General features: G+C 38.0%; 1 long non-coding RNA gene across 1 annotated transcript; it reads right to left on the bottom strand.

The window, feature by feature from the left end:
- Positions 1–37,737: 37,737 nt before the first annotated feature.
- Positions 37,738–61,908, bottom strand: LOC131923151 (uncharacterized). Its single transcript, XR_009382537.1, has 4 exons — positions 61,835–61,908; positions 41,053–41,144; positions 39,865–40,007; positions 37,738–38,034 (listed from the first exon to the last, which is right to left on the bottom strand). It is a non-coding gene; the product is annotated as an uncharacterized LOC131923151 (long non-coding RNA).
- Positions 61,909–72,089: the final 10,181 nt, after the last annotated feature.

Genomic DNA, 72,089 nt, shown 5'->3' with positions numbered 1-72,089 from the left:
TTGATAATAGAGGAAATTGACTTTCATGTTTTAAGAAACAAAAGACATATAATACCAATGTCAGTCTTTCATTTCATAATCTCAATCTAATTCACAATTGTAGTAAGAACTTCATATTATGAAATCAATTTTATTTGGTTCTTTTATTTTTTGAGAGAATTTCTGATAGATCCCAGACTGGCTTTGAAGTCACCATATAACCAATATTAGCCTTGAAATCCTGATCTTTCTCCCTAGATATCCCAGGTACTGGGGACTGCAAAGTTATTCCACCCATGCACATTTATGTGGCACTGGAAATTAAAACCAGAGTTTTGTGATGGTAGACAAGCACTCTACTGTCTGAGTTATATCAATTTTATAGTTTAAAATAGGGCATTGTTTGTTAAACACACAAAGTTACGCTCTCAAAAAAAGACAAAGGAAAGCAAAGTAATTTTTAAAACAAGAAAACTCTTTCTAATTTATGAATTATTATATTTAGAAAAAATAAGCCCTCTCCTGTGGTATATGACTTCCCTTGATACTGATTTTGAATGTGCTTATAGTACCACACAGGAATTCCTTGGCTCAGAAAGCATCTTAGAAGGGGGACAGAAAGCCTGTAAGAGCCAGAGTTAGAGAGGAGCACTGTGAAATGCTGACCTTTGGACAATACATGTTTGTTACACACATAAACTCGGGGCAGAACAGCTGTGGTTTCCTGTTCAAAGGCAAGGCAGTTATAAATTCTAGCATAGATCAGGGAGGAACCTCCAATGCCCCACCTCTGTTGCTGGATATTTGATCACTCTGTGAACCCCAAGATTGCTGGAAAAACCTATTTCTAGTTGTGAAGTGGTGTCGCTCAGCCCTAGCACCACCTTTAATCCAAGAGTTTTCTGCTTGAATATTATAAATTGGATTAAATAAAGTCAACCACAGGTCAAGAGGCAGAGAAAGCAACCAGTTGACAGGAAGTGAACATACCAAAAAGCCATAGAGAGTAAGAGGGAGTCAGGAGGATGGATGGAGAGATGCACAAGAAGTAGAGGGAAGGGACATTGAGTATGAGTTTTTGTTTGAGATGATGTAGGAGAAGAGGTCTTTTTAGGAACGACAGCAGAGGAAGAAGATCAGCTGGGTATTTCTCTGCCTCTCTGAGCTAGCAGGCTTTCACCCCAGCATCTGGCTTCTGAGTCTTTATTGGTAAAACTGAACAACTGAGATTTTGTTAAAAACAACACATCCCTAGCTGAGCAGCTGTTGGCACTTGATGGCTTTAGATGGAGGGAGAGTCGCTTTCTTGGAGATGAGAGTGGTCGTCGGTAGATTGACCATTTCTGGGTGGACGACTTCCCACTCATTCATATACAGGCAACACTAATTGAACTCAGTGGATTATGAAAAGGAAAAGGGCCTGATTGGGAAGGAGAAATTTTGTGGGAGAGGCCTGGGGGAGTTAGACAAAGGGAGTAAGGGGGAATATACGACCAAGATACATGTATGGAGGCTTCAAAGGCTAAAATCTAAAAAAAATACACAAATGAAAACAAGAAAATCTGGATCCTATGGATAACATCAAGATTACTCAAGAACAAATTGTAAATCAAAGCTAGAATCTGGGAGCCTATGAAAAACTACCTGGATTTATCACTTCTTGGAAATCTCTTCACATTGCTTCTTCCTGTTGGCATCTATCATTCTACCTTTAATTATGTAGAGTTTCACAAAAACAACAAAAAAATGATAATATTTGAATCCCATAGTACTCGGCTCAGATAGCCAAATTTAATACTGTAGTTTGGGTGGTTTAACACTAGCAATTAATTGATCTCAGTTCTGGGGACTGGAAAATCCATGATCAAGATATTGTTAGTCTTTGTTTCTCACTAAATGAGCTCTTCATGACTTATAGACATCTGCCTCATGTAGCATGAATCTTAAAAGGTCTTATTAATAAAAACAAACCTGAAGCCAGGTATTGGGGTGAGTGCTGAAAGTTCAGAGAAGCAGAACAAGCCACAGCCACCTCATCTTGCCAATTCCTCAGCTGATCCTGTTTCCTCAGACTGGAAAGCCTCTGTATCCTTATCCGAATGGATCTCAGCTGAACTGCTGCTCAAAAGTCTAAAAGCTTAACAGGCTCTAGTTCCTGGTTTCCATACCTTTTATACCTTTCTGCTTTCTGCAATCACTTCCTGGGATTAAAGCTGTGAGTCACCATGCCTGGCTGTTTCTAGTGTGGCTTTGAACTCACAGAGATCCGGATGGATCTCTGCCTCCCAAGTGATAGGATTAAAGGCATGTGTGCCACCATTTTCTGGTTTCTATGTCTATCTAGTGGCTGTTCTGTCCTCTGACCCTAGATAAGTTTATTAGGATGCACAGTATATTGAGGGACATAATATATCACCACAGCCTCATATCATGCCCTCACAGATGGAGCAAATGAAAGAGCAAGTAAGGTTGGGGGTGTGTATTCTTGCAAGACCATTAGTCACAAAATGTTGGATACACCTTGATGTCATGTAAGTCTAATAGCTTTCCCAAAGCTCCTTTTTCACATTCAGTCACAGTTGAGATAAGGTTCCCACATATGAATTCTTAGTAGACATAATTCAGTCAGTAGTAGTTTCTTGTTTAACAAGTAACATACCCACTCATCAATAAAATTGCCCAGTGAATGTTTACAATGATACATACAGCATCAGCTATATGCCTGTCTTTTGTACACATATACTTTTTGATACTTATGACAACTGCTCAAGGCAGTCACTATAATAAACCTTACTTTTCAGAGTGGGAAATTAAGAGAGAAGTTTAGCAGTTTCACTTAGTATCTGGAGTTAGCAAGTGTGAGGGACAGTCTTCAAATTGAACCAAAACGTCTTTCAAATCAGATAAGAATTAAACTGCCAACTCTGGACATGTGCCTGGATTTATTGTCTGCCCTTAATCACCAGTATTAAGACTTCTCAGTTGCTTGTTACTCATCCTACATGGACTCTGTCTGGAAAATTCAGTATCTTATGCAATCACTTTCTTTGCTTTCTTTTTTTTTTTTTTTTTTTTTTTTTTTGGTTTTTCAAGACAGGGTTTCTCTGTGTAGCTTTGGAGCCTGTCCTGGAACTCACTCTGTAGCCCAGGCTGGCCTTGAACTCACAGAGATCCTCTGCCTCCTGGGTGCTGGGATTAAAGCTGTGCACCACCACTGCCAGGCATGCTTTCTTGTTTGCTGATCTCTGTATTTTCTTCTCTGCCATTTATCTTTTTTTTCCTTTTTTTCATTCTCTTCTCATTCCTTCTTTATAACTTTCCCTGCTCACCTAACATGCCCCTATTTTCAAAGAATCCCATCAGTCCTAAATCTTCCTCTTCTTTGCTAGAACTTTAACATTTTCTCACCTGCCTTAAAACCTCCTCATTATTACTCCAAGTCAGATAGCAGCTATGAATAATGAGCTTGCACTTAGGTGACTAACTTTGTGGGACATATGTCCAAAGACTTCTGACCCTTGACATGATACTCACACATGGACTTCAGGTTTGTTGTATGTAAAAATGAGAGACCTGTTATCTACTCTAAACTACATTATTCCCTTAATGGGAATATCAAATAATATAATGCATGAAGATGGATTTTTATATATTAAATGTTCTATAAAAACAATAATCAGAATGCCTAAAATAAAATTTATTTTTATGATTTGTCTTCCAGTATTTTCCTTTGTCTATCCCAAACTGATGCTTACTACCACTCTTCCCATTCTTTTCATTTATTCATGTTCCCATTTGCTCAATTATTTAGCCAGTAAGCATATGTTTCTCCTGCATTTGCTGTATCTGACTCTGTTAATATTACAAAGTGTAAGATGATCAGGGAATATAAAATACCCTGGCTTGACCCTCCAAAAATACTGATATTGGAATGGAATTTGGCAGATGAATGCACAGAAGATTCCAAGAGGCAATAACAGAATATCAATGTTAAAAACATTCAAGGCAAAGCCGGGCGGTGGTGGCACACGCCTTTAATCCCAGCACTCGGGAGGCAGAGCCAGGCAGATCTCTGTGAGTTCAAGGCCAGCCTGGGCTACCAAGTGAGTTCCAGGAGAGGCGCAAAGCTACACAGAGAAACCCTGTCTCGAAAAACCAAAAAAAAACAAAAACAAAAAAAAAATTCAAGGCTATGGTTTAAGGGCCCATGTAACTCTAATTTCGTATACAATTTTCCTCCGTAAACAAAAGTTTTCTGATGTGAAGAAGGTTAAGACAATCCTTTCCCACAGAGACTAACTTGCTATAGACGCTAACGAAATTTTCAAGGATACATTTGTTTGTGATGATTTTCTAATTGTGGCTAAGAAGCTTGGGCTCAAAGGCAACAACAATTTATGTCTTTGAACCTTGTTGGTAGCATAGTAAGATTAAGATACCAAACTCTTGCTGGTAAAATACTGAATTTTTTTCATCTGAACCAGGGTGCTGGTGTCTTTTACAACCATTATGTGTTCAAGAATGCATCCGACAGATGCACATGCTCTGTCACAAGGCTGTTTAGACTCATTTCACGGTACTTCAAGGGAGACAGTGGCAGCTATTTTGCCTGAGGCATTTCAGTATTCTTCATTCTTTTTATTCTAAAGGTTTATATTTATTTTTAATTAGGTGTTTGTGTGTATGTGTCGGAGGTACGTGTAGAAAAGTGCAGAGGCTCAGAAAGGGCTTTGGATCTCCTGAAGCTGGAATTTCAGGAGGTTGTGAACCACTAGATGTGGGTGCTGAACCAAACTCAGGTCACCTGAAAGAGCAATACATACTCTTAACTGCTGAGACGTCTCTTCAGCTACCTTCAATCTCTTTCTAACCTATGAATATCAGGACTGTTCCTTTTTTCCTGGGAGTCGAAGTACCTGTAGAAATGATTGTTAGCCAGGCCGAGTCAGTGTTTGCTTGTTTTGTTTAAAAGTAAATCATGTTTTAGAAAGGAATGATCCTTGCTGGGCGGCGATGGCACACGCCTTTAATCCCAGAACTGGGAGGCAGAGCCAGGTGTATCTCTGTGAGTTCGAGGCCAGCCTGGTCTACAGAGGGAGATGAGAGAGAGAGAGAGAGAGAGAGAGAGAGAGAGAGAGAGAGAGAGAGAGAGAGAGAGAGAGAGAGATTTAAATATGAGACTTAAAAATAGACTAATTGGTTAAGTAAATGATACACAGCCACTTACTACTTGAACTGAGCTCCTTCACTGAGATATATCTAGTGATCACTTTGTGTACTGTTTAGGTAATAAATGATTGACATGTTTTAACAGGACATTCAGAATTTTCTGTTTATATCTGTACCCCATTTTTTAATTGGATTATTTGGAGGTGGTTTTTTTTTTTTTTGACATCTTGTTTCTTGAGTTCTTAAATACTTTGGAAATCAGCCCTCTGTCAAAATAACTCTAAGATTCCATCTTACACCTGTCAGAATGACTAAAATCAAAACCACAAGTGACATCTCATGCTAGAGAGGATGTGGAGAGAAGGGAACACTCCTCCACTGATGGTGGAAGTGCAAACTTGTACAGTCACTTTGGAAATCGATATGGTGGTTTCTCAGAAAATTGGGAATCAATCTACTTCAAGACCCAGTGACACTACTCTTAGGCATACACCCAAAGGAGGCTCAATCATTCTGCAAGAACACTTGCTCAACTATGTTCATAGCAGCTTTATTTGTAATAGCCAGAATCTGGAAACATCCTAGGTGTCCCTCAACTGAAGAATGGATAAAGAAAATGTGGTAATTTACATAATGGAGTATTACTCAGCTCTTAAAAACAGTGACATCTTGAAGTTCACAAGCAAATAGATGGAATTAGAAAAAAATAATCTTGAGTGAGGTAACTCAAACCCAGAAAGACAAACCTGGCATGTACTCACTTCTAAGTGGATATTAGCTGTAAAGTAAAGGATGATGATGCTACAATCCACAGACCCAGAGAGGCTAAGTAAAATGGAGGGCTCAAATGGGAACACTTGGAGCTCCCTGGGAGGGGAAATAGAAGAGATTTTGTGGGTGGACTGGGGGCAGGCGGGGATGAGAACAAGAGGCATCAGGTGGGGGGTGTGGAGGAGGAGAGTACTGAAAGAGACAACTGGAAGGGGAGGGTGGCATTTCAGGGTAGGGTAGAAACCTGGCGCAAGGGAAACTCCCAGGAATATACAAGGATGACTCCAGCTAAGACTGCTGGAAATAACAAATATGTAGCCTGAACTGGCCATCTTCTGCCCCCAGGCAAGACTCCTAGTGGAGGGATTGGACACCAGCCCAGCCACATAACCTTGGACCTATGATTAGTTCTGCCTATGGGATGTGCTGGGGTAAGGATGACACAGAGATTGTGAGCATGGCCAGCCAATGACTGGACCAGCCTGAGATCCATGCCACAAGAGGGAACCCATCCCTGACACTGCCTGGAGTACCAGGACCCAGAGGCTGGATGGCTTAGAGACCTAGGATAGAATTAAAAAGGACTGGAGGAAAAAATGCCAATGTAGTGATGACTAACAATATCCTGCTATACTCAAAAGATTGTTGCCTAGCCCAATTGTCATCAGAGAGGCTTCATCCAGTAACTGATGGAAACAGATGCAGAGACCCACAGCCAAACATTCGGTAAAGCTCAGGGAATCCTACAGAAGTTGGGGAGAAAGGATTATTGGAGCCAGAGGGGTCAAGGACACCACAAGAAAATTCACAGAATCAGCTAATCCTGGCTCATAGGAGTTCACAGAGACTGAACCGTCAACCAGGCAGCCTGCATGGGACTAACCCAGGTCCTCTGCATATATGTTACAGTTGTGTAGCTTGGTTATCTTGTGGGACTCCTAACAGTGGGAACAGGGTCTGTCTGTGACTCTTTCACTGGCTTTTGGGACCCTACTCCTCATACTGGGTTGCCTTGCCCAGCCTTAATACAAGGGCAGGTGCTTAATCTTACTGTAACTTGATATGCTATGATTTGTTTTTATACATTCATGGGAAACATGCCCTTTTCTGAAGAGAAATGAGGAGGAGTGGATGGGGGTCAGGAAGAGGTGTGAGTAGGGACTAGGAGGAGAGGATGGAGGGGTAACTGCAGTAGGGATATAAAATAAATAATAAATAAATCAATAAAAACAGAGACAGTAGAAACCACTTGTCAATAGAAGTTTTATTTTCTATTATATGTACTTAAGAATTAATTCTCATAAATTATTTTTTCTGTTGTTGTACATGTCTTTTAAATATGACGGGAGCAAATGATTTGTTTTAATAAAACTCTTTAGTAAATGGGTAGAAATAAAAAGAGTCTTACTGTACAAGGCTTAAAGAAATAAGTTCAAACAATTCAGAGCCTTAGTGAGAACTAAAAAGAACCTGTTAGAATGATGAGTGACCTCTGGTCATAACTTATATTGATATCCCTAACTTGATTGGGTAGCTTGTTTCTTTCTCAGATAAACAACATGCCCATTACTATAACACACACACACACACACACACACACACACACACACACACACACATGCCATTCCTCCCCACATGCATGGCCAATGTCCAAGATCCATGAGTTTTTTTTTTTTTCTGCTCTTGGATTCTTTTTCACATCTTCTCTTTGTCCGTTCTTTAGTCTTCTCCCAGGATCCTTTGCTCTGACTACCATTTAAATATGCATAGACCTCTTGAGATCTGATCTGAACGCTTCCACTTTTTCTTCATATACTTTCCATTGTTAATCTTACCTGACCTCTCTGCTTCATGTATCCTGGATGATCATTCCCACTCACGAAAAAGCAGTGGAGTCCTGCTCCAGCCCTTCCAGCTACAAAGTCCTCTTGGCTCCTGACTCTTCTTGTGCCCTGAGCTGAATTCATCCTGCTCCAGGTATAGTATTCACTGAATTTCTGATCCTTAAGGAGATGTAGCACTGTTCAGTGAACCTCACAGAAATCCATTCTCTATATCTGGCTGCATCTGGACCCACCCCAATATTCTCCACATTAAATCAGTCACCCAGTCATGTCTGCATGACTTTCCAAACACTTCTGGACTTGATCTACTTGCTTGCTCTCTCTACCATCTATTTTAATTAAACAATGTAGCTTTTTCTAAGGTCCTTTTTTTTTTTGCTCAGGCAGATCTTGAACTCCTTGTCTTAATGATCTCCTATTCAGCCTTCTAAGTATTCAGGATCATGGGTATATTCTACTATATTCAGAAAAAGTGAAATTACTTTTAAATATTACTACATATCTTTGTGTATGTGTCTAGAGGGTGCCGGATAGTTTTATGCCACAAATCAGAGTCATCTGAGGGAAGAGAACCTCAACTGAGAAATAGCCTTCATAAGATCAGGCTGTAGGCAAGCCTGAAGGGCACTTTCTTAATTAGTGACTGATGTGGAAGGTCCCAGCCTATTGTGGTGATGCTTCCACCCCTGAACTGGTGGTCCTCAGTGTTATGATAAAGCAAGCTGAGCAGGTCCTCAGGAGCAAGTCAGTGAGCAGCATCCTTCAAGTCTTTCCATGACCTCTGCATCACCTCCTGCCTCCAGGTTCCTCCCCTGTTTGAGTTCTTGTCCTAACTACTTTTGATAATGAACAAACATATGGAAGTGTGAGGAAAATATACCCCCTTCCTCCAAGTTGCTTTTGGTCACAGTGTTTCATCACAACAGTAAGTAAGACAGGATGTGTATGCATGTGTGGTTGAGGACATGTGGGTATGATGGAGCTAGTGTGCAGTTAGAGAGCAGCCTTTTGATATCGGTTCTTGCCTCCCCTCCCCTCCCTTATTTGAGATGCCTTATTTGTCTCTGCCTCTGTGTAAATTAAGCTAGCTGGCCTTCGAGCTGCTGAAGATTCTCGCATCTCTACTTCCCATCTCTTAGTAGGGATACACTGGGATTATATAGATGCTTGAGATACTGCATCTGGCTTGGTCCGAGGCTCCTAGTGATCAGAACTTAGTTTGTCACACTTGCTCACCAAGTGCTTTCACCCACTGAGTCATCTCCCCAGTCCCCACACACCTTTTAAATAACAGTAACTGAACTGACTCCTTGTGGTACTCAATATAAAAGATCATCCTTCTGAAAATTGCTTGTTGAGTTATCCTCAGAAACTGCCAACCTGTTACCTTGTACAAGCTAAATATATTTTGCAGACGTGTTAAGGTGAATGATTCATCTGGAATTGAGGAGAAGTCTCTGGATTCTTCGGGTGAACCCAGTCCTTCCCTGCATCTTCGAACACTGAGAACAGTTCTGTAACTGTCAAAGAGTAAGGGAAAGCCACAGGCATTCCCACTCAGCCTTCAGTGGAGTGGCCAGGGAAGCAGGAGGGGGTATAACTGCTTACAGGACTGACCCCATTATTTGTTTCTAACCACAACTTCACATAGTTTTGATGTCACCTCAGACTCGGGGACTTCTTGGTGCTTTTCTTTTCCCCAATTTAGAATCCTTTTCTTCCTGCCCTTTTATCACCATTCCAAATGTTTCAAGCATCCAAATACATTTCTTCCGCTGTCTCCTTCCACTTTCCTCCATACATATAGACTTCTGCCTTTTCTTGCTATATACTCTTGAAGTCTCTTAAGAGGTGGAGTGAAGGGTATAGCATGTTTAGTCTGCTATCTCTAAGCACAACCCTAACATCTTCAAAATTTTATTCATTTTCTAGGTCCTTTAAGAGCACCAGCTTGAGGGTTTGGGGATTTAGCTCAGTGGTAGAGCGCTTGCCTAGCCCTGGGTTCAGTCCTCAGCTACAGGAAAAAAAAAAAAAAAAAAGAACACCGGGTTGCTCCCCACCACTTCTTTCTTTCCTGTATGTCCTCCTAATTTAAGGCTCAGTGAAATCAGAGGGGAAAAAAAAGAATGTAATTTTAAAGTCTAATGTTTTAAATCACATATTTAAGGCTTGTATAAAACACAATACCAAAAATAATATCTTTGGGGAAACAAAAAGAATCTGAAACATCTGCTCCTCCAGAGAAGTTGAAAAATCAACGCAGCATTTAACAGAACACAATTTTAATTTAAATGAAGGAAATCCTCCTGTTTTTCGGTTTATAAAGAGGTCCAAGGATTTCAGTTTTAAGCTGAACATTCAAGGTCAAAGGTCAAAATTCTAAATCTAATTGCAGTTGAGCATCATCATTTCCTTAGCATCATATTGTATACTGTGTGTGTGTGTGTGTGTGTGTGTGTGTGTGTGTGTAGAGTGTGTGTGTGTGTGTGTGTGTGTGTGTAGAGTGTGTGTGTGTCTGTGCATGTCTGTGTGTCTGTGTCTGTGTGTATGATTGTCCCTCATTCTTTGAAAAGGAGTCAGATTTAAAATATATGTGTTTAAAGCACTTGAGTTCTTGTCTAAAACGCAAACTATGATTTCTTTTTCAACATCTACAGTATTATTTAACATTTTTCCTTTCTTCATTTTTAATGTCTTTCTGAGGAAATATGGGGGGGTGGATTAGGATGTGAAAACAAAGCAGGAGAAAGGAGGGAAGAAAGGAGGGAAGAGTGGATCTTTTTTTTAAGTATAAACCAAATCTCCTTAAATCCTTTCCAAGTGTTGGTCATGTCTATAACTTTTTTAGGATAAACTCAAATTTTATTTGAGTCTTTCTTTTGGCTCTCTCTAGTCCTGAGTGTTTTGAGGTAACTGCTCATCTATTTCAATAATTCTTCTGAATAGTACTCTTAACTCTAAAGTAGAAATGTGTTTAATATAAGCATTTAATCATAATTGTAATTTTAAAGAATTCATAAACAACCCTAAGTAACTGCTAAGGTCACTCTGCTCTGTGAGCCAGTAGTCCTTGGAATAAATGACAATATAGTTATTGTCACAAGAAACATTTTTCCAATATGAAATCCTCACGAAAAAACATCTTTCTCCAAGGAACAGTCAATAACTTAATGATATTATAATATAGATATACATATACATATATGGCTACATCTACCTACATATTTATGTATGAAGTAGTGGGAAATTTCTGGTTATGTTTTAAAAAAGATAGATTTAAAATATTATCAATGTCATTCTATCAATGGGAGCCAAAGTTTCTGAATAATTATTTTTAGATTTAGAACATTAAAAATCTTAAGTGGAAAATATTCTTGGAGCTCAGTTTGAGAATAAAGAGGAAATAAACAAGCATTGCAACAATTTTTAAGTTACTTGTGAGCATTTACAGATGGCATTTACTGGAATCTCAGGGTTCAATAAAGCCCAGCTTTGTGTATGATATTACATAAAACATTAATCTGACATTTTTGCAAAATTAAAAGAGTCAGATATGATTAGTTTGACAAAGTGAAAATGAAAATATTTTGACCCATCCGTAGCATGTCCAAAGCACATTGATTAGAAGGACACATCAAGACACACTGTAATTCAAGGGCACAACCACCACCCTGCCGTTCATTTTAGCCTGGGTTTAGTAAATTTGTAGTGGAAGGAATTGCAAATTGAACTTTGTGCTATCAAGATGGCAGGTTACCTTATGCAGTAATACAAATTTCAAAGGCATCTTATAAGTTGGCTCAAATAGAAGTGTATTAATCAGGATTCTTCACAGAAACATAACAGTGGGTGTGGGATATATATATATATATATGTGTGTGTGTGTGTGTGTGTGTCTGTGTCTGTGTGTCTGTGTGCGTGTGTGTATGTATACACTATTTTATATGCATATATGTATTTGGCATGTATATATCATACATGCCTATACACAGACAATATGCATTTATCATATATGTGTATGCCATATATATATATATATATATATATATATATATATATATATATATATAGTTTCTATTGATGTGATGAAACATCATGACCAAAAGCACCACTTGGGAGAAGAATGGGTTATTACTATCCCTCATTGAGGGAAGTCAGAAAAGGAACTCAAACAGGGTAGGAACTTAGAGTCGTGAGCTGCTGCAGAGGCCACAGAGGGGTGCTGCTTACTGGCTTGCTCTCCATGGTATGCTCAATCTGCTTTCTTAGAGCGTCCAAGACCACCAGCCCAGGAGTAACACTACTTACAATGGGCTGGGCCCTCCCATATCAGTCACAAATCAAGAAAATGTCTTACAGGCTTGCCTTGATCTTAAAAAAGCATTTTCTCAACCGAAATCCCCTCTTCTCAGAACACATATTTCCAACAATCTTAGGAACTGAGGTACTGCTCAGTAGCAGAATTACAGTTATAAAGTAGCAACAAAAATAAATTTATCATTGGGTGTTCTTAAGACCAATGGAAAGCACATATTTCATGACCCACGTGTTAAGAACCACTACTCTAGCTTGGGTCAAGCTGACATAAAACTAGCCAGCACATACATAAACAAACACTTATGTGTATGGATGTACACAGAGATGAGGAGTCATGAATTAGGAGAAATGGCTCAGATAGCTATGCAGACTGACAATTCCCACAGCAAGTTATCTATAACCTGTAATCAATGCCAATGAAATAAATGTTTGGACCAAGCCTGACACTCTCAGACCAGGCAAGCTGGTAGTACAGCTCAGCCTGAAATCAAAGGCTAGAGAATCTGAAGATGTGTTCATGTACACTGTAAAGTCCAAAGGCTAAAGATCTTCAAGTTCTATTGTCAAGGTCAGGTGACAAGGGAAGAGATTTTTCACCTCTCCTGCCTGCCTGGTGCCTGCCCACACTGACGATGAGTGTTCCCTGCCCAACCCACTGACTCACATGCAAGTCCCCTTTTGCAGATATACCCTGCAATATCAATATTTAATTCTCTAGGTATTCCTTAATCCTCTCAAGATGACATCTAAATATAATCACATAGTCTTATGCTGACATTGCCAAATATGAGTGTAAATCACAGAACGTGAAGACTTCACACAGGGATTCTCAGAAATCATTATATATTAGATCAGTTATGAAACTTTCTTATGAAGAACTTAGATTATGGGCTCAGAGGAGATCTGGCCTGGTGCGGAGAAATCTGTAATGCAGGAGAAACTTTTAGAAGTTACATAGACTTTAGTGTTACATGACAACATGGGTAGGTGTCCTGAGCCAATAGACCATGTCTCTCTGGAAGAGAGTGGACAGGTAAGGTTAGAAGGGATTAGAAAATACAAAGGTATAGTAAAGGACTGGGGACACATTTAAGAGATTTATGACAATTTACAAATGTCTGCAGAGGTGAAAATAGATAAAGAGAAGATCACACAGAAACATGAGAGATGTTCCTTCTTCTTTGGTTTTGAGAGACATAGAGAGTTTCTCTGTGTAGCCCCGGCTGTACTGGAACTCACTCTGTAAACCAGGTTGGCCTCGAACTTACAGAGATCCATCTGCCTCTGCCACCCGAGTGCTGGGATTAAAGGCAGGCACCAAGCCTGCCTGGCTAAATGTTCTTTATTTTGAGACTAGTTTTTGTTCTATAGAAACACAGACCCAGAATTAGAGTAAAGTGGTTAGAGTTAACAATGATTCCGTCAATACAAGGAGGAATGTTTTCTCAGTTTAGTTTTCTGAAACCAGGGGACCTACTGCAGGGCAGTCCACATTGGATGATATACTGTGAGTGTTGAGGCAGAATCTAGATAAAGGAGGGGGAACCAGAGGTTGGAACCAAACAGCCTCTAAGGTCTATGAAACTCATCCTTTGCAAAACTATCTCGTTGTGTTGAAAAGCTGGAGCACAACCTGAACACATTTGGGGAACTTTGCTTACTTCATGGGTTACTCTTCAAGAAATCATTCTTTTTTCTCCAGAAAGATTGGCAAGGGAGATTAAATTCCATTTGGTTAATATATTTATTTTTCTTTAAAAAAAAATCTGTCGGCCGGGCGGTGGTGGCACACGCCTTTAATCCCAGCACTCGGGAGGCAGAGCCAGGCGGATCTCTGTGAGTTCGAGGTCAGCCTGGTCTCCAGAGCGAGTTCTAGGAAAGGCGCAAAGCTACACAGAGAAACCCTGTCTCGGAAAAAAATAAATAAATAAATAAATAAATAAAAAATAAAAAAAATCTGTCACCATGTACAGTTTGAAATCTTTGCTCCAGATAATGCCTTTATAGGAAAAGGCAATAGGTACAACCTAATACTGTATGTATTGTATGTAACAAGGATTGAATTAGTTATCAAATTTGGATTTTGTAAATGGCATGAAAGCTTGTTTTCACTATTATCTTCCATTTATATCCTTAAATAACTGAATTGTTTTAATTTTTAAGAAAGAGCAGCATTCTATAGCCCAGCCTAGCCCACATCAAGCAACCCAGGCTGGCTGTGAACTTGGGGCAATCCTACTGCTGGGATTAGAATTTGAAGGCAGAGCACCTAGCTAGAATCTTTAACACAGCTAAGTTTTGCTTTGAGGTATGACTTAGATGTTGAGTGGCACCCCATTTCTCTTCCCCAAACCTCTTTCCCTATACAGCATAGGAGATTCTCATGAAGCTAGGAGAGATGGGATTGTTAGCTTACTTAAGAGGCTTCCATAAGAATATAGTCAACCTGGAATATGATCCTGAGATTTAAACCATGGTAACTCACATGACAGGTGGCGCCCCCACATATAAGGGAACAGCTCTCTGCTGGTACCCTGAACTGTTCATAGATAAAATCCTGTATCCCATCCCTTTAATTCAGCTTCAATTTCTACCTTTTCCTACTCCATATTGGATGTGTGCTTCCTTGTTTTCATCTTCCCCTGTTGATTTAGGCTCCACACTCACTCTTTGTTTTTCCCTTTAATAATATTTATTTTATGCTCTGATATAATAATTATATCATTCCTTCCTCCCCTTTCTTCCTTGCAATCTATCCCATGCCCCCTCCCCCCCTTGTTTACCGTCTCTATTCTTGGTTTTAGTTCTAGATTGTCTTTCGGCTCTGGAGTCTGCTTTTGAACCCAGGCACTCTTAAGCCTGGCTGCTCTGAGATAATCATCTCCATAGTTAGCACCTAGTTTGAGTTGCCATCTTCTTGACCAGTCTTGGTAGAGTGCTAATACCTAGCAGTGGATCGCTTTTAGGCTTATCATAAATTCTCAAGAGGAAAGACAGAAAATAGTCTACTTTGAAATTATTATTGGTGAGTCTTAAAGGCAGTGTTTCTGATTCTAAAGTAATAGCAGGTTTCACATGCACAATTGGAAATTCTTGGAGTAGGCTAGTAGTTCTGGCTACCTTTTACTTCAGTCGGGGTACCAAGTTTCCATCATCCACCAGGCTGATTCTTCAATTTGTACTTTAGAGAATGTTACTGTGCTTTGAGTGATTATCAAAAGATTGATGAGACAACAGCCAATGTGATGGGCTCTGTGGGTAGAGGAGCTTGCTATGCAAGCCTGATGATGTGAATAGGATGCCTGGAACCAGGTAAAGGTGAAAGGAAAGAACTGACTTCACAGAAGTTGTCGCCTGAACTCTACACGTGCCACCTGGAATATATACACACCCATATGTATAACTGACACAAATACATACACAGCAAGAGTGGTAAGTGATGAGACTGACACAAATAACTCTGATATTAATGTGTTTTTGTTTTATCTAAGCTAAACATATTTAACAGAATAATTTTAGGAGACTGGGTTTAAGGGTTTAGGAGAATATCTATGTGAGTATCAGGATAATGCTTGTGCACAATATTATTGAATTGCCATTTTTAGAATATTTAAAAATTGTTCAGTGAAAAAGTCTTCAGTGAAAATTGAGTTGAAATAGAAAAATATTAATAATTTAAACAGACAAGTTATAGGGAAATTTATATTTAATGGCACTTTAAAGTGAAGATAAGAAATGAATACATTTCAGTGCTGTGCCTATAAAGGATGGGTTTCTGTTTGAACAGGTTTACAGAGCTCTGTAGCCTTCTGTCTTCTACATTTCTAATTCAAAGAGGCACAGGGAATCAGGGAATGTGTTTGTTTACACTTGGCAAAAAAACTGACTTCCTTGTTTCTAAGAAAAAGAGCTTTTCAAAGCTTTCTTGGACTTCAGATAGCTCTTGCAAAACAATATTTTGATGAGCTAAGTGTGAATGAGTCAGAGACATATGGATTGGATTCCCATTGAGATTACATGGGCTTCAGCATACGCTTCAGAGAATGCTGCTAAGATATACTTAGAATCGATAAAGCCAAATGTAGACTATTTTTCAAGACTTGTTTTGGGATACCTTATGTCCTGGACCAAACACTAGAGGTTTATTCTTTCTTTTCAAATCTTTTGTTGGAGCTAAATGATATTTCTTCTGTAAGGAAAAGGAGTTGAAACTTGGCTGTTATTGCTAATTGGTTTGGGGGGTGTGCACAGTGTGAGTACATGTGTGCATGAATGTTCAAATGTGTGTAAAGGTACATGTGAATATGTGCATGTGGAGGTCAGAAGTTAGCACTGAATTTCTTCTTAAATTACTTCTTACTGTATAAGTCAAGGCAGGAGCTCTCATTTGAACCCAGGGCTTTCTGATTCACTCAATCTCACTAGCCAACTTGCTCAAGGGTATAGACAGAAATTTCTCCAGTCCTGCCTTGCCCAGCAGTGCAGACAAGCCTATTCGACTGGGGTCCCACAGCCACTTACAAAATAATCAACCAGAGGCTTAATATGAATTACAAACTGTATGGCCTATGGCTCAAACTTTTTGCTAGCTAGCTCTTTCATCATAAATTAACCCATTTCTATAAATCTGTATGTTGCCACATAGCCGTGGCGTTACCAGTCTGCTGACATCTTGTTGCTCCTTCAGCAGTGGGCTCGTGTCTCCCCTGACTCCATCCTTCTTCATCTCATCTTCAGTTTGAATGTGCAGCCTAAGCTTATCCTGCCCTGCCGTAGGCCAATGCAGCTTTATTCATTATCCAATGGGAGTCACACATATTCACAGCATACAGAAAGACATCCCACAGCCCAAGGCATCTGATCTCTTACTCCTATACACTGGGATTACAGGAAGCTGTCATGCTTGCCTTAAATTTATGTGTGTTCTGTGGATCTGAACTCTCATTCTCATGCATGTATGGCAGGCATCTTACCCCAGGAGCTTTGACTCCTCCTCCAGAGTCAAATTTTATCAAGCAGGATTGAAAATGGTATCATTTTCCATATATACCTATCAAAGAAGCATCCTCACCTCACAGCCATGGACAGGAAATTTTCAGGGCAGTCATGTCTGTTGCCCTTGTTTTGCATTCTACTTCTCTGCCTGCTGAATAGAAGAATGCAAGGACTGGAAAGTAATGAAACTTTGTGTTTGCTAAATTTGCATACCTTGCTGAATCTAGCTTAGTAGCCCATAAAGAGAGTTTCAATGTGGTTCTGTGAGGGTTCTGTTTAAAAGCAAATGATCTCAAAAGCTTGTGATTTTCTGTCCCGGAAAATAGTATTTAAAATAATACTGGAAACTATCTTGACTGGAGATGCTAGACTATGAATGACTTTAAGCTAGGAAATATTGCCCATAATAGGATTATTTCATGGTTATTTCTGTTATGTACTTCAGAAACTCAGAGTCTCTAGAGTTCGTGAAATCACAATATAGGCAGTCTCTTTCTCTTTCCCTGTCCCTCCTCTCTCTCTCCTCTCTCTCTCTCTCTCTCTCTCTCTCTCTCTCTCTCTCTCTCTCTCTCTCTCTCTCTCTCCTCTCTCTCTCCTCTCTCTCTCCTCTCTCTCTCTCCTCTCTCAATCTCTACCTCTCTCTCCTCTCTCTCTCTCTCTCTCTCTCTCTCTCTCTCTCTCTCTCTCTCTCTCTCTCTCTCTCATATCTCAATCTCTATCTCTATCTCCTTCTCTCTTCCTCTCTCTCCTCTCACTCTGTCATTCACTGGCAGACTTGCATTTGGTGTTGTCATGAACTGAATTTGCTTCTAGAAGTCATATGCCCGTGTCCCAACTCCAGTAGCACAGAAGTTAATCAATTTTGAAGAAAGGAGAAATCTTCATTAATGAGATTATTGGGTAGGCTATAATGAAGAAGATTGATCTTCCTTCATGAAAAGGAGAGGAAGACAAATCTAGAGGTGAAGACGATGTGAGAACACAGGGAGGGCAGGTTTGCCTGGTGAATAGAATCATGACTTCAGTGGAAACCATCCCTGCTAACTGACACCCCAAACTCAGATTTCTGGCCTCCAGAATCAAGAGATTATACATTGATATGGTTCAACCATTCAGGGTGTGGTGCTTGCTTATGGACAGCATAGCACATAAGTCAATGATGAAGATCTTTACCTTCTACCCTTTGAAAATGATCCACTAAGTCCAGACTATCTCCCTAGAACCTAAGTTGTTAAGCACAAAGGAACACTTCAGACTTACATGCTAGGGTCTCTCTAAGCATCATACCCGTGAGGACCAGTATGGGTGCCAAAGCAAAGGTCCAGCACATTTGGTCCTCACCTCATCTGCATTTTGCACTCATAGAGCAGAACCAGAATCTTATTCTTTCTATGATTAGATTCTGTCTTTGGAAGATTCCCTTGGATTCAGTTTCTCTTACTCGGTTTTTATCCTTTTCCTCTGAAGTTAGGCCTGTTTGATAACTCTGGCTAGATTTTTGTATTCTGTATTCTGTTCTCAAGATGCCCAAACAATAATTCATGTGAGGTCACATTTGCTTCTGGTTCTACTATTTTAGGACAGTGCTGGTATTCTTGTCATGGGATGATTTAGCTGTTGTACTTTTATAGCCTGTCTCTTCCTCATCCTTCATGAGCTTGGCTTCAGATGCTTATTCAAGTCTGCTGTCCCTCTATACTGATCTAGAACTCCTTGTTCACAGATGGATCTGACCCCATATGTCCATCATGACTTTGCCACAGGCTCTGTTGTGACACTGACTGTGTACCCTCCCGAAATCACCATATGGCATGATTCTTTCACCTGAAACAAGGATAATGATAGCAAGTGTTGTGTAGGATTGCTGGGGCACTTGAACAAGAGAATATGAACAGGCTTGGTATTTTATAATGATTCAGTGAGAGAGTTAATGTGAGTTGTCGACTTAAGATTTGGAATTACCTAGGAGATGAGCCTCCAGATAGATCTCTGATGGGTTATTTTACCTCTGCGCAGACCTGGGAATGATTGTGTTGATTAGGTTGTGAGCAAGATCCATCCTAAAAGTGAGCCCCATTATCACCTGCATTTGACTTCTGGACTGCATAAAAAGGAGAAAAGTACCCAAGCATCAGCATCCATCCCTTTCTGCTTCTTGACTGTAGAATCTGACTGGATTCAAACCAAAGACTTTTGAGCCAAGAGAATTGGGTCAAAGGCAATGACTTGTAGTCTATGTAAATACAACAACTTCATCAGAAGTCACAGGAAAGAATTACTCTCTTTGAAGAAGGCCTCAGCATGATTGTAAGCAAAATGATGGCGAAGCCTTCAGATCCTGAAAATAAAGATGGAAGCAATTCTTCACCATTAGAAGTAAACTCATTTCATGTTCCAGAAATTCAAACCCAGTGTTTTAGTTAAGAGATGTGAAATAAGAAATTATCCACAGGCTTGTTTCATACTTAACAAATTGTCCAGGGGCATAAGGATGTATTGAGGACTGTATCTTTGCCACTGGGGTGATATCATGACCATATAGTGTTCTGGAGAGGTGCACTGTCACCTTGACATTTCATCTATGCATTCTTTGAAACTGGGAACCATGACAGTAAATTATATCAGTGGAGTGTCCAGGAAAACCGTACATCATGTTTGGCTGATCACAATGTTCTATTGAGAGTGGAGAAGCAACAGGCTACAGAATTTGAGCACGAGTTGTTGCTTCATGGGATGTACTGTGATTTATCTCTGCCTTTGTGCAAATTATTTCATTGGTATCTGTCATTTGTTTCACCAAGTGCTGATAAGCAAAATTATTTGGAAACTCCTTTCAGATACAGAGCATTATGTAACCCGAGGCCATGATCTGGAGATGATCTTCATAAAGATCAAATGCTTAGAAACACAGCTGATTTTAAATGTCATCTTCTCCTATTCTCAACTTCTAATTGACTTTAAACTGTCGGCTATGAGGAGAACACTTGATAAAAATTTCTCTAGGAAAAGTGTTGCCACAAGCATACATTATAACAATATTTGGAGTGTCAGGAGTAGGTGTGGTATGATTAAGTAAGATTACAGTGATCACTACTTTCAAATTTTTATGTAAATACCTATGTGTGGATAAATATGCACTGAAATGGAAGGATGCTATGACAGCTATTATGTCTCTTAAGAAGATAAAATGGGGGGGGGGATTATCTAGTACATATGGATCCAAAGGCAGACTGGCTCTAATTTTTTTTTATGCAAACTTGTCCAAACCTTGACCTGACCTTTTGAGGAAAGGCTGTCTTTAAAAACCTCCATCTCTAAATGATTTACACTCTTTTCTACTATTCTTCTCAAACTTTTCATAGTGCATATTATTTCTGAAGGTCATTTGTATGATCAATCATTTATTGCCTCAGTCTCCACACCAGAATATCCATTGTATGATTCAGGGAATTAATTAGCTGTATTCATTCCTACATTTTCAAGTACTGCCTGTCACAAAAGAGACACTCAACCACAGTCATTGCTAAGTTATCAATAAATGATTTGACAGAATACCCAAGTTGCTGAATGTTTTTAAAGGGAAACATGAATTTCCTTACTTCCATTAGCAATATTATCACATAGATTAAAGCAAGACCTTTAAATGCATAACCTTCTCAAATAGACCTCTTCTTGATTTCCATTCATATTTTTGGTGATACAATCTAACAAAAATTTACATTGCACTTTGGCCAATTACAGCCCCTTTTGAAGTGGGAATAGTATGCCATCAGAGGTTACTATTATACTAGCAAAGGAAAAGTTAAGTAGGAAATAGGTGTTCCTCTTCAACTACTGAAACATTTATGAAGGTGCTTCAAGTATACACATTAGTTTCTTCAAAACATGGCAAGCCCAAGCATATAATAAACTCTGGAGCTGGAAATAGTTTTCAGTAGCTAACAGTTGTTTTCAAATATGCTATCCTTCAATTATACTTTTTAATGTACTACCTCCCAAGAAGACACTATTTCATAGACTAAGAACTTCTTAGATAACATCATTATCCTTTACTCAGAAAACTGTCAGCAACACAATTTACTTCTTATTCCCTAAAAAGTTATTCACGTCAGCAGTACATAGTTTGAAAATAACATTTCAGTTGCTACAAAAATATTTTTAAGTGGAAAATGAATGGGTTAGATTGTGTCTCCCCCCGCCCCAAAGACATACTAGTCTACTCTCTTAGCATGGCCCCTGTCTGGAATTACTGACATATGTAATATCAAGTTCAAATGAAGGAATCAGGGTGAGCTTTAGTCTGAATATCAGTCACATCTTTGTAAAATGGGGAAATGTGGCTACAGAGATGTACAAGAAGAATACAACAGGGAGCCTAGAATTTTTGTTGCTATGGGGCTACAAACTACCAGAAGCTGGACTGGAAATTGGACATATCCTTCCTAGCACTCAGACAATGCATGGCACTGTTGACAACTTGCCATCAGATTTCTAATCTCTGGAAGAGTCAAACAAGGAAACTCGGTTGTGTAAGTTGTGCAACTTGTGGAACTCTTTCGTAACAAATCAATACTCTAAGCTAGAATGTTAGTTGTCTTTTGATTATGACAACAAATAATAATTAATTTATAAATTAAGAAAGTTTGGCTCATGTTTCTAAAAATTCAAGTCCTGCATCAAGTTGCCCTTTACTTTGGCTTCTGGCTGAGGAGACATCATAGCAGAAGGATGGGGGAGTGTAAGTCAATCGCATCTTGAGTGAGGATGCAGAGTGAAAGCGGGGTGATAGAGTCCCACCATGTGTTGACAGTACATCTTCAGTGACTTAATGGATACTTAAAAGACCCCATATTATAACATTCCATTACCTCCCAATGCTGCAACCTGATGACCAACTTTGAATGCATGAACTCTCAAACCATAGCCACTAAGGTAGAGTATACACAACTGATGCAACTGAATCCTGTTTGAATTTTCCAGCCATAGTAACAATTGGCCTTTTTGTCTTGAAAGGATAAATTACTAAAACTTTATAAAATGTTTTCAAGATAAGATATATTATAACTCTTTTTTTGAGACATGTAATGAGTTTATCTATAAAATAGTTATAGAGTTCAGATTATGTTATAGTAGCCATTAAATGGAGCTGATGGGATAGCTCAAAGCATTTGCCACTCAGCCCAAAGACCAGGGTTTGATCCCCAGAATCTACATGGTGGAAGAAGAGATCCTACTTCAGCTCTGACTTCTACATGCATGCCATAGCACACAGACACATACATATGAATACACACTCAATATAATTTTATGTCATTAAATTACTCTAACATTTGTCAAAAACATATTTTCAACACTTCAAGTTCTATGAAGATAATTTTTTTATTAAATTTATTTATTTACTTTACATCCTGACTGCAGTTTCCCCTCCTTCCTCCTGTTCCATTGTTCCATCTCCCAACCTCCCCTCCACCCCACTCCAATCCACTGCTCCTGTGTCTGTTCAGAAAGGGGCCGGTTTCCCATGGATATGAACAAAACACGGCATATCAAGTTACAATAGGACTGAGCACCTCCTGAATTAAGGCTGGATAAGGCAATCCAGTTTAAGGAATAAGTTCCCCAAAGTCAGCCAAAGCATTAGAGACAGCCCCTGCTTCCACTGTTAGGAGTTCCGGAAGTAGACCAAGACATTTGTAAAAGAAACATTACTAAAGCTAAAATCATTTCAAAAATACAGGGGGTTATTTCTTTTTCTTTTCTTTCTTTCTTTCTTTCTTTCTTTTTTTTAATCTGTTAAGACTTGCTTTGTTACCAAGTATGTGGTCGATTTTGGAGAAGATTCCATGAGGTGCTGAGAAGAAGGTATATTCTTAAGAGTTTGGGTGAAACATTTTGTAGGTATCTGTGTCAGGTCCATTTGATTCATAACAGGGCTTAGATCTTGGTTTAATTTTGGTATGTGGTATCTATCAAGAGACTTGCTCATTTCTTTTAGATTTTCCAATTTTGTGGAGTACAGATTATTGAAGTATGACCTAATGATTATCTGAATGTCCTCAGTGTCTGTTATGTCCCTGTTTTTGATTCTGATTTTGTTAATTTGAATGTTCTCTTTCTGCCTTTTAGTTAGTTCGCATAAAGGTTTGTCAATCTTGTTGATTTTTTCAAAGAACGAACTCTTTATTTCATTGATTCTTTGTATTATTCTCCTTTTTTTCTATTTTATTGATTTCAGCCCTCAGTCTGACTATTTCCTGCTATCTACTCCTCTTGGGTATGTGTGCTTCTTTTGTTTTAGAGCTTTTAGGTGTTCTGTTAAGTCATTAGTATGAAATTTCTTCAAATTCTTTTTGAAGGCACTTAGTGCTATGAACTTTCCTCCTAGTCCTGCTTCCATTGTATCCCATAAGTTTGAGTATGTTGTGCATTCATTTTCATTGAATTGTACGAAGTCTTTAATTTCCTTGACTCAATGGTAATTCAGTTGAGAGCTGTTCAGTTTCCATGAGTTTGCAGGCTTTCTATAGTCTGTGTTATTGTTGAACTCCAACTTTAGTCCATGATGATCTAGTAAAATACAGGGGGTTATTTCTTTTTCTTTTCTTTCTTTCTTTCTTTTTTTAAATCTGTTAAGACTTGCTTTGTTACCAAGTATGTGGTCGATTTTGGAGAAGATTCCATGAGGTGCTGAGAAGAAGGTATATTCTTAAGAGTTTGGGTGAAACATTTTGTAGGTATCTGTGTCAGGTCCATTTGATTCATAACATTTGCTTGTTCTGTTGTTTCACTGTTTAGTTTCTGTCTGGATGACCTGTCCATTGGCAAAAGTGGGGTATTTAAATCTTCCCCAATTAGTGTGTGGGGTTTGAAATGATTTTAGCTTTAGTAATGTTTCTTTTACAAATGTGGGTGCCCTTGTATTTTGGGCATAGATGGTCATCTTGGTGGATTTTTCCTTTAATAAATATGAAATGTCCTTCTCCATCTCTTTTGATTAATTTTGGTTTGATATTAGGATAGCTATACCAGCTGACTTCTTAGGTCCATTTGATTGGAAAAATTTTTTCTAGCTTTTTTACTCTATCTTTGATGTTGAGGTGTATTTCTTGCATGCAGCAAAAGGATAGATCCTATTTTTTTATCCATTCTATTAGCCTGTGGTTTTTTTCTTTTTATTGGTGAATTGAGACCACTGATATTGAGAGATATTAATGACCAGTGATTGTTAATTCTTGTTATTTGTTGGTGTTTGTGGTGGTGGTGGTGGTGGTGGTGGTGATCGTGTGTGTGTGTGTGTGTGTGTGTGTGTGTGTGTCTGTCTGTCTGTCTGTCTGTTTCTTTTCTTTGGGTTTTGCTGGTGTGAGATTAGCTATTGTCCATGTTTTTGTGGGTGTAGCTAATTAAACTTGGATTGGAGTTTTCCTTCTAGTACTTCCTGTAAGGCTGGATTTGTAGATAGATATTGTTTAAATTTGACTTTTTCATGAAATATCTTGTTTTCTCCATCTATGATGATGAAAATTTTGCTGAATATAGTAGTCTGGGCTGGCATGGCCTCTTAGTGTCTGTAAGACATTTATCCAGGCTTTTTGGCTTTTGGAGTCTCCATTGAGAAATTGGATGTAATTCTGATAGGTCTGCCCTTATATGTTACTTGGTCTTTATCCTTTGAAGCTTTCAATATTCTTTTTTTATTCTGCATGCTTAGGGTTTTGATTATTATGTGGGAAGGGGACTTTTTTATGGTCCATCTATTTGGTGCTCTGTAAGCTTATTGTACCTTTATAGACATGTCCTTCTTTAGGATGGGAAAACTGTCTTCTATGATTTCATTGAATATGTTTTCTGGACCTTTGCTCTGGGATTCTTCTCCTTCTTCTATTTATAATATTCCTTATGTTTTATATTAGGAATTTATGATAATTTTAAAACTTTAAACACAAATGAAATTAATAAAAGAGTATCCAAGAAAGGAAGGATATTTCTGGAATTAATTTTTCAGTGACTATATTCAACTCAATCAATCATAATATATAAATTAAACATTTCCATTAAAGTCATAAAAATATTCATGTCACCATAATATGAAAAACATTTTACATTCAAAGTCAGTGCTAGAACAAAAGAAAGGACTGCTGATCCTTGACAAGACAAGGTAGGAAGGCCCTTCAGAAAGTCCTGCTTCACAGATAAGTCTGTCAGACATGTCAGGCCTGTAGGCTGAAGATGGATGCCCCAACATTGCAGAGAAATCTTGGGTGACTGTCCAGATAGCCAGCTGTTTCTATTATTCCTCACATTTTTTTGGAAGTCACTTCTTTGCACTTCCTGTTTACTCAGTTAATATTATTTCCTTCTTGAGTCTCTGAGGGAGCTGAAGATTAGATATAGTTGTAGTTTTCCTTGTTAAGAAATTCAGAAAAGAAACTCACTAAAGAGGTGTAAAGTGTATAAGTTTGAAAAACGTCAAAAGATAGTTTTCAGTTGGTAATGTAAATTAGGATAGAAGGTGAATTCGATACAACCCTTTGGATTCACAAAGATAGGATTGAAAATGGAGTATTTTCTCTTAATTGGTCAAATGCAAATGAACTAGACATTGTTGATGTATTTATTGCCTGTATATATTGTATGTAGTTATTGTACTTATTGTGTATAGATTTTCTTATAGTAGTTATAATATTTTTTAATTTTAGACAAAAAAGGGGGAAATGTGGTGATATTTTGTTTGTGCTCTAACAAAAAATGCTTACCTGAAAAATCAAAAGGAGGAGCTAGCCACTAGTTAACTATAGAGGTCTAGAGGTCTGTATAGACAGACAGGAAGTGATAGAGCTGGGCAGAGAGAGGAAGTGATAAGGCAGGGTGGAAAGAGCAGCTCGCTCTCTTTTGGTAGAGGATTTTGTAGGGGTAAGAACTAGTGGCTTGCTGCTCTGCCTCTCTGATCTTTCAGCTTTTACCCCAATATCTGGCTTTAGTTTTTTTTTATTAATAAGACGGTTTAGCAATTTGTGTTACAGTCATTTAAATTTCATATGAAAATAAAAAATGTACACAGTCAAGACTGCATATTCAAAAATAATATGGAAGGTATTTTGGTCTCAAATACTATGACATGTACTATTACAAACATTCACAATATTTATACAGAAACTTTGGATGGACTCTCTTTACCTAATTCCCTTTCTACAGATACTAAATAGTATACAGCAGGAAAGCCAGCTACTGGTAGAGGTAAACATTAATGATGTCAACAATCTGCCTTAAAATACTACTTTATATTTTTCCAAATATTTCAAGTATATATATATATCTATATATATATATCTATATATTCCTTTGAAATGGTATTATAGCATATACACTCTTTTGAGATATGCTCTAACATTTAATATGTAAAATATGCATACATATTGCTCTCATTCTTCCATGGGATTTACTTATATGAATATAACATTACTTATTATCCATACTCTTATTTTGATCAATGAGGTTAGTTCTTTTCTGTCTTGCAAACATTGTTTGAAAAACAACTGTGTGTAGATATATCCTAAATATGGATTTTTAGAAGTCAAACAAATGGATCATGGAATAAAAGAGAAATCCCAGAACACTCCCAGCACACTCACACACAATAAAGATAAGCAAACCATTTACGTACATGAATAGTCATTGAAGCAGTTTTATAACAGAACAACTTGTTTACACATAAACCATCTGACAATAATGAATTGCTTCACTAAATGAAGATACTTTAAAGTATCATGCAACAAACACTGGTATGAGATGTTTGCCAAGTTCTCAGAGTAAAATCAGGCTGCATGGAGTCGTGTGTCAGCTGGGAATATGAGGGAATAATGAATATGTATTGTATGGGTATTTTTGTTAGCAGAAGTTGCTGCAGTGAATTATCTGGTTCTGTAGTCCTCCTGAGTTCTGGCAGATTCAGGTCCCTTGACCATCCTCTTCTGTTTTGTTTTCTTCCAGTTAGTGTTTATTTTTCCTCTAAGTTCTAGGCTAATCCATGACTTCTGGATGAAGTCCTTTTCTAGTTCTTGAGACCAGCTTCCTTCTCACTGTGTTTCATCCAGCTCTATACTGCCCTGATAACCAACTGTGTTTAGCTCTCATCCTGTGTCAGCCCTGCTGTTCTCAACACTCCCATGTACACTCTGCTGTGAGCAGAAGCCCAGAAACAGATACAAGCAGGAAACTATCTGACCAAACCAGACGTTTGTCTTTTTGTCTTGAAGATTGACCCATGTGAGTTTTATTAACCCATATAGCCATGCCATGAGGTAATATTCTCCCTTATTCAGGGGGTCTTCACTTATTCATAGAGAAGGGGATGATTCAACATTATTACTCAAGACATAATTTTATTTCCTGACCTTTTGCCTTGGGAATCACAAAGTTCAAGACTAGATGCAGTGTTAGATTGTCACTGAGAAACAGACTAATGATGATGCAAGATGACATCTGCATTACAATTCCAATGTTAACAGGGTCATAAAAAGGATAAGTGCCACTAAGACTCTCTGCTATTATAATTTGAAGAGAAATGCTAATTACAAGGTAGATGAACATGATTGTGGCAATATGCAGGTTCTAGAAAATTATGACCTTGGACTCAACTTTTAAACAATTAAAATGGAAAAGCATGTCTTACTCTCTACTTTCTGTTCATTGACTCATGAGTCTAAATGTTTTAAGCAGAAAACTGAACAGATAGCCTCTATTCTCTGCAATCATGACTTTTCCTCCTCACTTTCACCATCTCATCTTTCCTATATTTAGTACAAGACCATAGTCTTTAGAAATGTGAGATGGGATAGGAAATTGGTCAGTGTGGATAATTGGGCAATGTTTTACACGCTGTTTCTTTACCAGAAAATGCTTTGAGAGCTGAGAATCTACAAAGAAACCAATGGCAAATAGAATGGAGGAAAATATTTGATGCAGGGTACTTAAGAGGAGGCTTTATATCTGTTTACTATGAATCAGATTTTCAAAGATGAGGAAACAACATAGAAGTAGGAGGAAGATGCTGCGCAGAATAGCAAAGACCCAGTTCCTATAAATATACTGGAGATCCAAAACTGGGTTATATTTTATCTAAATCTCAGAAACACTCAAACATGTAAAAAAGAGACTGCCAAAAAAAATAGGAAAGCAAGGTCAAAAATAACCGAATTGACTCATCTCTGCAAAGCAGAGACAGCCTTGATCAGAACTAGGTAGACTGGCACCTTTCCTCCCTGTCATAGTTAAGGTTCTATTGCTGTGAAGAGACACTATGACCACAGCAACTCTCATAAAGGAAAACATTTAATTGAGGATTACAGTTCAGAGATTTAGTCTAGTGTCTATTGTCATGGTGGGATGCAGGCAGACACGGTGCTAGAGAAGGAGCTGAGAATTCTACATCTGGATCCACAGCCAGCAGGAAATGACAGTGACACACTTCTTCCTACAAAGCTACACCTACTCCAACAAGGCCATACCTCAAATAGTGCCAGATCTAATGGACCAAGCATTCTAACACATTAGTCTATGGGGGCCATTTCAATTCAAACCTCCACATTCCACTCTGACCACCATAGGTTTGTAGCCATAACATAATGCAGAAATGCATTCAGTCCAACTTCAAAAGTCCCCATAGCCTATCACAGTCTCAAAAATGTTTAAAAGCGCAAAGTTCTAAGTCTCTTCTGAGACTCATTCAATCTCTTAACTGTAATCCCCTGTAAAATCAAAATCAAAAAGGAGATCACATACTTCCAGCATATAGTGGCACAGGATATACATTACCATTCCAACATGGAGTGAAGGGAACATAGTGAGGAAATGCTGGACCAAAGAAAGACCGAAAACCAGCTGGGCAAACTCCAGACTCCAAACTCTGCACCTCCATGTCCAGTGTCAAAATGTTCTTCAGCTCTCCAACTCCTTTCAGCTTTGTTGACTGCAATACACTTCTTTCTCTTGAGCTGTTTCCACTCCTTGTTAGCACCTTTCTTTGGTATGTATCCCACAACTCTGGTGTCTTTAACATCTTGGGATCTCCAAAGCAATCAAGCTTCACCTTCACAGCTTCAGGCTATGGCCTCTATAGAACTCCATTTAGGGACACCTGTGGCACATGACTGGCCTCAAAAGCTTTCCTTAGTCCCAGAAGGAGATTTCATAACCCCTCTCTTGTACCCTTGACTGTAAAGCCAGAACTATGTGGCTTAAGGTGCCAAGTTCTGCTGCTTGCTGAGTCTAGAACATGGCCTCCTCATTCAGTTATGTCTTCACCAGCTTTCTGTTTTCAATGTTTTCCTTCATTACCCAAGATTGGCTGTCCCGGAACTTGCTCTATAGACTAGACTGGCCTTGCACTTAGAAATCCATCTGCCTCTACTTCCTGAGTTCCAGGATTAAAAACATGTACCACTAAGCCTGACTAGAAGCTTTTCTTTAATTCCTTTTCACTAGTTGAAAGCTTAGCTGGCTAGGTCTTGCCCTGAGGTCACCACTCACTCTATTACATTTTCCCTCAGAATTTTCTCTAATCCGTTCATCTCCTTGAACACAGGACTTAGCTCTGTTCCATTTCCTGGTACCCCTTTTCTCTTCAAACTACATAATCTGTATTTTTCCTTGTTTAGCTTGCTCCTTTTCATTGTAGATCTGCATAAGAGTGAATGCTAATAACCACATGACAGAGTCCATACTAGGCTGTTTTGAGATTTTCTCTGGCAAAGTAATTAATTCTAAACTCTTCGTTTTAGCCTCAGGCCAACTTTTTGGATAAGGGCAGAAAGCAGCCCCATTCTTTACCAAAATATCACAAAAGCAGTCTCTAGCCCACATACCAATATTCCTCTCTTCTGGTACCTCTTGAGCCATGCCCCCACAATTAAAATTACCCTCAGCACCAATGCCTTCCATGTTTTTACTACGATGGCCCATTAAGCCCACTTAAAGCATTCAACTGATTTTCTAATCCAAAAATCCAAAAGGCCACATTCCTCTAAACAAAAGCTTGGTCAGGCCAGTCACAGCAATACCCAAGTCCCTGGTACCAACTTCTGTCTTGTTAGGATTTTATTTCTGTGAAGAGACACCATTACCATGACAACTCTTATAGGGAAAACATTTAATTCCTATTCAAACCCACCAAACTCACCATTAAAGAGAATATCATAACCATTTATAACTAATCTACAGCTATATTTCACACAGGAAATCTGCTAGAGCATGAGCCAAGAGACACAATATTCCAAAGGCTCTGGCCAGGCATGGTTTTGGAAAATGGAATTTAAATGTCTAAATCACTTTCCAGGGGAGTTCTAACATCTTGCAAAAAATCATAGTGAGTAAAAAGAGAGAAAAAAAAACCTTCCTCCCAAAAAATCTTTATATGAATATATAACAACAACATAAGATTTTTTAAAAAGTGAAAAGGAAGACTAACAATTGTAGTCGAAAGGTTTCTCCAGTCCCACCTGGCCCTGTGGTCCTGCAGCCACTCATAAAATAATCATTCAGAAGATTATATTAATTATAACTGTTCAGCTATTAACTCAGACTTATTACTGACTAGTTCTTACACTTAAATTAACCCTTAATTCTTATTTATGTTTAGCCACATGGCTTGGTACCTTTTCTCAGTTCTGCCTTGTCATCTTGCTTCCTTTGTGTCTGGTTGGTGACTCATTACTCTGCCCTTCCTCTTCCCACCATTCTCTTCATCTGCTCACCCTGCCTATACTTCCTGCCTGACTACTGGCTAATCAGCATTTTATTAAACCAGTGTACAAGAGCATTATCCCACAGCATTTCCCCTTTTCTATCTTATCAAAAAGAGAGGTTTTAACTTTAATATAGTAAAATTACATATAACAAACAGTTATCAAGCAATTATTAATCTGCATTTCTTAATTATACATTACAATTTCAAATGAGCTGTACAAACATAATAACTTAAACAATAGTAGAAATATACATAGTGTATAACAAAATTAACTTTAAATTTGTACTAAACTAAAATCATTAGCAATGTAAAACATTTTAAACAAGTTGTTACTCTTTAAAAGTAGATTTAATAATCTACCCTTTCATTCTATTGCATTTATATCCTATCCCCCTCTTTTATTTTAGAAAGATATTGACTATGACCAACAGCAATTTGTAACTAATCTCTAAACAAAGACAAATATCCATAATCCAGTTTTGGGGAATGTGGGTTAGTTTTCTAGGCTACTTCCTGCTTATTGTGGGCACTGGTAGTCTTATAGGAACACACAGAAAATTTTTGGATTATGCTCAAGTCCTGACTGGAGTAATCTGTGAGGCTGTATTCTCTGAGTCAGGTGCCTTAAAGCTGATTTTGGATATTGGATCATGTGGTCATCAGAGACCTTTCAGGGGAGCTTGGCTGATCAAACCTGATGTATATTAACCTGGAACAAATCCATAGCCTCTTGCTTCCTGTGGAAACAAAAGCAGAGCTTCCTTTCCAAAGCAATATATCCTTAGATCCAAATTTTGAAGTCAAGATACCTTTAATATATATATTAAACCAATATATACCATATATATATATTGGTTTAACTCAGCAGCCTTTACAATCATATATCTTTCTGTAGTTAAAAATCCCAAAGACAATATAATCCAGACTCTGTATGTGATTTCCATCTTTAAGTGGCTTATTGTTAATATTATTTTTACTGTCTCTTTAGACTTTATTTCTTTTTAAACTATATATTTCTTTATATAACTGTCTATCCTCCTTTTTCCTCTCTCTTCCAAGCCTACGTGTATTTTTACACACAACATAAACCATTTAGAGGTTTATTCCACCTGAATCTGTCTTTTGTGTATCTATTGCTTTAAACTGTAGCATGGCTAAGACTGAAAAGGCAGCTTTGGCTGCTGGTTCTGTCCACCTCAGCTTCCCAATATGGCAAGTCAGGAGAGTCATACTTACCTCACTAACTCTGGGGTCCATGCTGCCATCAGGGAGTGTAAAGCTGGCCCATAAAGCCTTTTTGTCTGTATGAGTAAAAGCTAAATCCATCATGCAATGCACTACATGGCTTAGAGACATCTCTATATACTGCAGCAGGAATCTACCATGCTGCATTCAAACCCATGTGCTGTGATCCCACCATACTGTAGGTCAAGACTGCATGCCATGGCATCTCTATACTTTGGCATCTCTATATCTTGGCCCACATGAGACATGAAGTAGAAAGCTGTTCTTAGCTCAATTTTATAATTTCTTTTTAAGTTCTCTTAAGTTTGAAGTGGAAAGTTGAGCCCCATGTTGGGTGCAAAATACAGTCAGAAGGTTGTTCAGTCCCACCTGGCCCTGTGGTCCTGCAGCAACTCATAAAATAATCACTCAGAAGCTTATATTAATTATAACTGCTTGTCCATTAACTCAGGCTTATAACTGACTAGCTCTTACACTTAAATTAACCCTTAATTCTTATTTATGTTTAGCCATGTGGCTTGGTACCTTTACTCATTTCTGCCTTGTCATCTTGTTTCCTCTGTGCCTGGTTGGTGACTCCTCACTTTGCCTTTCCTCTTCCCAGCATTCTCCTCATCTGATCTCCCTGCCTATATTTCCTGCCTGTCCACTGGCCAATCAGCATTTTATTAAACCAGTGTACAAGAGCATTATCCCACAGCAAACAATATTATAAAAAGCACAACAAAAGAAGTACATTTGATATTGCAGTAGAGAAAAGTAGACCAAAAGGACTAACTTCTGTATAGTTGCCATAATTTGGAAACAGAGGCTAAAATGCATTGTGGATGAAAGGGAAGGAAACACCAGAGTTGGTTTGAAAAAGCACTAAAAACACAAGGGATGGGAGCTGTCATTTCACATTACTGCACACAAATTCTGGAGCTGAAAAAAAAAGTTTGTTTTGAGGTGTGTTCTTATTTTAAGTTATGTGTAAATGTGTGTGCAAGTGCCCACAGAGACCAGAAGATGGTTTTACATCCCCTATAACTGGTGTTACCAAGAGTCATGAGCCAAGGGCAGATGCTGAGAACAGAACTAGGTCATCTGCAGGAACAGAATGTTCTCCTCACCACCGAAGCATCTCTCTACTCTTCTAAAGAGAGTTTTAATGGAGACACACTGAAAAGGGAAAATGTGTTAAAGAAAATTTAAAAATCAAAACTAAGGAATTGATACACATATAATAATAAGGTTAGGAAACTATTGTCATAAGAAGATATAATTCACATAAGAAGGCTTATAAAAATATCCAACTTTGATCAAAGTAATACCATTTCAAAATTAGTTATTGGTAGTCCAGATGGATAGACTGAATGTCAACCCAGTTGAACCAGGGACAGCATTTTTCTGGGTCTGCCTCTTTACTCTGCAAGCTTATATATCTCTGTCTTATAAAGCAGCTTCTTTTTTTAAAAGGAAATTTTCCAAATGAGTTTTCAGTTTAACCCTCCAGAGGCTCCCAGCAGTGGGATGGTATCTTCAAGGGATTTCCCTTCTGGAAATTTCCTGGAAAGTATGTGGTTTCTCTTTAATGGCACAAATATCTTTACTAACTAAAATAACTTTGTCCACATCCATGTTCTTTTCAACTTTAAATGTTTTAAAATATTTATGTTCCTTTTCTCACCAAACTACACATTTTCACATCTTTCTGCTCCAATTTTTGCTCCCAATTCTCACTGTAAACCTGGATAAAGGTAGCCTGTAGCGCTGGGTGGTGGTGGTGCACACCTTTAGTCCCAGCACTCGGGAGGCAGAGCCAGGCGAATCTCTGTGAGTTCGAGGCCAGCCTGGGCTACCAAGTGAGTTCCAGGAGAGGTGCAAAGCTACACAGAGAAACCCTGTCTCGAAAAACCAAAAAAAAAAAAAAAAAAAAAGGTAGCCTGTAGCAACCATGTCTCATCCTGGATGCTGTCTTAAAATTCTTTCCACTGAACAAATTACTTCATTACTTTTAAATCCAGCCTTTTTTTTTTTTACATTTCCAAGTAATTGACAAAATGTAGTCAAATTATTTGCCCGTCTGTAAAAATCAGTGGCTAGATGTGCCCACTTGTTTATGGACTGTTAGTTTCTGTTCAAAACCTCATGAGATGCACTGTCTGTACATTTATCTAAGCTCTGAACTTCCAAATTCCCAGCAAAGAGACCCAAATGCTCTGTTTATGGAATTCTCCGGCTTAAGTGGCCTGCAGCTACAAAGAATTCTACATCCTTCCCCCAAATCAGTTTTAATGAGTTAAAAACCACACAGGCAGATTTGTCACAGCAGTAACTTCACCTCTACTAAGAATTTTCTTTTTGGTTATTTGTCTCATCTCTTTTGACATATTTTCTTACAGAAGAAATTTAAGAAAGGATTTTTTTAGGGCTCATAGTTTGAAAGACTATAGCCCAGGCATGGCAGTGTTCCTTACATGAAGGTTGAGCCAGGGAGTAGAAAGGTTGGGCCAGAAATGAAAGCAGACTGTAACTGTCAAAGTCTTGCACCCCCTGACCCACTTATGACATTCCTGTCCCCACTTTGAACATTTTACCACTTTTGCAAATGGCACTTGTCGCTGGTGACCAAATGTTCACACACATGAGTGTAGTTGGAAGTTTCTCCATCCTGCTTGGTCCTGCTTGGTCCTGCCATGCCCCACATTCCTCAAGTCTACCAGTACCACTGCCACTTATAAAATAATCATTCAGACTTACATTAATTATAACTGCTTGGCCATTTGCTTAGTCTTATTACTGACTAGCTCTTACATTTAAATTAACCCATAATTTTTATTTATGTTTAGCCACGAGGCCTGGTATCTTTTCTCAGTTCTGCCTTGACATCTTGTTTCCTTTGTGTCTGGCTGGTGACTCCTTACTCTGCTCTTTTTCTTCCCAGCATTCTCCTTTTGTTGGTCCTGCCTATATTTCCTGCTTGGATACTGGCCAATCAATATTTTATTTATCAATCAATCAGAGCAACACATTCACAGCATACAGAGAGATATCACCCATCACATGAGCCTGTGTGGAGGGTTTCATACTCAAATCATATTAGTTTCACTATTATAAATATTAAAGATGTATTGATAGTAGTGTGTGAATACATATATAGATTAACAGAATGTGGTGTATTCCCTAAATAATGGTACAGATTAATAAATGTGGCAGTGAGTCCCATCATGATTAAGTGATGTTTCAAAAATTGATAAGGTCATCAAATGGGAGTCTCCTGATGCTTGGATTATTGTAAGCCTTTGTGAAAATATACTTTGTGGCTCTTGTGCCACCTCACATACAAAATTAACTCACAATAAGATAAAATCATTTAGTAATTGAAGGAAAACAAAGGAGAAAAATGTTTTTGATAACAATTAAGGAAATTTAAAGATGTAATCATATCTCACTAAAATTACAATGTTTTCTCTTCAAAAAGTATAATTAACAACATATTAAGGCAAGCCACAGAGTGTAAAAACAGTATTTGACAAACTCAACAAAAGGCCTTTGTTTCCAGAATGTATGTAGATTTGTAGAAATTCAGTAATGAGAAAATAAACCAATCAAAAAAATGGGCAAATGACTTAAACATAATCATATAAGAAAATTCTGTATCGATAAACACACCTCGATGTACTCAGTGTAGCCAATCACCAAGGAAATTCAAAAGAAAGATAAGAGTTGATGTCCCTACAGACCACTAGCAGGGCTGATGCTGACAGGATATGCCAGTGAGGATGTGAGGCAGCCAGAACTCTGATCAGTGATCATGAGGCAAGCAAAATAGTGTGATGACCATGGAAGCAGAAAGACCATTCATAGCCACTACTTCAATAGATCTAAAAACATATTCTCATGTAAAAATCTCTGCATCAGTCTTCTTTGAAATATTAATTATAAGCCCAAACCAAAAGCAACTGAAATGGCCATTACCTGATGAATGAATACACAAATGTTGCAATGCATTACTACAGAATGTTATTCAGAAACTAAAGGGTAAAACATTACCATAAGAAGCAAGGATGAACTTCAAATTCTGTTAAGTGGAAGTAAAGTTCAACTTATCCATTAATATAACTAATCAACATATTGTGTGGATACACATGAGTATCTGGTGCTATGTGTATATGTGTGATAACTGGGAAAGAGATGTTGCTACAGACTGCACAATGCTATGATTTCGGTGTATTAGATCACACTACAAAGATTTGTGAAAAATAAGTTATTATGTTTTGACTATGATGTTAAAACCACTGTATATAATTATCAAAATTTATTGAACTTTACATTTCAAATGGGTATTTCACTATATTTAAATGATACCAATATCACAGTGGATACTGGTATAGAAAGAGTTGTGCCAATATGTGCAGAAGAGTCAGTTCTTTTACATCTGGGGGTTGATCATCTGATGCTCAGTCACCTATAAAGTGGCCATAACAACATGCCATGTACTATTATCTTAAACAATAAAACTCAACTTCTTGCAGCTCTGGAGGAAATAAGATAAGGTCAGGGAGTCTCATATATCCCCTTGATTTGCATATGTCTGCCACTTGTGTTATGACAATATGACCTCCACACTGTATACCCGCAGCTCTAGTGTCCCTTCCTATTAAGGCCACAGTCAAATCAGAGTATTCTGATGGTATCATTGAGTTGCTCTTTTAAAGATACTGTCTCCAAATACAGTCAAAATGAGAAAATTGTTGCTCCTACAGGTGAATTTTGAGGAAACACACTTTGTGTAAATGATACCAGTAAATCTTCAAGAACGCATTTAAGAAAAATAAGCCTGCATTTTGTAGTGATTGAATGACTGGTAAATAAAGAAAACATTCTACATGGTAGTCTGATAATTAATTTGTACCCAGTACATAAAGTCTGTAATGACACAATCCATGTGAGGAGTCATTGTGGAGCCACACATGGGCCAAACATGTTAAATCTGATAATTCATAACTAAAAGGAGCCCTAACAACCTGAATACATTTTCTCATTGAAAACATACAGAAGAAACACAAGCAAGAGAATGGACTCCATTGAGGGCTGATAACTTTTGATTCAAATAAGACCATAATATTATATTTAGGACTATTCATATAAAATTAGACATCACTTTTTTCCTTGTAAATATTTAATTTAAAAACTAAACATTTGACACAAATAAGACTATTTTTTGCTCCTATTTTTACATTCTTTCTAACTTTTTATTTTATATACTATTACTTTCCCCAAAATAAATAAAATCTCTACATCTCTAAGAGATATTTCTTACAAAGACTACTCTTTGTTTACTTGGTAAAGTTGTCAATGTTCATAGAAAACAGCTGTAGCTAAGAAGGCAAATAAAAATCCAGACAGTGTATTTATTACAGATGTTTCGATCATAAAAATGATGAATCAGCTGTGTCTGAGAAGTGAGAGTGAAGACAAATTGAATGTGTTATCTGATAGAATAATGAATGAGATGACATGAAACCATGTTTACGTGTGTATTTATTATTTTCCACTTATACAATTTTAGCAGCAAAAATGCCACTTAATGTATTCAAATACGTATTTAAACGGTAGAAGTAATATTTTGAAATCTCACATTTAAAAAAAGATTCCAAGATGTTTAAGCAACAAAATGGAAAAATACCCTGTCTCTCTCTGTATTATGTATTAAACACAAAGATGATTAACATTACTTTTTATTCTACCTTCTCATGTTGACACAGATGAATGTAGCATGTCTTTTTAATTTCTGCATATTAATTACTATTGACACAAATGTAAATGTCAATTTAGCCATGCAGTACTTCTTGTCTGTGGCACCCTTTATTTATTAGAAAGATTGATTTATATAAATTTCATTGGACTCCAAGAAGATTTAGAATTTGATTACTTTTGGTTTCTCATGAGCTACTTTGTTCTGCAACTGCATTCATCTTCTAAATGAGCCTGTAAAGGAAAGGAAAGGAAAGGGAGAAGATTAAAAAACAAAACAAAACTGCAAACTAGATAGAATGAGGAAGGCAGGAGGGAGGGTTTTCTTTTGCAGTATATGCAGCAATTAATATGTACAGCTAATTATAACTACCATATCCAAAAGAAATCAGTGTATCAAAGAGTTGTTTGCCTTCCTGTGTCCATAGCAGTACTGTTCATAATGATCAAAATGTGGGAGTGACTTAGCTGTCCAATAATACATAAATGGATAGAGAAAACGTGTATAAACACAAAAGGAATATGATTATGCCCAAAGATTTAAGAAACCCTGCTATTTTCAGTAATATGAGTGAACCTAAAAGGCATTGTTCTCAGTGAAATAACACAGAAAAGGGTAAAAATTATATGATGTACATTTGAGGAATCTAAAAATTGCAAACTCTAAAAATGTAGAATGTAGGCGAGTGCCCATGGAAAAAGGGTAAATGGAATGATATTAGTGAAAGAGTACAGAGGATTTGGTTGTGTAGTATCAATAAATTCTACAGTTCTACTGTCCGTATGTCTAACCTATGTTTGCCAAATAGTGTATAGTAAGAATTTTGTTAAGACAATAAATTCTAAGTAAATATTCTCATCACAAGTCAGAAAGGAAGGCACAGAAGAAAGGAAGGGTGGAAGGAGTCATGGAGGGAGATAGAGGAAGGAAACTATAGAAGTAAAGGCCATATTATGATATAGATTACTTAAGGTATTTCCATAAGTGTAAATGTATTTGCTGATTCACCAATGTATACATGGATGGATTTGGGTATATCAATCATTCTTCAAGGAAGTTGTTGGAGAAATAAAACAGAACTTATTTCCCACTGTCCAGTGGCTTGTTAGCTGAATAGCTTATCAATGAGACACTATGATGGACTTTTAATTCCCTGTATTGCCAAATGGTGCTGTGATCTGTCAGGATATACAGAAAGTGCGGTGCTTTTTGTTATGCAAAGACAAGAGCTACTGAAAGCAAATGGCTCAGTGGTTGAAATAGAAGTTTATTACAACTGTATTCTTCTTTTCATGGTTTACATGCATTTTCCCCAATAAAAAAATTATCAATTTCCACACCCAATTGACACACAGAAAACATATGAGTCATTGGACATCAGTGTCTGTCATCTCCAAACATATTAAATTTAGAGCTGTGTGTATAGCCAATTTCCCAAGCATTCCTTTGATCTTCACATCCTTATAACTCTAGCTCAAATCTGAATAGATTTGATTTTCAAAATATGTAGGGTTTATGGCTTATGTAGTTAAATAAAAATATATAAAATCCTGAGCCTAAGGAAGACTTTTGCTACCCATTGTCATTCTTAGTAATATGATGTACTTCTGGGACACACAACGGCGGTATTTTTATTTTTATAAGCTTGCAGTTGAAAACCTCATTAGAGTTCATCTAAACTTGGCATCACTTGATGGGTGAGACAAATTATGGTCCTTTACTGAGTCTGTGATATCAGTTGCCTTAAAATATGACATTAATATTGAAAAATGACTATTATCCTCTATGCTTTGATATATGTTTGATGAATTTAATTAGGCAATGTAATGTATCTAGATTTATAATATAATGATAAATGTATCCTATGTTCAAGTACAGACACTATCTACAATACAGAGAGATCAGAGGACTTCGTTTTTGGCCCCAAGAAATTTGTATGTTATAGAAAGTAATCGTTACACTACTTCTGAGGTAGGCATTCATATGAAGCAATCAATAGTATTTTTATGCTCAAGCAATTCTATCTCATAAAATTGGATCATCTTTTGCCTTTGTCTCCTCACATTATTTGCTGCTTGGTGTGCACTGTAGACAGTGAGGTTCTCTTTCCCAATGCCATTCAGGAAAGGACTGTTGTCCCCATGGGTGGTCCTGGCAGAATGTAACAGCCTCTTGAGAGCTCCTTGGTAGTCCCTGTAAGCCATAACTACAAAGCAGCGACAGGTCAAATCATGCAAGTATCTAAGAATTTACCTTAGGAGAATAACAAAACCCAAATCATTTTGACTCACAGATGGACAAGACTGAAAGGCCACATAAGTCTTCTCACATATGAACAAGGTTTAGTTCCCACAAAGTCTGGCTTCTCTTTCTAACAATCTCTCACCTTTTACCTCAAACTCTGCTCTACTTCTTCTTCTATCATTACAAATCTATGTCCATATGAAGCCAGGACTGGACAACTTGGGAAATGTGCAAAATGGTGCCAGGACTTGGTTTTAGAGCCTTACCAGTAAAAAGCTGGGTATAGTTGTTCACCAGCCCCAAACGGCAGAGAGAAGAAGATCCCTGGAGTCTGTCTGGCTAACTAGTGTGACTGAATCATTTTGTGAGCTCAATATTCATTAAGAGACCCTGTCTCAAGAAATAAGGGGGAGAGCAAGAGAGATAGAGGACATGTTGACCTCTGGCCTCCATATAAACAGCATGAATGTGCACACATACATTCACCACACTCACACATGTGCGCACACACACACACACACACACACACACACAAAATCACAAATGAAAAGTAGTTATATAATGGCAAAAGAAGTCACTGATTCCTGACACTTGGTTCTGCTAATGTCATATACTTATTAATATTTATATCATGCATTTAGGTACTTCTTTCTTCAAAGATACACAATTTATTATAACTTCTGTTAACTTTTGCAAGCCTCCTCATTCAAACAGCATTCAAGAGATATTTCCAACCCTCTTACTCTTATACTTCTTGTTCAAGGACTCAGAATAATGAGATTGGGTCCATTCTGAGATGGAGTCAGGTTGGCTATGTTGGATCACAGGGTATTATCTTCTTTGAAATGTTCACAAGAAGATCAAAGAAGCTCAGATCTTCATGTTAAACCATAGATTATGAGTCAACTAGGGTTGGCCCAAGACAAATATCTGATGTGTGGTTATTCGTGTGGTGAGTCAGTGTGCTAATCAGAGGCAGAGTTAGTCAGTAGGGACTTCTTGCTCACCGTGCCAAACCTTCAAGCATTCCGTCCAAAGGAATATGTAGTCATCTTTCTGGTATATATGGTTTTGCTTCTGTCTCATGTTTCTCTTCCCACTACCACAAGACAAAGACATTAATTGCAGTAAAAAAAAAAAAAAAAGTTGTAAATGGATGACGGTAAGCTAAAATTGAGAACAAGTTATTAAAGAAAGTCATGTCTGTGTAGTTTTGGAGATAGACTAGTCTTCAGTGTCTAGGGAGGAATACGAGGTAGCTCTTTAGATCAGAGGCCAAATTTGTGACAACATTTGGATAAGCATCCAGGCTGAAGGCCCCCTTCCACAACACCATTTTGAATCCCATTCATACGTCTCTTGGATGAGGTTTTGGGATGAGATAACAAACAACACAGGTCTTCAAAATTGGCTATTCCTACCAATATGTGTTAAGTACCTGGTATGTGCTTTGTTTTGTTTTAGTTATAATTGAATCAGAGAGACAGCAGTGAATCAGTCAGACACATTTTGTTGTTAGGAGCTTGCATTCTGGCAAAGGTCAATTTTCCTCTCCACTAGAGGCTGAATGGAGTAGATCAATAGCAAGATAAGTGCTTAAACACACAAAGTAGAAAAAATAATGACAGCCTTGGCTTCCTTTCCTGTTAGTTATTCGAGAATAGTATTTCTATTTGGGTAGTGGCTTCAATTAAGTTAGTGTAAGAATTTGATATTGATTATAGTATTAGTAATGGTCGCAGCATAACTATGTAACATTTTCTAATTGTGCTGGAAGACATATGAAAAGCACAATAAAATGTCTATATTAAATGAACTTCTGAATTGGAGAAAGATTATGGATTCTGTTAAAGTTTTAATTAAGGTACATATTGCCTAGAATATTTAAAAGTAAATTGCTTGGACAATTTTTCATTTCTTGTTTTGTTTTGTTTTGTTTTTGTTTTTCGAGATAGGGTTTCTCTGTGTAGCTTTAGAGCCTGTCCTGGATCTTGCTCTTTAGCCCAGGCTGGCCTCAAACTCATAGAGATCCGCCTGGTTCTGCCTCCTAAGTGCTGAGATTAAAGGTGTATGCCACCAGCACCCAGCCAATTTTTCATTTCTTTGCAGAAATTTGCTCTGTGAGGAGAGGTGCTCAACAAAGATAACAAAGGGACTCATGGTCTTTTCAGATCATAACATGCACGATACATAAAGTTGTGTGTTGACAGATAGTGCTGTTTTCATTCAATCAATCCTGGCCTGATTCTTTCACACCACTATTAAAATTAGAATCCATCAGGCTGGAGAGATGGCTCAGAGGTCAAGAATACTGTTTGCTCTTCCAGAGGACCCGGGTTCAATTCCCAGCACCCACATGGCAGCTCACAACTGTCTATAACTCCAGTTCCAGAGGATCTGGCACCCCTACACAGACATACATGTAGGCAAGATACCAATGCAAATAAAAAAATTAGAATCAATCATATTCAAATATTTCTAGAGAAGCTGAGTAGCTAGGAACATGCATTCAACATGTCTTAGCTCTACAGATTTTTTTAAAAAAAGATTTATTTGTTAATTATGCACACAGTGTTCTGTCTGCATGTATGCCTGCAGGCAGAAGAGGGCACCAGATCTCATTACAGATGGTTGTGAGCCACCATATGGGTGCTACGAATTGAACTCAGGACCTCTAGAAGAGAAGCCAGTGCTCTTAACCTCTGAGCCATCTCTCAAACCCCTCCAAAGATTTTTCAATGGAATAGTAAGTTGGATGCTGCCATGACCTCTGGAACCACACAAATATGATTTTGTTGGGCTTTACAATGGCCCTAAAATATAAATGTCAGATCTCCATGTCACAGATTAGAGAAATGAAGTCTGAAGAGGTGAAGTAGTAACTTATCAAAAGCATGCATAGAACCTAACTTCAGCTCTTGATGTTATGGCTCACATTTTTTCCATATCACATAATCTCACAACAAGAGAAGGTGCTTGGCAATACTAGGTAGAGAATATTGAAATCCAGAGGAGGAAATTAACAAAGGTATAGATAAATAAGTACTATCACAAGATGTGTGACATGAAGATTTATCCTTCAAAACAGGTATCACCTGCTTTTCTGTCTAGGCAAATATCAAGTCCAGTAAGTTTTTTCAATATTCCACATTATTTACTAACATGACTGTTTGTTATAAAACCAAAGACAAAGTTTAAGATCATGGCCGTTCAGTCCATAAAATATATCCAGGCAACTTATCCATGTCTTAAAAGACTCGGCGGATGGCTTGGTGCTATTTCTACCAGTTGTCCTCTCTCTCTCTCTCTCTCTCTCTCTCTCTCTCTCTCTCTCTCTCTCTCTCTCTCTCTCTCTCTCTCTCTCTCTGTTTCTTTGGTTTTTTTTCAAGACAGGGTTTCTCTGTTTAGCTTTGGAGCCTGTCCTGGAACTCCCTCTGTATACCAGGCTGGCCTTCAAACTCACAGAGATCCGCCTGACTCTTCCTCCCAAGTGCTGGGATTAAAGTCGTGTGCCACCACTGCCTGGCCAGTTTTTTCTCTTTAGTCCTCCTTTTTTAAATTTATAGATCTGAGCATATGTCATGTATTATGGTCTATATATCATAATTTTTTACTACAGCTATAGTGATTTTTGGCTTGGCTTGATTTTATTGTATCTGAGCTATACCACTGTGCCTAGGAAGACAAGTTGTGACACTTCTGGAGGGAATTGGTTTGCTGAACATGTTTTCTGCTCTTCCTAAGGTGAGCTTTGTGTACTATTTAAGGTTTATTAGACTCTCACACCATCAGTCTCTGGTAAGGTGTATTAGATGAGGGCAATAGCAATTTTGATACAGCATAATCATGGACTGTTCTCCCTCCAACCAAGACCTAGAGAGCTCCCTCACTCCAACAAGACCCAAAGCATCTAGACATAGAAAAGTTTTTGAGACATGGTACCACCTTCTTAAATAACTCTAACTCAAACCTTATCAGTCCACACCTGCAGTTTGAGTGTTCTCTATGTTCCTTAAAATCGTTGTTCTAAGTTCTTTTACAGATCACAATCACATATACATCAAACAGTCCAGAGACAGAGGGGATGCCATATCACCCTTCTTGTTTGTCTTGTTAAGCTTCTTTCTGGCTTATTGGTAACTCAAATTGGTTTGTCAGCTTCATCACAGTCTTGAGGCTGTAAGTTTACAGCTCCTGGCTATAGTATAAAAATACACACTGGTGTTTCTGTACTAGTTAGCTGCACAGAAGCTGCTTCAAGAAAGCAAATTCCAAGGGCCACCAGTGTGCTGTCTTTGTTACTGTTCTGTTGCTGTGAAGAGGCACCATGATCAAGGCTACTTATAAAGGAAAGCATTTCACTGGGGCCTTCCTACAGTTTCAGAGGGTTAATGCATTTCCATGAGGGGGGAATGGCAGTATGCAAGCAGATGTGGTGCTGAGTCAATAACTAAACTTACATCCTGATCCACAAGCAGGAGGTAGAAAAGAAAGCAAGACTGGGCCTGGTGTGGGCTTTTCAAAGCCCACTCCCAGTGACGTACTTCCTTAAGAAGGCCACATCTTCTAATACTTCCTAATCATTTCCACCAACTGGGAACCAAACAGTCCAATATATGAGCCTATGGGGGAGCCTTCTCATTCAAACCACCAAGATGGCTCAGTGGACAAGAGTACTTGTTGCGAAGCCTGGGGACTGGAAATCAGTCCTTAAAATCTACATATTGGAAGGGGATAGCCTACTCTCACAAGCTGTCTTCTGACTTCCACACACACACTGTGGCACACTGCACACACGCAATAAATAAACAAATGTTTGAAAGTAGAAAACGAACTTCAAATTTGGTCGTATTAACTGACTACTGTGACTACACAGAATTCTAGCAATGTTTATTTGTAATATTCTTATAGTTAATACTTTTTGAAATAAAAGTACAGAAAAATAGAGAAGCAGAGGAAAGATATAAAAAACTGGGAATGATTCTACCCTAACAAAGGAGAAGAATGGAGAGGTGAGAGAGTGACATGAAAGACTAGGGTATGAATCTAGCCTAACAAATGGTATTCCATCTTACCTAAATCACCAATTGTTCCTGCAATTAATGCAAGGCTGCAAAATTTGACTCTCATTTCCATAACCACCAAGGACATTTCCTAGTATTTTCTTTCTATGAAAACGAAGAGAGATGAGATGTGTGGTGAGAGATGACAAATAGAAGATTCTGTTTATGAATGACCTGGAACTTCCAGTGAAAACCGAGAAGAGAACGGGTTAGGGTGGCAAAGACAAGTAGAAGTACAATTATGGTGACAGCTGTAGTTAATTAGGGAAGATCAGGGGCTGACCTTTGTGGAGTTCCTTCCATTCAAAAAGCAATCTGCCAGGGTATTTAAAACCCTTTCCTTCAATAGCTCTATAAGGGAGGTGCTGCCTCAGTTTAGGAGGGAGGAGAACTCTCCATAATATATCCTGAACACATTGTTGGAAAAGACAAATTAAAACCAGTGTCTCTTCTAAAAAGGAAAGGAGATGGCTGGGAGTCAGAGATTAGATTCTAAAGCAAACAGACGAACAAACAAAAAAAACAAGCATCCTCAGATCCCAATTCACCGCTTCACTAAGAGGCATCAAAATTTGCTCACAGTGAGAGGTATGCAGACAGGAAGCCTCTTGGAAACTCATCTGAACTAACAAAAGAGCTTGTAAGCTCTGTGTGACCAAAGCATGTGGCCAGCATGGAATGTTGTGGCCATATAAATTATAGAGAGGATGCCCGGCTTTTCATCTCATGCCCTCACCCACAAATGTCTGTGGGACAAACGTAGAAGTCACTGCCAGCCCCTCCAGTCCTGCAGTTCTGACACCCTGTAATCGTTCTCTGGATTCTTTCCCTCCCTCTTCATCCACCCAGACTCTTCTTAGGTGCATTTTATGGTACACATCACGCTTTGAAAAATTAAATCACGTTGCAGTTAATTTCACTTGGAGAATTTCACAACATCCTTTGAGATCACAATAACCCTGAGCATATTGTGCAACCGAGGTTGGGAACTGCTTGCCTAAGCTGCAACTTGGTGAAAGGAAGCGGGTGAAAGTGGGGGAACCAATCTTGCTTAAAACAATGGAGTAATAAACTGTTCAGAAATAAGTTTGGCACAAGTAAACCGGATAAACATCCCACTCAGCATATCACTTTTGCTTGCCCTGAGCAGAAAGCTTTGCCCCATTTCTCTGGGACATGCCTTTTGTATATTACCCCAATTCAGCATTATTCATTTTAAATAATATAAATAAGCAAATAAATGACTGAGTAAATGGGATGGCTCGGGAGAAACTGGTGTTTGTCTAGCTAAGCCAGCCCAGTATTTTAATTAAAAAGAATGTATCACGCACTATCAGTGTGTTTTCAAATGACCTGTCATGTCCATTTCTAACCATAAGCATGCCATTTGATCTTTCATAACGAGCTGACAGAGGATACTAATATAAGAAAAGAAAGCTATCAATTTTGTGTGAACAAGAGAAGCTATGCAATTCATTGCATAATTTATGGTATTTGTTTGTATGAGGAAGATGGGTAAGTATGTTTCACCAGCAGAATAAAACCCTACAGGAGAATAATTCATTGGGTTAATTGACAAATAGATGAAGAAAAATATGTTGCAAAAATTAGGCTTCCCTATGGGTATAACAGCCAAGGGCTCCTGTATTGATACAGCAAAAAAGGAGGAGGCCATGAAAATGTCATGGTTATGTCAACTACTAAATGTGAGGTATTGGTCTGTTCTTATCAATATTTGGCTGAGAAAGTAAAATTCAAGTTGCTTACAAGGCAAGTGTCTTTGTTTAAAACAAGAGAAAAAGAGTGGACTGGCAATATAGATCCATGGCAAGACCTTTTCCTAAGCAAGTGTGAGGCCTGAGTTCAATTCCCAGCACCATGGAAATAGTTACAAAATATGGTACTATTAATCATAGTAATAAAGTTTGAAAATTATTGTATGGCTTATGATATTTGATTCCTTATGTTCTATGAGAGTTAAGTAAATTCACATTTTCACAGAAAATGACAGTTTTCAATGGCATTAGGTTCTTTGAGGATCGTAGAAATATCTGGAGATAAATTTGTCACCAGATAAGACAAAATTTTAGTAAAATATACACATTTATATATATTTATAGTAAAAATCATTTGGTTTTTATTTTTCCTTTTAGTTAAAAGAATAGCATTTGTTCTAATGTTTGTTTCTATTATTTTAATATTCTTATCAAATGATAACTTTATATGGAAAATGCTTTACCAAACATAGAAGAGGGAAGTTTGTTCTTAAAATATTATTTAGGAACATGAAAAATCATAAATTTGTCTAGAGGTTTGGTTGATCAATCTGAAATTAAACAAAAATACAGTAGACAAAATTCAAAGGAAACAAGTAAAGTAAACATTTTAAACCTTATCTTGTGCTTAGTCTCTTTCTTATGGAGTTATCTGTACCCAAACACACACACACACACACACACACACACACACACACACAAACACATTTGCACACACACAAACATACACACATATACACATGCACTCCATATCTATAACCCCAAACACAAGTTAGCACTTACTTAATTAATGGCAGCTCATCAATTCTAGACATTTTTATTATGTTGATGTTTATCATATTTGATCAGATCTTTCCTACCAACAATAGATTTCTGCATGCAACTATCACATAATTGGTCACCAGTCCAACAAGACTGATGGATAAATTAATGCCTTACAAATGGTTTGGGGAGATTAATATTAAGAATATTAAATGTTATTTGCTTCTAGTTGTTATATCTCACTTAAAAATGAGCTTAATCTTTAAGCTAAAATAGATGCTTCTGTATGTTATAAATAACCCATTTTTTCCAAATAATTAATAGATAATTTTAAAAGAGAAGCCAAGATTTCTTTTTAAGGAAATATGATTTTTTTAAAATATTCTGAAACAGAAGATTTGGAAACATTTCAGTTTTCTTAAGAAATCTTTTCCTGAACACTTGTGAAAGTTGGAGATTAAATCCCTGCTGGAGGCATGACATCTATTCATATTCTAGGGTGTTCTTTCTGTGTTCTGAATCTTCTTTCATCCTGACAGAAGTTCCTTTCAGAAGTAGTACTTGTTTTCCATATGCACACTCAAAGAACGGAGATTAGTGTGTTTTCTTACTTTGTGGTCTTCTGTGAAAAGCTGGGTTACTTCACATTCTCATTGGAAATGAGAGTCTACAGTGAGACTGGGGAAGAGAACGGAGGGCACAGCCTGAGTCGCTAACCTGATAACCATAGCTTCTTTTAATCAGAAACAAAACTACACTCATAGGTAAAGAACAGGGGCTGGACACTCAGCTCAGTGGTTAAGAGTGCTTGATGCTCTTGCGCAGGACTATAGTCTGGTTCTCATCACCCACAGCAGTCAGCTTCCAAAGGCTGGTAATTCCAGCTCCATGGACTCCAACATCTTCCTCCGAGGGCACACACACACACACACACACACACACACACACACACACACGTATACCCACAAGCACGCACACACACACAGAAAAAAATTTTGTTTTAAAATAAAATACAGGTCAACAATCTGTAAAATCAAACAAGTGGATTCATATCTCCAAGCCTTTTATCTGGTCTTCTTATGTCCTAATAGACATGTTTGCAGTTCCAAATGTCAGTACTTTCTGTGCAAGTACCATATGGAATGTTGTGCAAAAGTGTGTTTCCTGTTCAGAGTTACTCCATCAAAATATATCCTGCCAGCAGAACACCCTTTACTGCTGTGTCATGTCCTGACACATTGAAAGAATGGCCATTGGAACCATCTAAAGTCTAAACCTGTTTGTTTCTCCTCTCTCGTTTTTTAAAACCTCTAATGAAAAGGCAAATCACTAATTGCTCTGAAATCTGATACCTTAAAAATATGTGGCCTACAGCATAAAAGTTCAAAGAAGGCATAAAGAATAAAGGAGAGAGGAATCATTTGCTTCAGGCTGTACACTGCGCTGAACTTGGGTGGAATAGAGCCAAGATGGAATCAAGTCCAAATGTTTCATAGTTCCTTCCATCTTAATCACTGCAAAGTTCCTTTGTTTCGTCTCGTCCACAGCTTTCACATTTAAGCTTGTCATCTTTGAAAACATTGAACATATTTATGGCATATCTGTTTCCTGATACATATTCTAGTTTATCAGATTGTTATGGTTACAAGACAACAAAAGAGGTTTCAGATTTATTTATAAAATACAGACATTTGTCTTAAGGAAGAAATGTGACTATATCATGTCAATTTCAAAATAAATTTTTTTTTCTTATTCTAAAGGATGCAACAACATTTGTCAAGCTATTTTTCCAACCTTCATAATATGTTTACCAATTAGATTTTAGAAACTGATCAAGAATAATTCAAATTCATGTTATAATTACAACAAAACATGGGCTTAAAATATAATTATAATAGAAACTGTTATAATTATGAATAAAAATTGACATGCAATGCTGGTTTCTGTAAGACCCGCACAATAAGGACTTTTCTTCTATTGCCTTGCTTAAGTTTTCCATTATTTGATGAAATGAGTATCAGTCATGAAGGCTCTGGATGCTGAATAGTTGGTCTAAGTACATATAGCCGGTAATGACCAGAATGGAATTCTAAAAATTGGGTTCCGAGAATTGTATTTCCCTTTTATATTTGAATTTTTCCTGCAAAAACAATTATACCTTGGTGTTACTGTAAAAGAAGATGAAGAAGACCATATGTTGCAAAAGACAGAAGATAGATAGTCACAATACATTTACTGCCATCTTTCTTCACACTGTGCATTTCTGGTTTAATTGTCATCATTTTGATTACAGACATTTTGAACAGTTTCTGTTCAAAAAGAGTGGGGAGGAAGAAGAGGAGAACAAAGTACAAGATGGGAAATAGGAGGTGCAATGAGAGAGAGAGAGAGAGAGAGAGAGAGAGAGAGAGAGAGAGAGAGAGAGAGAGAGAGGACCATCTCACCTAAGTAAACAAGACTACATCTCTCTTCCATTAGCAGGATGATAGTTAAAGCCTTCTACATCTTTTTCTTGCAAGCTGAATGTACGCTGGTGCTTTCCTCTCTAATTCAAACAGCCTGTGTTTCCTAGAGCTGAGCCAGTTAAACAAGAAAACGAAGAGACAATTCTTCCTTATGCTCCTTTGCTGGACATTGCATCATAGCACAAACAGCAGGAGTTAGATATGCAGTGCATGATCACAGTGGTCTTGTCTTTCTCCTTGAGAAGCATGGTGCCTTAGCTGGATCTCCTCCTTTTGTTCTGAGTTTGGTCAACCTCAGGGCATTCAAGAAGGGAGAAAGGACTGTTGATGTGTTGAAGTTAAGCTCTCCCTTGGAAAGCAGCCATTAACTCCACACTTGCCTCTTCAGTGATGCAATTCTGAAGGTTCTAAAGGCGTCTTGGTATAGAGAAAGGTGTCTTCCAAAAGTGCCTAATGTACTGCAGGCGAGGTGGGCAAAGGCCTTGTTCAGTAGGATGAAGCCATACTGTCAAACTTTAATCATCCCTCCTCCTGTCAGCATTTAATTTCAAACCTGGGATGTGCATGGTTTGTTTTCCTTTCCTCCAGCCTAACGCTGGTAAAGTACAGAATGATCCTAAGTACTCTTTGAAACTCTATCCAAGAAAAAAATAGACTTTCTTTCATAAGAAAAGTTACTGTCTCTTCTAAGAAAATTATAATAGTTCTTCTTTATTCATATATTCTTTAAAAAAAAAAACAGGCTGACAGGGAACAAAATCACCCTGCCTCAACCTCCTACATGCTGGGATTAAAAGAGTGTAGCATCATTCCTAGCGCACCTTAGTTGGAAAGGTTACTTACTGAAGAGAGTATATTTAGTTATTTGTTAAATGATCACGACAATTTTGTTTGAAAATGGTAATAGAAGCATAGTTTTCCTTGAGCAAATGATTTATTATTAGTGTGTCCATCTTTAATCACCTTTGAACAAACATTTTCATCTCTGTAACACAATTCCTTTATACCTTCTGTGTCTCCTTGGCTACGAAGCTTACTCCATACTCACTCTCTCATTATACTACTATTTTTACACTTTTCAAGGCTACCCAGATTTCAGGGCAGGAGATGGCTCTCATATGTTGAGGACACTTATTGCCATTTTGGGGAACTAGAGTTCTGCCCTTGGCACCCCCAATGGGGCAGCTCACCAACACCTGTCTTCTAGTCTCTGTGGGAACCTCCAACATAAGCCAATACACACAGACACATACATACAAACATACATACATACATACAAAAATTAAAACAAGTCTTTATAAAAGAACACTCAAATCCTAGTTGAATTTTAATCTGTACTTTATAATAAAATATAGGCATAGTATACCTTGAGGGGGCTATGATTTAAAGACAACCAAATAAACTATGTGCTCACTTCCCATATCACCAACATGGCTGTCTCCAAACAAACTGGAACTTTTGGGAGTGTCCACAAAATATAGACAGTGTCCCTCTTTGGTGGCTCAATAATGCCTGTCATTGCTGTGTCTATCTCATCATTTTATAGTTTGTGACAAAATGCTTCAAAGCTATCTGACTTCAGAGCAGTGGTAGAAACCTTACCACTTCTGAAATTCCCAAGAAACTTCCAAATCTAAAAGCTCCTTCTGCTGTGTAAGAGGACATGGGCTAGCCAGACCCAAAATAGAAGCACAGAGTACTGCCGACCCGCACAGATTTATGGGAGACAAACAGATATGTAGGTGTAGAATGTGGACCTGGTAAAATTTACCCAGTTTCCTAGTGGCTCTTTTCTCTTCTGAAGAGGAACATTCCAGGTGGTATGTATTACTATGGGTTGGCAATGTTTTTGGCACAGGGTTGTGGAAAGATAAGACAACGCAAAGCAAGCAAAGCTAAAAGGCTCTTTCCAACGAAGCAAAGCTGGAAGTATTCACGTTTCTAAGCAGTAGCTTCAGAAAAATCATGTATGGAAAAAGGCCAACTAGTTTGGGGGTTCTTTTGTCCCACACTGGGAAACAACAGCAGCACAAAAGGATTGGGGATGCAGAGACGGGGAGAGGAAAAGAAAGAGAGAGAGATAGAGACAGAGAGAGACACACAGAAAGACAGAGAGAAAGATATATTTCATAAGTCTTCTGCCTCCTCTGCTGGGATTGCTTAGAGATCATTAGTTTAACAAGGGAACATTCATGATTACATATTTCTCTTGACGTTGATGTTAGGCATTTTCTGATTCCTTCTCACCATTTATCATTTTATTTGAAAATATGCCCGGTGTAATTAGCTCTCAGGAATGGTGTATATGATACACTAAATTGCCAGGCAACTCTATGGACCCACATATCCCTCAGACCTTTTCATTGAGGTACCCACTTCTGGTCATGGACTTTTAAGAAACTTAGTCTTGGCCTTGTTTCCATGGTAACTTATACTGGCAGATTTAATGATAGGAGCTAAATTCAGTGGTCAGAAGCTCATCAAATTCATCAGTCTGTTTACTGAATAGAAACATGAGTCTTTTAAAAAGTATTTTAATTGATTTTCTATTGCTGTGTGTATGCATGTATATTCAGGGGCCTACAGAAGCCAGAGGAGGCAGTCAGATTTCCTGGAGCTGTAGTAATAATGGTCAGCTGTGAGTCTGGGTGCTGGGAACTTACCTCATATCCTCTGGAAAAGTAAGTCAGCACTCTTTTTTTTTTTTTTTTTTTTTTTTTTTTTTTGGTTTTTCGAGACAGGGTTTCTCTGTGTAGCTTTGCGCCTTTCCTGGGACTCACTTGGTAGCCCAAGCTGGCCTCGAACTCACAGAGATCCGCCTGGCTCTGCCTCCCGAGTGCTGGGATTAAAGGCGTGCGCCACCACTGCCCGGCTAAGTCAGCACTCTTAATAGCTAGCCACCATTACAGCTCCAGAAACATGATTCTTTTAAAATTTAATTAAAGTTATTACTTTTTTTATTTTATGTATATTAATGTTTTGCTTGCACAAGTGTATTTACACAAGTGTATTTGCTCCGTGTGTACTTGCACCGTGGTCAGTGCCGGTGCTTTAGGAGGCAGAAGAGGCCATCAAATTTTCTGAAACTGGAGTTATAAACAGTTGTGAGTAGCCATGTGGGTACTAAGGAATTAATCAGGGTCCTCTGCAAGAACAGCAAGTGCTCTTAACCACTGAACCGTCTCTCCAGACATGAAATATGATTCTTGGTTGTTCTGGCCTCCTATACAAAACTCAATTCTCTCTTCATTTTCCATCTTTTCCTCTTTCTCAACCTCAAATTGTCCTTTCTTAAAGTATCACAATCTTCCTTGTTTGAACACAAGGCTCAGTGGTGTGCTTGTGTTTATACACACACACACACACACACACACACACACACACACACACACACACACTTTAATAAGTAGAAATACTGATTGCTTTTGTTCCAGATCATCATTCATAATCCAAAAGTCTAGAAAAAATAGAGACAATCTTCCTCTGAAACAGATCCAGGGTCTTCTGCAATATAAACCACTGCTTGTGAGGCCATAAAGTGGATCTCCTGTACCTCCATATGTAAGTTGAGGCTTAAGACATTGGGCAACAGAATCTTGCTCATTCTGAACCAAATATCCAAACTCCTGACCAGATAATAAGAAGGTACTTTTGGTTTTGTTTCCAAAGATGAGAGAGAGAGAGAAAGAAAGGGGGGAGGATACCAGACACTCTTCGTATTTCTCACTCTAGGCCTGTGCCCCCATCCCCAAGTCCCAGAATAAAACCATTTTCCTGCAACCAGGTCCAATGGGCAATCAGAAAAAAAAAAGAGAGAGGGGGGAAGGAAGAAAGATGACGAAAGAAAGAAAGAAAAAAAGAAAGAAAGAAAGGGAGGGAGGAAGGAAGGAACGGAAAGGAAAGGAAAAGAAAAGAAAAGAAAAATACAATGGGCAAAGAAAATTCTGACATTTTTGATGCTGCTTTTTATTTAAGTAATATCCTGCCCTTTGTCTCACAGGCAGAGTTCCCCTGTTTTCTATCAGGAGATTGATGAAGGTTAATCCATCACCTTGCAACATGCAAACTTCAGATGCCGCACAGTTCCTGACAAAGCTCTAATATTTTTCTAATGGTGCACTTTCTTTGATACAATGAAGGCATGGATGTCCCCTAAGCCTTCAATGAAAATAAAGCTTCTTGGAGTGAGTAAAGAGATTATTCTACTTCTCTCCCAGATAACCTGACTCCCATATCTGATTGGGAAATTCTGAACCTGTCTGTATCTTTTTAAAGGAGGCTCCCAATAATTATTCATTCTGGGAAGATAAAATAAATAAAACATATCATACCACTGTCCAGGTAAATACTCAACATTCAATATGTAACAATTGTTAGAATGCTAAGAGTCTTTAATACGTACTATTGAATTTCCTGGTTCATATCAGAAAAAAATGGGAACACTTTTTAAATGAACCAAAATATTTTTTTTTATTCCAAATATGAATCCGAATGGAATGCATAGCTTTGGTCTATCGCCCAGAGAATCTGCTAATCAATTACCCAAGTAGATAAATTAACCATATGGTCTCAGGTAGAACCAAAGTGCTACTGACTTTTCAATACTGGAGTTTTTCATTCAAATGGCTTAAGGATGATTTTGAAAACTTTATTATGACTTTGGGCTTAAAAATGAAAAATGATGAGAAAATAGTAAGAAATAGGGTAATAAAGTTATGAAGTTAGAATTGGAAATAATCATTCGCACCCAATATTTGTTCTTCATCTTGATAATTTAGATTTTAAAATTCTCTCCTCAACTTGTGTCATGATTCAGAGAGGTTAAGAAAATTTCTAAAGTTCATATGGTTAGTAAATGTTAACTCTCAAACTTCCAAACCTATTACTACATTTGCAGTGGTAACAAGGAGTATGGTATTAAACTGGAGAAGTGTCAGGAAACAGAGGTAGGATGAAGATAAAATTACAGAAAAGAGAAGACTGAATACAGAGGGGATTTCGGTTAATAGTGTCAATACAGAACTACTTAAGTCTAGAGGGAGTTAAATTTTTATCCTTTCTTATTTTGATTTATTAAGGCTTCAGCATTTCCTGACCCTGTGGAATACAGTTGAGTAAAATAGAGTATGACCTACAGCCTGAGTTGAAAGATTTCAGTATTTAATGAGGAGTATAAGCCTATATTAAACCATAATAAATTTGTCCATTGTCATCCTAGAGTCTGATGTGAGGCTGGCAGTGAGAACCACTAAAAGCAGTCATCTATTGATATGAAGAGAAGTAGGAGACAAAGTTTGTTTTTGTTGGAAACATGGATTATCAAGTGACATTTAGTTCCAATATGAAATTGCCATTATTTACTGTTGAATATAGATAAGGCACTATGGTGTGTTTCAGAAAAGCTGACAAAATTAAATTAATTTCCAGTCTAATACATCAGAAGTCACCTGATATCAATAATACATATTGATATATAATAATCCAGGGATGTTCCATTAGCATCTGGTATAGACTTTGCCAAACTGTTATCTTTGTTGTATACCTTATAAGAGGTTCATTAGGGAAAAAAGAGTGACTACACCTTGCAGGTTCTTGGATGTGCCTGGATAGTGGTACATGATAGGAACCCGAATAAAGCTCCTCAGAGATCTGAGTTTTTCTCAATCCATCAGTCATTACTGAGTATATAAAATACCCAAGAATTATGTTGTATTCATATATGTTTTCAACTAATATGGAACATGTGTTGAGCTGATTCCTCAGAGACTAGAGCCCATTTATAGCAAGAGCAAATCAATTCTAGTGCCTGAAAAAATACACTATGAGAGATACTAGTGTTCTCAGGGATCAACCAAAAAGTTTTATTGTGATTCCAAAGTTCTCAGAATCCAGTGTTTAAAAATTGTCAAAAAAAAAAAAAAAAACCTATGAATACACTTGTTTGAATGAGGCTGCCCCCATAGGCTCATATGTTTGAATGCTTGGTCCCCAGTTAGTGGAACTGTTTGGGAAGAAGTGGGATGTGCAGCCTTATTGGAATAGGAATAGGTGTGGCCTTTTTGAAAGAGTTGTAGCCTTGTGGGTTGAGCTGTATCTCTGGGGTTGGAGTCTGAGGTTTTAAAAGTCTGTATCCGGCTCATAATCTCTCTCTGTCTCTGTCTCTCTGTCTCTGTCTCTCTGTCTCTGTCTCTGTCTTTCTCTGTCTCTGTCTCTCTCTGTCTCTCTGTCTCTCTCTCTCTCTCTCTCTCTCTCTCTCTCTCTCTCTCTCTCTCTCTCTCTCTCTCTCTCTCTCTCTGCGTGCTGCCTGAAGATTAGGATGTGAATGAAGCTCCCATCTACTTCTCTAGCTCCATGCCTGGCATCTTCTTGCCATGATGATCATGAAATAACTCTACTCTCTAAAACTTCAAACAAGCCCCCAGCTAAGTGCTTTCTTTTATGAGAGTTGCCTGGGTTGTGGTGTCTCCTTAGAGCAATAGAACAACAGTAAATAAGACAATGTTCCTCTAGCAAAATGACCCACCAATTTTATTATATCTTTTTCTACGATGAGCTTTTTCATACTTTCCCAGACTAGCTTTCCTTCCAGTTCCCATGTGTCACCATCCCTAAGAAGTTCATTGCAATCACTCTGTTTAGAGAAACATCTGTTCATTGAACACGTCACTCATTCATGTCACTTGGTTTCCTTCAGAGAATTAATCTTAATACGTGCACTTACGTATTTAACTACTGTCATTTATTTGTATCACTATGAATTTTCAAGACCAGGGACCTTGTTTTTATTCTTCACATCAATATGCCTGACACTTAGAACCAAACACATAGTAATCATTCACTGTGCCATGTACCAAGTAAGCTCGTCACAGGGTTAATGTCTGCATCAGGATGAGAGATGCTAATTACATCCCTTAGAACAATTTCAGTTACACAAAGTTGAAACCCCAAGTAAAACAACATCATTGTCCCAAATCTTCACTACCATTCAAGAAGACACGGAGAGAAAAGGAATCATCCTAGTTCATGTGTCAGGAGGCTGATGCTGTTGAAAACTCAGGCTCCCTCTATCTTTCAACTTTGTCACAGTCCAGGACACTTCCACAGCCCAGCTCCTATCATGTTTTCAAGAAGTTGAAGCAGTTCAGAGATGCAGTATTTACTCAAGCAGAGGAAGAAACAGGCCTGCCACTTTATTCCACTAAAATCGAGAATATGATTTCTTGAAGAATATTTAGCAAATTTCCCAAAAGGTTAAAATTCTATTATTGATTTATAAATAAATCAATCACATGGAAATAGCACAATGGCAATTGGCTCACACCAAAGGTTTTTAACTCTGACTCTGGTGCACAGTATAAATTCATTTTCACACTCAAGCCCAGTATATATATGCATGCTTAATGTGATTATGAGTAAGATTGTGAGCTTTGTCTAACTTTTTTTTCTGATCATATATGCAACACTGCATCTCCTAGCCTATGTCATTTGGATAAAGTGATTAGGTGACCCACCCAATTTGATTTAATCATCTCCTTGTCAGCCATAGTAGGCATAAAAATGTCAGACACCAAGAAGAGTCAACTTTGAGAATGAGGATCTGAATTAAATGAAGGAAGACTAGAGGCCCAAACTGAATTATAATTAGAGGAAAATAACTCTGAGAGAAAATAAAAATATCTGATAAAAATTTACTCAGTTATTCTGAACATTCCCCATTCACTGGAATTTTTAGATTACACTCCTTCAAGTTTGGTGCATTCAGTGTTATTTACAAACGACTAAATGCACAAAACTGTCAAAGACAATGTAGTGTAGGTTGGCTATGTTCCTAGAGTCACATGAAAGGAAAGGAAATGAGTATGTTTTGTTCACTATACTGTTCATTCATTTATTTAGAGAATAGTGGCCTATAGGACAAGCTGAATCTTAACCAGCAGAACCACTAAGAAAATGGGACATTTATGACCACCCCCTCCCCAGTTGTCTCTTGCTGTTAGTGAGCTCTGCTGATGTTTGCTATCCAAGGAATTCCCACCAGGACAATAAAGAGAAATGTTACCTCCTGATGGCTCAAAAACAGTAAACCAAAAATCTTCATTTGTATGTGAGTGTGTGTGCTATTTGTATATGAATATCCATGTTTTTGTGATGTGGGCTCATGTGTTTGAGTGCACATGTGTGTAGAGGTCAGAATTTGATGTCAGGCATCTTTCTGGATCCCTCTCCATGACAAATGCAAACCTTGTCTGCTGTTTCTGTGAGCTGACACATTGCATCTTTGTGTAGTTCAGTCTTCTCCTGAGTATTATTTCTTGTCTTCAATATGTGTTTCTCTATTTTTCAATTAGCATCTTGTTTATAAAATCTATGTGGCAGTGTGGTGGCACATGTCTGTAACCCTAGCATTTGAACAGCAGAAACAGAAGGACTGCCATGAGTTCAGTGAGATCCTGCCTTAACAACACACACACACATACACACACACATACACACACACACACACACACACCTCTATCACTAATAAATCTACAGTCAGCCTTTTGGTGACAATATTATCTCAACTATCTGTTCTGGCACACAGTATGTGCTTATAAAACGGGATTTTCTTGATAACATACTATGGCCATTTTAATGCCTTTCTTAACATGATATCAACATTGGATTTAAGTTTAATTATTTCTAAGAAACATTGTGAATTAATTTTTTTAAATATTAATTTTGTTTTTACTTATGTGTGTGCATGCATCTGAATATGTAGGGGCACGTGAAAGCTGGAAAATGGTGTCAGATCTCTTGAAGCTGGAGTTACAGTTGCGTACGGGCCACCTGATGAAGGTGCTGGAAACAGTGTCTCCTGTTCTCTGCAAGAACAGCGGCCACTCTTCACCATTGAACCGTCTCTCTAGCCCTGTGAAATGAACATTGAACTTACATATCTTATAGAAACATAGGAAAGATTTCATCTATAGTGGTGATTCATAATGACATTTAGAGATAAAATGGATTTCTTCATGCTATATAATGCAGAGGATAATTTGTATATATTCAACATTTAAAGCTGGGAATGACTAAGAAGGGGAAAATATTGAAAAGTAACCTGTTTGTCAATAATCTATGGTAGAAAATTTGAAGGATTTGTGCTATTGGATAGAGAAGTCATATTTTAAATTTCTGGACTTTAGACTCCAGTTTCATGCAAGACATATGTATATGGTCTCTGAATAAATATATGTCTATATCTAATATATGTAAGTTCTAGTGTAGATTTCTATCAAATTCACACATCCTATGGTGTAGAATGTGGCAGAAATGGAAGGGCTAAACGGCCATATCTAGCTCAGCTGGTGACAGATTTAGAATTCAGTCTGTGTCCTGTATCCAAACCTACTTTCTGTGACCTCATATGTTCCCTTTGAATCAGGACTAAGAATAGTCTTGACACCACAGAGAACATTTCCCTGCCCACATGATAACTGGAGCAGGGCAAATCCAGACTCACCTTGAGAGGAATGTGGCTCTGGACCAGGTATACCCGGGTCACTCCGGGTTGTTGCTAATCTGCTGGCCTTTCCTTCCTAGTTGTGGCCCCAAATGCTCCAGGCTCCATCTAATGTTGTACTGCACAGAGCTGCCTGTGATTAGCCTAGATTTTCAGCCTAAGGCCTCCAAAGGCACGGTCTTTCCTCCAGCCCTTTTAGATAAGGTAACAGAAGGGAAGGAAATTGGAAAACAGTGTAACAACCTTTGTAAGAACTCAGGTTATTGGTCCAGACAGTCAGTGATGGGATGCATACTTTTCAAAGAAAAAAGTAATAGATTCATTCTAATAATTCTGGTCCTAATTTTGTATTTCCTTGTCTTAGCAGAGAAGACACATGTAAGTTAGAAAGATACTGAAACAGTTTATATTCAAAATAAATTAGATAAAATCATGTTATGAAAGGAAGCAATCTTATGAGAGTCGTAAGAATAGGGTGGCAGCATTCTGTTTTACTTCTTGAAGGAGAGTGCATCATCATTAACACGTATTGGGGTGAGAATTACAGATCCTCTAATCAAGGAAAAAAATCTGTATTTTAATTTGCTTTGTTAAATTGGAAAAAGTTATTTGAAGAGAGCTTTGATTTTAAGTCTGGTTTTACCACTAGGTAGCTGTTTGGCCATGGGGAAATTATTTACCTTTTTTTTTGTCCTTAGAATGTTCACTATGGAATGGGAAGGGATTCTCAATTCATATTCCAAAGGTCTTTTCTGTCTCTAAAGTTATTAGATGTGATCTATGAAGACTCATTGTTGAAAATACAAAGAAAGTCGTATTTTCATCGATACTGCAATGATACTGCAGCATCATGTGAGGGTACCAGCCTTGGCTTATAGGATCATAGGTACTGAGCATTCATGTTATTTTTTTCAAAGTCAGTCCTAGATGTTTTGGGTTAAAGTGATTAAAGGTGTTAAACATTGGTGGAGACCTTGGTCCTTTTAAGTACTAGCCCCAGTTTAACAGCTCACACCAGAGAGACATCCATCAGGGGATTGGTCTTGGGCTAGCCAAGACATTTTTGCTACACTCTAAGCACCTGCAGGCCCCTAGCTAATGGCACATGTTCAACCTCAAACCACACTCCCTTGCCTTGAGGTGACCAGAGATCTCACCCTTGGCCATTCTGCTTCTCTGTAGAGTGTTTCACATGTGCATAAGCCCTGCCTGCTCTGCTGACAGGCTCTCTTAAAGTCTCCTGCTGGCCAATCAGGTAAGGTAGGGTGTTGTGATGTGGCCGGAGGTGATCTCACTGTGTATACTTCTTCTTCTCCACCAAACACATGGTTTCCCCAAGATATCCCCAAACTCTAATGCACAAGATGCCAAGAAGCACTGAATCTGTCACAGCCCCAGACAATCTGAACCATGGTCAGAATTTGTCCACAACAAGAAGAGACGCGTTTCTTTCCAACTCAGTAGCACGTTGCTCCCTACATCTAGAGATGGGTTGTTGGCATCTCATGTTTCATAAAGACCGTTACAGAGGTATGTTCATTAGGCATTGGGTTGAATTGAGGCAGTTTAAATAACTATCATTCTCTCTCTGCTACTTACCATTTTGGGGCCTATCCTAGGTAGTATTAACTGCTGCTTGCCACAGCCTGGAATCATTGAAACAAAAGTTTCAATTGAGTTAGTGTCTTTTTGATCTGTGGGCATGTCTATCAGGAATTGTCTTGACTTTAATTGTTGTATGAGGATCCAGCTGACTGCAGCTGGCACCATCCTTAGGCAGGTGGTCCTGAGCTGTTTAAGAAAGCCAGCTAAGCCTGGTCAGTGAACTAGCCAGAAAATGAGTCTGCAAGCAGCTTTTATTTATTGAGTCCCTGCCCCAACTTCCATGCATGGATTATGACCTGAAAATAAACCCTTTCCATTCCAAAGTTAATTTTGAACCTGAGTTCAGTTGCCAAGACCCGTTATCACATGCTTCACAAGCTCCTATAACAGCTCTAACTCCAGGGCATTTGACACCCTATTCTGGCCTCTGTGGGCACCTGCATGCTTGTGCACATGTGCATACATCGACATATATGCAAATAAACAATGAAAAGTAAAACAAACCTTTTTAAAAAATTAGCTTCCTTACTTAACTCAATAACAATTCATCATTGTTTTCAAATCTCCCATAGTGTTGTGTTCCTTCGCATGAAATACTATGTCTGTCAAAGCTAACTTACCAGAAAGCAAACAGAAGATAAGGTTTTTATTTCCTTCATTTCCACCTCTTCATTTCCAGTTCTGGTTTCCTTATATGCAAGAAACAATCAGATTCTTACGCTGCATCCCACAAGGAACTTGCAATTTAGTTATCTTGACGAAAAGGGCATAGTTTTCTATTTAAGTCAAGCTTATATTTTTTAAAAAGGCAGACATTATGGAAGTTGTTCAAAACACATCACACATGCTTCTCGAAACACATTCTTCATGCGGCTTTGGTAGTAGCTTTTAAGGAGGTAGTTAAAAAATAGCAGAAAGCAGAATTAAATCAAGATGCTCCAAACTATATGGCTAAAATAGCCTCAGAAAAGTGGGATTATCCAGAATAATGTCAAACCATGTAAATGTCAAAGTTTGATGATAATTCTTAAAGAGTTAATAGATGTCTGTCAGTGTTCTTGTTTGAGTTTCATGTTAAAACTCAATTTAGAGTTTTCTAACAACATTCTGGAATGCACAATCTTGTTAAAATAGAGAGATATTTACCCAAACAAAAGTGTAGATAAGAAGAAAGAACTGATAGTTGGTTATTGGTTTAAATAAGAAAGTTAATTTTAATACTTCTCTCTTCCTTTCTCCAAAATTTTACATCTCTTCCCCTCAAAACCATTCCTGTCTTCCTTTTGATCTTTGCCAGCTCTGTGTAATGAACCACCTGCATTATCCTCATTAACACAAGCCCCCATAGTAAGAAAGTAGACTTAACAGCAAAAACCATGGCAAGCAAGGTCAACACTTGAATTAGTGGCCCCTCCAACTCTAGTTAACACCTTATCTTCTCTCCTGGATGCAGCACTATCTGGAAGAATATAGGTACTTCTCTGAAATAGGAAGACATTTGACTTTGGCCTTAGGATGTTTCTGGCTGTGTGGATACTTTAGAAGAGGAGTTTGTCTCTGCTCAGAATTCTAAGCTATGCATTCCCCTACATTCCTGTATTATTAACAGTAATATTAGCAACTATAACAACAGAATCTATAAATACCAAGAGTTCTTATTTATTTATTTATTTATTTATTTATTTATTTATTTATTTATCCAGAATAGATGAGCTGGTCATAATAGCCCAGATCAAAAATTCTCGTTCTGGGAGTGAGTCAACACTACTTGTTGTGACGTTCTTAGAAGCCAGCATGGGGGGAGGGGAGGTCTCTGTCTTAACTTCCAGGCTGGAGTAGCACATTAGTTTTCACGATGACAACTAATCATGTGGCCACTTATGGAAAGGAGGAGGTGAAATTGGACTAGAAATGTTGTTTCTGGCTGGGTAGCTGTTTCTAGCATCAACCCATAGATTACCCTAGCCCAGTGGTTCTCAACCTTTCTAATGCTGCGACTCTTTAGTGCAGTTCCTCATGTTGTGGTGACCCCCCCCAAACTGTAAAAGTATTTTCGTTGTTACTTCATAACTGTAATTTTGTTATTGTTATGAACCCTCATGTAAATATCTGTGTTTCCTGATGGTCTTAGGCAATCCTTATGAAAGGGCTGCTCGACTCCAAAGGGGTCGCAAGCCGCAGGTTGAGAACCACTGCCCTATGGCCTTGAATATTTTTAATAAGCAGAGGATTTGTTACCTTGCTGTGTTTGAGAATCCTCAGTACAGACTGAGTAAGTATGCATTAGTCAATTGTTTATGTAAAAACGAATATCTAAAGCTTAATTATTTAAGACAGATACACTGTAACTAAGTGTTCTGTAGATTAGGAATACAGGCATGGGTTCCACTGTCCCTAAACTCAGGATCTTCCACAGGTGTCAGCAAGGCTTCTGGGAGAATCATGTTTCAAGATATTTGCAGTCCAGGATTTTTCTCTGTCTATTGACTGTTATCAGATCTTGGCTATGGTCACTTACCCATTGCCACTGGGCAACGCACAACTTGCCAACTGGTTTCCTGTATGGCCAGCCTTCTAGGAAGAGGAAGAATCCTCAAACTGAAGCCTCCCTTATCTGTTCTTGGCTCTTTCAGTTATGATAGATTTTGTCATTTGGAGCACAGCACATTCAAACTACTCTGAAAGGAAAAAAGCCCGTGGCGGTGTGAGTAGCAGGAGGTAAAGCGTAGCTAGAGTTTTCCTGCCTGGCCCACAGTCAGGACAAATCTTTATCACCTGCCAGTCCCACAGCCTCAGACCCAACCAAGTAAACACAGAGACTTATATTGGTTACAAACTGTATGGCCATGGCAGGCTTCTTCCTAATTGTTCTTACACCTTAAATTAATCCATTTCTATTAATCTATACCTTGCCACATGGCTCGTGGCTTACCGGCATCTTCACATGCTGTTTGTCATCGTGGAGGCTGGCAGTGTCTCTGACTCAGCCTTCTGCTTCCCAGCTTTATTCTCCTCCTTGTCCCGCCTACACTTCCTGCCTGGCCACTGGCCAATCAGTGATTTATTTATTGACTAATTAGCAACACATTTGCCATACAGAACATCCCACAGCAGTAAAGATAGCAAAGCAACCGTCTTCAGAGCTGCTTGTCTACCATGGCTGTGAACAGGGAAGCTCCTCACTAGTGGCCTCCAGCATATTAAGAAAATACAAACAAATCACACGTGATGGCCAATATCTGTTAGCCCAGTTTCTCCGGAGGCTCACACAGAAGGACAACTTGAGCTCAGGAGTGAGCAACCAGCCTGAACAATGCAGCCAAACACTGTCTAAAATTGTGTCAAATAGAAATAACAACATTTCTATGGGGTTTTTTGGTAATAGGTATTAAAGAAGATGGCTGTAAATCTAAATTTTGTTAGTATATGATAAGGCACAATGTAAGATTGTGTTTCCCTGTTGCACTTTTTTGGTTTGTTTTGCTTTTGTTTGTTTGTTTGTTTGTTTGTTTCTCAAGACAGGGTTTTTCTATGTATCCCTGGCTGTCTTAGAACTCATTCTGTAGACCAGGCTGGCCTTGACCTCACAGAGATCACCTGCCTCTGCCTCCTGAGTGTTGAGATTAAATGTGTGTGCTACCACCACCCAGATTTCCTGTTGCATTTTTTTTTTCCGAGAGAGGGTTTCTCTATGTAGCTTTGTGCCTTTCCTGGAACTCACTAGGTAGCCCAGGCTGGCCTCGAACTCACAGAGATCCACCTGGCTCTGCCTCCCAAGTGCTGGGATTAAAGGCGTGCGCCACCGCCACCACCACCCGGCTTCCTGTTGCACTTTTATATATCAAGGTTTTATAGATATATTTTCTTTGATTAATCAATAACTTTTGGGTCATATCACTTTGTTGTTATTTTTGTTTCAGAGATCTAAACTTCAATAAAGAAAATTTCTAGATCCAACAAACAATCTCTGATATAAACAAACAAGTAATATTTGTAATCAGCATTAATAAGTGCATTGAAAATTATGTTGCATTTAAATTTTACATATATGATTGGCAGGCAATTGCTGTCAATTTTGTGTATGAATAGTAATTATTGATATAATTTGATAGACATAATTGCTTCTAAACTCTAATTCCTTAATTTGTCTATTCTGTTAATGAAAATACAACATTAAATGTTCCATTTTAATTACTTTTAAACATATTCTGTTGCTATTAAATATCGCATTATTCAACCATCAGCTCCCTTGGCTGAGGCTGTATCCCCTTACTAATATTTATTACAAGCTCTTAAACACTTAACTCATTTTCTTCTCTTTCTCTCTCTCTCTCCCCCTCTCTCACTCTGTGTGTGTGTGTGTGTGTGTGTGTGTGTGTGTGTGTGTGTGTGTAGGTCACAGGTTGATGGTGCTTGTGTTCTTGATTGTCCTCTACTGTGTTTGGTGAGGCAGCATCTCTTGCTGAATTAGAAGCTTGCTGATTTGGTTAGTCTCGCCAGCTTGACTTGAGATCCAATCTCTGCTTCTCAGGTGCTGGGACTGCAGGCAGGCTGCCACACCATCCCAACTCCTTGTGCGAGTGCCAGAGATCAATTCTAGCCCTCAGGTTTGAGTGTCAGGTGCTGTATCCACTGAGCCATTTGCCCAGTTCTCATTTTCAGAAATATTACAGATTTTGACTCTTCTAATTGACACCCTTCACCATTTATCTAAAAAGCAACAGTGTATTCTTCAAAATGTGAGAGGTTAGTGTTCTATTCCATTTCATTCTAAAATCTAAAAAGCTAATAGTTTAATTTAATTATATTCAAGTGGCTAACGTGGCTTTGCTTCTTGACTTCTAACAGCTCCTCATGCTGGGATCATTTCAGTGACAGCTATAGGTTTAACTTACTCTAGCCTGCGGGACCTCATTAAGAAACTAAGAATAATAAACAGGAACCTACATGCTTCCCTGATTCATCTGTGTTTATCTCCTCTTTAGCAAATCTCTGGCTTCCTTTTCATCCTGATTCCGTGTACACTTGTTTTATTCTTGGTGGCCACATATCAGCCACAGAGCATCTTCCATAATTAACATTCTACCTGAGGCTGTAGTTGTTCACTTCAGCTCCCTAACTGCCCTTCCCACAATTTGCAAGAGCTACAGATTATGCACCTAAGTCATAGCCCTGAGCTGTTATCCTCATTCCCCACCATCACAGCCTTCTTTCATCCTTTATAAGACCTTCTGCCTGGACATTCCAGGATCCCTTATTGGCTCAATGAATCCTGTATATCTGCATGGTCACCATCCTCCATGGTCTATCCTAGCAAAGCACAAACCTATTTACCTTCCCATCTTTCATATCCTCTGGAAGAAGGAGACAGTTGTATTTACAGTACTCAAAGAGACAGTTTTGTATTGACATTATTCAAGGAAGACAAGGAACTTGCCATTCATTAGGTCCCACAGAGTAACAAAGCAGGTAGTATGCTCCAATTTTTATGTGAAGTCTAGATTTTCACTCCATCTAGCCATTAGAGAATGCTAGTTGCCTAATCAAAATCCGTTCTGTGTCTTCTGAAATAATAGTTATACAGGGGTGCAGAGCTGCTTGTGCCAAAGATACCTTCCAGTTTGAGGTGGTGAGGTGTGGCATTGTTAGGAAGTTCTTGTCAAAGGAGTGGGAGAAAAAGTTAAGCTCTCAACTTCTGCCTCCTGGGGCTAAAATACACTTGCTCTAGACATACCACTCACATACATTTCTTAGCATTAGATGGGAATGAGAACGATGAGCTCCACTGGAAGTTAACTATTGAGGATGAGAGGATTGGTTACTTTCCAAGTATGAGCTCCCAAACCAAAAACCACTGCCCTCCTCCATGCCATTAAGAAAACAGGAAATAGACTTGTATTTTGTAGAATCATTTTGTCATATCAACTCAAATTTTTATTCTATTGAATACTGCATAATTAATATAAAAATTACGTTTGATCACTTAAGTTATGCTAATTTTTCATGCTTCTGTAGGTTAAATTATGTCAGTGTCAAATGCCTTCAAATAGAAAAAATCACTAAAATACAGTGTATTCCACAGATTGTTCAAACTTCTGTTTTGCTGTATGCCTCACTTTGCCACTCCTTTCTCAGAATGGTGATGGGGAGATGGACGGAAAACTTCACATGACATCTGTGTTCATTGCTTCGGGCAAACAATGAGTTGCAGTCAATTTGACACTCAAGATATAGCAATTGACTATCTTTCAGTTTGCAAGATTGATAATTGCTGATTTCAGAACCAAATAGTTGATGAAAAGAATCTGACTAGCTACATTTGCCATTTCATGGACAGATCCAATATACACAGCAGGTGCGCTAGTTTCTTTGAGTAACAGACATTGAATGAACCTAAATAAGCAAGAACATTATAATGCAAACTCATTATAAAGGGTTAATGATTCTTTTTTATGGCAAGTGATGTTCATAGAAAAAATATGTTTCTCTATGAATGGCTTCTCATATGGTTAGGGATACAGGATTCTCTGAGAAAGTGATAAAAGGTAGCTTTTTTTTCTTTCTGGGAAAAAAACCATAAAATAACAAAGTCTGCATACAGTGAGAAATAGCTGATAAATATCCACATCAATGGGGTATCTGATTCAGAAAAGTCAAAGAATGAATTCTCTTTTCACCCAATCACAATGAATGCAATGCAACATTTATTGTGCATTTATTAGTCAGCACAAGCTGGACCTGATGCTAAGAGACCTGGAAAAGTAGATTATTCCTGTTGTTGATGATCCAGTTGAGAAAGGAGACCTGCCAATCAATATACACAGTGAGCACTGAATTAAAGTATGTATGAAAGAGTAAGAGTGAGGTTCTGTCTTGTACAGTAATGCTGGAGAAATAGCAGAATTAATAGAACAACCAGTCTCATCTAAGCAGTATAGATGGCGCTCTGTGTCTACTAGCTTCTTATCCAAGGAGTCCACCAACTGTGGATTGAAAAAGTGCAACTGTGCTGAATATATGCTAATGTTTTCGCCATCCTCTAAGCAGTAAATACAACAAGTATTTACATGTCGTTTATTTAATGTTGGGTAAAAGTACTTTAGACCTGACTTAAATTCATAATGGGTTTAACATCTGTTCTTTGCAAATACTACTTACATCATTTTATATAAGGGACTCAAGCATTGCAGATTTTAGCATCCCCAGAGGTTCCTGAATCCAATTCCCATGTAAGGGATGACTTTATTTTCAGGTCTTCATTCATTTATAGTCAAGACAATATTTAAGAAGCAATTACTATGCATCAGGTAGTGTTCTTACGTTTAGACATATTTTAGGTATGGGAGAGACATGAGATACACAATGCTATCATCTCCTGGATAGTCTCCATTCAAGTGCTTGGTAATTTTAAAATTACCAAGATGAAGAAAGGAGCCTGATTTAATCAAGTGTCTATATAACTCTTGACCATCACCTATGCCAGGCATGAAACTATCATAAATAATTCTTTATCTGTACTTAATGCAGTGCATTGAAACACAGTGGGGGGTTAATTGCTTCCCAGTTGATAATAAGACCCAAGTAAATAATTTTCTTAACCATGCATTATAATGCCCAGTAGTGCAGAGGCAAAAAAAAATCTATTTTTCCACAGGGAATTCTAGCTCATAGCTATTATCCAAATACTCGGGAGCCTGAGGCAGGAGGATTTCAATGAGTTTAAATCAGCTAGGCTACATAATTGGAAAGAAGAGACAAAGAAAAGGTGTAAAATGAGACAAAGTTCAACTCAGTTGATCATGCTAAAATGTACATTAAGCATCAAATGATTTAGAAAAATAAAAAGGTTTAAGTTGGAAAAAAAAAAAACACCTCTAAGTACCCAGTAGCAACATGAGATAGTAAGCATATGCACAAATCTTTTCTATATACACTGACAGTCAATCTGCATAAGGCTTCTATAATTAACATATGTTACATACACTATTTCAAAAGTCTTGTCAAATTCTATAAAAATGATAAATGATTTGCCAAAAAATACAGAAGATAGCATCTTTTGTGTCTTAAATTCCTAATGTAGTATTTACTGGAAAGTAACTTTTCATGTCACTATAGAGTTTTAAAAATTATAATGAAAATTGTGTAGATTTAAGGGCTGGTGAGATGGATCAGCAGGTAGGAGCACTTGCCACCTGGCATGATGATCAAGCCCCAGGACTGACATGATGAAAGCAGAGAACAGACTCCAGCCAGTTGCTCTTTATTTCCACATGTCTACTGTGGCATGCACACACACAAAATAAACAGAAATAAATAAATAGATGTGATAAATTTTACAAAAAAGATAGAAATTATATTTATCCAACCACATTGTGACAAATATTTGTATAGAATTTTGCTCATTTAGCTTACAGTTTGGATTTTGACCAAATATACTGTGCCACACTGTTAAATGTATATTAACATTTGCGACAGTGAAACCACCATGAGTTGATCCAGTGCCAGACTATCTTTGCCACTCATGCTCATGGAAATACACTTAAGATGCTCATGGCACACTTCCTCTTTGATTTGGGTACCATTTTCGTTGCCACATGAACATTTCTCTGGAATACTTTTAGGACAACGTATTATCCTAGACAGATCATATACTCACAGATCATGAGGGGCCAGGCCCATGAAAGACTTTCTGCTGTAGTACAACTGGGCTAAACCCCATGTGATACATGGTACCCAAAGTAGAGTAAAATGCAGTGTGCAGACTGATGGTATGACCAAGTCAGGAAGAGACTCTTGTCTGCAAAACTAGGGACGTACTGTTCCATTAGATGAAGGAGTAATGAGCAAGTCCACCACCAGCATGAGAATATGACAAAATCAGAAACCAATATTGACGGTCAGTCCTTTTGATCTGGCCAACATCTCAGAACTATGTGAACATATGACCATTCATAAAGTGATGATCTCCACATTCGGAGTGGAGTCTTTCTGTTTGAGCCATAGGAGCCTAGTGCATGACATGTGGAATGAGATAATTTGACAGCCAGTCCCTCTAGGACAGGTTGCTCAATAGACTTCTTTCTGCATTAGAGGATAAAACAAAACTAAACAAAAATGAAATGTGGTCTGGGGGATGTTTTCAAACAATGGATGGACTCACTCAGCATCTACCCTGCTTGTTGTTCACGATGTCCTCATTTCCATCATATCACTAAAATTAAAATCTTACTAGCTGTTGCCTTTTGAGTTAGAGACAAGAAAAATCCGTTTCGCCTCCTGATCCCACGCTCTATGCTCTGCATTTTAGTTCCTCCCATGGGATGGGAAGAGGTGAGCTAAATGGAATCATTTACTTTTCCCACATGAACCACTTCTGATCATTTTTTCTTCAGAATATTTTCTTATTTGTGTAGCTGTAATGTACATACTTCTGCTTATAAAACAGGCATATTCAATTCACTGTTTAAGACAAAGAAAAGTATCTGGGTAGAGTCCAACCCAGTTCCAAGGAAGTCTGCCTACATTTAACCAGACATCTTTTGTTCTGTCATTTGTATGTCTAGGTCCCTAACTTGGCCAAATCTGGGTCATCTAACAAAGGTCCTCTGTTAGGGAGTATAAAATAAATCAAGAATGAGGAGGGGGAATTGTTTACTTTGGTGATGTCATCATAAATTAGTGCTTAATGGTTAAACAATAATTAAATATTTTTCTATACTTTCTAACAGTATATTCTAGCAGTATATACTCGGCTATTGCAAGCTGCTAAATTTTCAGATTCAGCCAGTGGTCTGATGATGCTACAGGAAGCATGACATCTCAGAGCAGTTCCTGGGGCTGCAGGAGAGCTTCATTCTGGTTGTCATGGAAGCAGTTATAGTTGAAGCTTATTCTCCTCAGTCCTCAATTGGTGAATCTCCAAAGATACCACATAATGACCTATATACAGTGATTATGCATAGATGTACATATTCATCCTTCAGACTTCAGGTCCTCAATGCAGGGAAACTATGACCTTCAAGTGAAGAGTACTTGAAAGTGCAAATCATCTTGAATTCTCCTCTTCTGCACAAGCACAAAAAATACAATATGAACAGGCTGTAATTCTTTTTATTTTTCTCTTTATATAACCGTCCTGATTGGCTGAATAGTCTGGTTGTTTGAAAATTCACTCAAAGACACAATGTTGAAGAGTAGAAATATCTCACACAGTGACAAGATTTTATACATCAAACTCTGTTCTCCCTTGCTTACGTCTGAAGTGCAACGCCTTCAATCCAATTCCTTCAAAAGTAAAAACCACCATTCCAGTTTTCATAGTTTATTCTGAGAAGGAGTGTTTGTAATCAGCTAAAATTTGTGTTGCCCCCCAATTCATGTTGAAACCCAGACTCCACTGTGATGGTATTTGGAGGTGAATGCTATTATGAGTTGATGACATCATGAAGATGGGTCTCTCAAGAGTGGGATTGACAGAGAAGACAGAACTGCCTGAATCTCAGAAGATGGCTCTACCATGCTGGCACTCTGATCTGGTTTCCAGCCCACAGAGCCCAGAAAAAACAAACAAACAAACAAAAAACATCTTTTGCTTATAAGGTATTTGGTTTATAATTAATTTATTACAATGGTGTGAAATAACTAAGATGGTGTTTTGTTCTCATGGTACTTTATTTCTTGACCTAGGTAATCTTTTAAAGGTGCTAATATCAATTAATTTTAAAGATAAATGCCCTTTATAAAAAAAGATTCAAAAAATTAAAATATATATAATTCTTTCTGAATATTAATATTCAGAAATAATAAATATTAAATAAACAAGAGTTAATTCCATAAATATTTCTTTCCCATATTTTTTTGTGTCATATTTGCTTA

The sequence above is a fragment of the Peromyscus eremicus genome, chromosome 13 (genome assembly GCF_949786415.1).
Source record: "Peromyscus eremicus chromosome 13, PerEre_H2_v1, whole genome shotgun sequence".
In the NCBI taxonomy this organism is placed as follows: Eukaryota; Metazoa; Chordata; class Mammalia; order Rodentia; family Cricetidae; genus Peromyscus; species Peromyscus eremicus.
The sequence above is the reverse complement of the archived record's forward strand: the minus strand, read 5'-3'. Positions and strand labels throughout refer to the sequence as shown.